The sequence below is a fragment of the Lonchura striata genome, chromosome 1 (genome assembly GCF_046129695.1).
Source record: "Lonchura striata isolate bLonStr1 chromosome 1, bLonStr1.mat, whole genome shotgun sequence".
Taxonomy (NCBI): domain Eukaryota; kingdom Metazoa; phylum Chordata; class Aves; order Passeriformes; family Estrildidae; genus Lonchura; species Lonchura striata.
Window position 1 is genome coordinate 64,117,049 of NC_134603.1, and position 72,089 is coordinate 64,189,137.

Here is a 72,089-nt window from a genome sequence, read left to right on the forward strand (position 1 = left end):
TGTTTATCAGCTTTATAAATAAATAAATTATAAATATTTTATCACTAAGCATTATTATTCTGTTCTCTGAACCCTCTAATATTTACAAAATACATACAATGAGCTGCTCTATCTACCATGAACCAAGCCTTCTATGTTCTCTGTACTTCTCTTTGTGGAAATGAATAAAGGAAAAAGATTCTTTGTCAAGCACTCACCGCCATCCCTCCCCTCCTTGCAGGGTGACATCAGGAAGACCAGGAAAACTCGAACCAGCTTTTCCCCAGAAAACCAACCCCAGTTAGGAAGCCAGGCCAGGAGATTGGCTTGCTGCTCCCCTAGCAGCCCTCAGAAGCATCCAGAGAACTGATGGGATCCCTCCAAGCCTTTTGTCTCTGCCAGCCTTTCCACATGGCCCTGAACCAGGCAGCACCCCGATAACCTGGGGGTGCAAGGCTCTGCTCTGCAAAGCCATGTTCCCTTTGCTCAGGGGAACAGCTGTAACTTACACACACCCACCTCCAGCAGCAGGGCAGGTTGGGTGCTACAGCCACAAGCACAGCCTGTACAGGCATGGCAGCAATCAGCAGGAGCAGCTGAAGGTGTGACTTAGATTGAAAGCATGAAACTATATAAATATCAGCCCAATCCGTGTTACACGTAGCCTCTCAGCCTTCAAATTTGTCACACAATTTGAAAATATTTTAATTTTTCAAGGTTTATTGGGCTGCCAGCCAGGTGATTTGGTCACTGAAAGAAGGATGGGGAATTTGCACGAGGAGAATATCAAAGGCAAATCCTATAAAAATAATCCCAGATAAAAAACCCCTACATTTAATCTATATCTGATTCAATCTGCAGATGGTGAAACAGCTGCAAGAGGAAAGTGGAAAATAAGACAGTCAATATTTCAGGTTCATAAGAGGACAGAGATCAGTTTTGAAATGTGGTGTGAATGCTCCTGAGGGATTTTGTCAAGCAGACAAAGAAAATAAATAGAATTTTAGTACAGAAAAGTAATTACATCAAGTAAAAAAACCTCCAAAACCCAAGAACAAAACATTAATGCAAAATTTTATGAAAAAACTCTAAGCAAGCCCAAACCTGCTCAACAAGATATTTTGGTATCTTTTATAGGCTTTGAAAGGACTGTCATATCATCTTCTCAGAGAAGTTAAATTTCATACATCCTTAATCAATCAAATACCTTTTCTCAAGCCCCAGGGCTGTGACATTTCAGTCAATCAAAGGCAGAGGACAGCAGAGACCAAGACACCTCCAGGATGGGAACCTGATTAGATGTATATGCAACAAAAGCTCTGTTACCCTCACAGCAAGGAAACAGTATTGTATTTCAAGAAATGCCATCTAGCTTCAGTAGGTTCTCTGGATGTTTGTGTCAACAAGATTGTAATCCCCTGCTGCCAGACCTTTTTTCCACTATGAAATTCCTTTTACCACTGATCAGGTTACATCTTGATCTTCTTTCAAACAAGCTGAGCTAGATGAGCTCTGAAGGCCTCATACCACAGGGCTAGAATATTTTGATCTCACATGGCCAAATGGTTTGAAAGAGAATGTCCTAAAAAAAGTTTCACATTGTTTCCAAAAAAAAACCCTACATAAAAAAATATAACTTCCATGAAAATTGTTTTAGACTAGGTATTTTTTACCATAGTTTAGCCTAGAATGAGGCAAAAGATTGAGAGGTTCTTACTTTTATTCAGCATTTTCATTTTCTTGCCTTTCAGTTGGATAAATTCTTTAATTAATTGAAACAACTTGATCCCTACCTATTTGTTTATTTTTAATGTTTATTATTTGAAATTTTGTAACTTAGCTTAGCAAAGGTATTTCAACCTATGAAGTAACAGTTACCTACTGCAATAATTGATTCAAATATTGTCTTATTCAAACTTCTAATTTCCATCTATGATTGATTACTTAAATACAAGAAGGTGTTTGGGTATTTTCCCCCTTCCTATTAATTGAAAGACTTGCAAATTTGCGAAGAGTTTCCCACAATAATTTCAATTAGAACAGAACAAATAATCTCCACCTAGCAACTCAATAAATGCTTTATTATCTTCCTTCTTGCTAACTCTCTGGGGAAAGGTCCTCAAATAAAACTGATGTGCTGCTAGTAAGAGTTGTCCTTCCCCTCTTCCCTCACTCATACAGTTTACAGATTACATCCCAATTCTCTGGAATACTCAATGTTCAAAATTTAAAGTATTTTGAATGTTCTCACTAATTTTCACAACTTCATTATAATGCTGAATTGGTTGAACACAATGCCCAGTCAGGACTGGCACAATCAAAGACCTGACAGTGAGAAAACTTTAACCAGCTTTTCCCTCCTCCTCTTTGCAGCATTAGCACAGCAGGAGAGCTTAAGGAGCACATATTTGAGATGACACTTGTCACTCTTTCCAAGACAAGGCAAACCACTTTTCATGCCAGCTTTGGTCTAAGCAGTGACGGTCACTTCAGACACCAGCGTGAGAAAGAAAAGGAAGGAAGAAATGAAAAGTGATGTCTTTGTCTGCTTACGCTCGGACAACACAGAAAAATGAGACTTGACCATTCCCAGGATCCCCTTTGCTGGAGAATCACTAAAAATAATGCAGAGGTAAGATAATGTGGACCATAGACATGTGGGAAGTGGAAAACTGAGCCTGGAGAGAAGTAGTGGCTCTGAAACAGTTTTTCCTGCAGGAAGCAGAGTCTGTGGTGTTCCTCTAAATTAATTTCTTTTGATGAGGTTTTCATTCCACCTTGGAAGTTCTCTTCCTCTTCCCAAATTTCTTCTTGGGAGAATCCACACACCATTCCAAGATCAGGCCTTTGTTGCCTTTGTTAGGATAATTTGGCTATTAGGAAATAAAACTGACAGCAGAAGAGATTAAGTTTTCCTGTTGGTAACTATCAATTTCTTCAGAACTTTGGCAGAGAGCATTGCTGAATGGAGGGCAAAGCTTCCTGTTAGGTGAGCTTTTATTTTCATTTAAGGGAGTCAAAATTAAAACACTCTACTCCTTGATCATCTGGGACAACACAGGCACACCTAGATTGCCTGGAAGAAACCTGAAAATTCACAGGTATCTCATCTGGGTCTTTGGTTCTATCCCCACTGCCAGTCATAGCTAAGAAAGCTCCTGGGACTTCTTTGGGGATCTCAGAGAGGCCCAAAGTTGCCTTGTGCTACATGGAGAACCAAATCCTTGTAGGCCAGTTCCACATGCTGTTTTCTTAGAAAGCACAGGACTCACTGATAGCTGGAGAGACCAGGGCTCAGCGATTGCATTTTCTCAGCTGCCAGGAAGTTTCCTAATGCCAGGCTTCGGGCTATTCTGGAGCAAAACCAGCCTGAGCTCATATTTGTAAAAAGGGTCAAAATTTGAATGGTTGGCATCATCAAATCTGGATTAACACACACAGGAGTTGTGAGTGTGACAGTCTAGTTTTGCTGTCAGATGGGCAGATGATGGGCAGAAAAGAACTCTTTGAGCATATTAAATGGCTGTTTAGTTACTTAAGATTTTTATTCAAGCAGAAGATTTAAATCATGCCTTCCCTCTTCTTGCCAAGTGTCCCAGTTCAGGAATATGCCCAGGTCACACACCATTTCTATCTGATCCAGTAGACATCTTTTTTTCCCAGCTCAAAGCATCAGAGCATAAATGGGAGGATATAGGATGCACCATCCTCTGTTCAAGGGAGCACCCAGCCTCCTGCTGAAGGCCCTCAGGTGTCAGCTTTGATTTTCTACTGGCAGAGGAAGCATGTTACACCAGATGCCCTAAAGATTCTGTCCCCAGTCACACCAAAAACTGTCAGAAACTCCTACCTTGGACTAGACAAAAATGAGTGTTTGATGGACAAAGAAAACACCAGTGCATATCCACAGCCTGTCTCCTGCCAGGTCCCAGCTTTGCGCTTTGCCTTTTGTGGCAGGAGGCTCAGGACCTGCCCAACCTAGGATACAGCTAAGCTGTAGATGTGGCTCAGGACTGCATTGTACCACTAGAAGAAACAGAATTCCAGCCAACACTGACATGCTTTGCAGCCTCAGAAAGTCAGTCACTGCTTTCCAAATCAGCAGATATCCTGTAGTCTGTGGGAAGCCTGGGAAAACACCACAGCCTGGTATTTCTGAAGTGGCCATGAAACTAAATCAGCTGGGAGAAAAAGAGGGTATGTGTTGAAGCCAGGCATAAAAATATATTTAGTAGAGCTAATCTTCATATTTTCCTACACTTCACTCCTTGTTCCTTTTCTGCAGTTCAGCCAGAATCCAAGTCTGTATGTCTTTTCAAACAAGCCACAAATCATTTTCCCTCTTAAATTTGTTTGCCATTGTAGCAACATCATTTTACAGCACACCAAGAATTTAGTCGAGTTTTTTAGTACTATCACAATACCTCACTTTTAATTACTTGAACAAAAAGCTTTCAAGTCCATCAGAGTGCCTTTCAAGGCCTGCAAAGATATTAACTGATTCTATAACCAATTACCTACATTTTCCTTTACTTATTGCAAATGTGACCTTTTGTTAGAATTTGATTGCGAGTTTCCTGCTGTGAGTATATAACTATCTGTGCGTCTGAGAATGGCTACCCTCCACTCATGTGATGACTGCTGTTAATTTTAATACACTTTGATGGCTAGAGAACAAATAAGTGTCTGTGACACAGAGCAGAGACATTTGAAGGTGGATAAACTACCACTTTAATGAGTAGAAATCAGCAAGTAAAGGGGCCTTCCAGTGACAAACCAGAAGACCTTCAACCTAAGCAAAGTATTTTTCAGTCTGGAGGAGATTTTAAAAAATTCTATTTTCTGTAGAGGTGAAATAACAAAATACCCTGTAAAAATGACACAGATTATAGAAAAGAGGAATGCATAAATAGATGCTCTCCACTGATAATCTATTTTTCTTATAAATTAAACTATGTAGGGGAAAATATTTCAGGGAAACTATTGTAGTTATATGTTTTTATTACCTGTTCATGTTCTCTGAGGTACGAAACAAAAATCCCTACATTTATAGACCATTTTTTCCATACTGGCGCTGCATTACTCTTGTTTGGATTAATGTTTGGGAGTTTTTTGTTCACTCCAAAGACAATCTTCAGGCTAGAATCCTCTCTCTGAAGAAAAATACACTAACATGCTTTTTTGTGTCCAGAGGAGACCAAAAACTAAAATTAGGAACTTGGAAGGATTTCCTTGCAAGACAAGATTTTAAAAATGTTACTTACCCTGACTAAGTAATGATAAAGGTCAAACATTAATTCTTTATAAATATTTGAATACTATGAATCCTTAGGAATGAGAGAAATTAATTAGGAATATGTAAAGGGGTACTGGGATATTAGAAATGTAAATACAAAAATATGAAAACAGGATTATTTACTGTAAGGAAAAAACATACAAATAATTACAAATAAATTAATAAAAAATACTGTCTGCTTATGTAAAATGATATTGCACTAAAGTTGGACTCTTCAAGCTGAATTCTTTTCCATTCTGTTATTTCCCCTAAAAATGAACAACAAAATTGCACACAGAGGTTCCATTGCGTAAAATCAGGAGACAAACAGAAAATCCTTGCATCAGGCTTCTTTTTTCTTCCTTTTCTAGTTTTCATTCTTAGTTTGTGGATATATTCTGAAACCTAAGTACTGACTTGTCATCAGTAGTGGAAGAGTTTGCAGAGCACAAGGGCTCTGATTATGTGTTAAAAAGTAGAAGCAAGCAGAAAATAATCTTTGAATATTATATATTCTCTGAATATTATATATATAAAGGATAGATATTCTTTCCTACTCAGACCCCATTGGATGGTTTCTCAAACTTTTGAAATTATCAATTATTAGCCCACAGAGTTGTGTTTTCTTATGTTTCCATGTTTCCAATTACTGATTATAGATTCCCATTTATTTTCAGAAAAATCCCCAAAACTAGCAGTTTTTATTCTGATGCCCCCAGAAAGAAATCCACCTTTGCACTGGCTCCAGAATCTACTACTTTCCTGATTTCTTACTACCTTACTAAATACTCTGTTCAATAATGAGAAAAACTTCAGGTGTATATGAGGACTTAGGACCTCCTACAGCATTTCAGTTTCACAGCCCATAGCTGACTTCTTTTCTGCAATCATTCTTAATTAAATAAGCAGAGGAGGGACATTACCTTTGCAAAATACTTCTCATTATAAAAGTATTTTTCAGTAATAATTTGTGTCAATATCTTAACATTTTGATCTGAGATTGTCCATATAATCAGATCATCTTATCCTACTTGTTAGAAAAGAGAATTTCTGCAAAGACACAGCTTATTCCAAGAGTCAGATGAGCAAAATTACTATGATGTTTATTCAAGCCTCTCCATTCAGACTGAGTGAGCCCCTTCACCAGTGATGGTGCCAGAAGATGCATTCCAGAAGATACATTCTCAGAAGGTAAGAAAAAGCTCTTGGTCTCATTCCCATCATGACTAGTTCATCTTTAATAAGGTAAATTTAAATCATAGAATCACAGAATCACAGTGTCACAAGGTTGGAAGAGACCTTTAAGAGCATTGATTCCAACCCATGCCCTAACACCTCAACTAAACTATGGCCACCAACTAAACTGAGTGCCACATCCAATCTTTTTTAAAATACATCCAGGGATGGTAAATCCACCACCCCCCCAGGCAGATGATTACAGTACTTTTTCACTCTTTCTTTAAAAGACTTTTTCCTAATATCCAACCTATATTTCTCTTGATGCAGCTTGAGACTGTGACCTCTCGTTCTGTCAGTTGCTGCCTGGTGAAGGAGACCAATCCCCACCTGACCACAACGACCCCTCAGGGAGTTGTAGAGTGATGAGGTCACCTCTGAGTCTCCTTTCTCCAGGCTAAACACCCCCAGCTCCCTCAGCTGTTCCTCACAGGGTTTGTGCTCCAAGCCCCTCACCAGCCTCGTTGCCCCCTCTGGATGTGCTCAAGCATCTCAGTGTCCTTCCCAAACTGAGGGGCCAGAACTGGACACAGCACTCAAGGTGGGGCCTCACCAGTGCTGAGTACAGGGGAAGGATGACCTCCCTGCTCCTGCTGGCCACACCATTCCTGATCCAGGCCAGGATGCCACTGGCCTTCTTGGCCACCAGGGCACACTGCTGGCTCATGTTCAGCTGCTGTCACCAGCACCCCCAGGTCATTTCTGCCTGGGCACTGTCCAGCCACACCGTCCCCAGCCTAAAATGCTGCAGGGGTTATTGTGGCCAAAATGCAGGGCTCGGCACTTGGAGTTATTAAACTTCATCCTGTCAGACTCTGCCCATCCATCCAACTGTTCCAGGTCCCTCTGCTGAGCCATCCTACCCTCCAACAGATCAACACACACTCCCAGCTTAGTGTCATCTAAAAATTTACTAACGAAAGACTCAATCCCCTCATCCATGTCATCAATTAAAATATTGATCAGAACTGGCCCCAGCACAGACCCCTGAGGGACACCACTGGTGACTGTCCCCAGCTGGATGCAGCACCATTCATCACCCTTCTCTGGGCCTGGCCATCCAGCCAGTTCCTAACCCAGCACAGAGTGCTCCTGTCCCAGCTGTGGTCTGCCAGCTTCTCCAGGAGTGTGCTGTGGGAGACAGTGTCAAAGGACTTTTTAAAATTCAAATAGACAACATCCGCAGCCTTTCCTGCATCCATCAGGTGGGTCACCTGGTCATAAAAGGAGACCAGGTTGGCCAAACATGACCTACCCCTCCTAAACCTGTGCTGGGTGGGTCTGATACCCTGGCCATCCTGTAAGTTCTGTGTGATGACACTCAATACAAACTGCTCCATCACCTTACCAGGTACTGAGTTCAGGCTAACTGGCCTATAATTACCAGGATCCTCCTTCTCACCCTTTTTGTGAATGGGTGTCACATTGGCCAGCTTCCAGTCATCTGGAACCTCATCAGTGAGCCAGGACTGTTGGTAAATGATGGAGAGTGGCTTCACAAGCTCATCAACCCGCTCTCGTGAGTCATGGATGGATCCCACCTGGCCCCATGGATTTATGAACATCCAAGCTGCTCAGCAGTTCTCTGACTGCCTCCTCCTGGATAACAGGGGGACCATTCTGCTCCCTGACACTATGTACCAGCCCAGGAGGACAGCTGTCCTGAGAAAGCCATCTTCCCACTAAAGACTGAGGCAAAGTAGGCATTAAGCACTTCTGCCTTTTCCTCATCTGCAGTTACTAAGTTCCCTATTGCAACCAGTAGAGAACAAAGGTTTGTCTTATCCTTCCTTTTGCCATTAATATATTTGTAAAAACATAATTTTATCTGTCCCATAGTTCACTGGATATTGTACTGTTGGCATATGCCATCCACAGAATCATCCAAAACTCATGGTGCTGCTGCCTTTTTTTGTTTGCTTTTGCTTTTGGTTCTGTGCAGGTCACTGGGAGAAAATTGTCTTTGTCCCATTACCTGAGTAGCTCCATGTTTGGTAAGCAGCTGGCCCTTCTGCTCTTTTAATGCCAAAAGTCAAAACCTTGTCATGATGCTATCACTAGCTCACACCAACTTTTTAATCCTCTGAAACCTGGGAGTGGTTAGCAGTAATCCACTGCTGCTGTTCTCTTGCCAACTTGTCAATGATCTTCCTAAGCCTCTTGATTACATTCTGTGTCAGAAAATATTTTTCCAAGGCATTAATAAATACTCTCTTTCCTTTAGAGCATCAGGCTGGAGCCTTCTGCATATGTGGTGTACTGGTGGCTGTTTTCCTGGAAAAGAAAGCCAGTTTCCAAAGGACTGTAATAGCCAGAGGGCAGGCAGGGCTTGAGCTGTCAGCTGTACTGATCATAGGACAACATTTGAGTTAAAGCTCATTGCCAGCCAGACTTGTGTGTCCAGACTTGGCCTTCTCCTGCAGTGCAACTATCTGGCTCACAGCACAGCATTTTGGAATACAAACTGACAGCCAAGCATTGCAAATGGTGCTGAGAAGGACAGGCAAGGTTTGTGCTCAGCAGTATCCTCAGACTGGAACAAGCTCATCAGACAACAGACACAGTCAAAAGAGATCTGGCACACAAGCCCAAAGGAACACAAGTTCTGGCACACAAGTTCCCAAGAGGAACTACTGGTAACAAGTGGCTCCACACAACTTCTTAAAAAATCAGTGTTGAACCCATGTTCACACTGAATAGAAACAGAGCACTTAGTAGAACACTTCGCAGAAAGGCTCAGTCAGTCTTGCCTTTTTGTATCAGTGTGACCTGCAATTTTTTTCCCTAATTCTCAGTAAGTATTACTGAGCCAAGCAGGAGGGAGGAAATGCTTATATTACAATGGCTATATTTTTTAATAAAATGTAATTGATATCCAGATATATGTCAGTCAAGTTCATGAAACCCAGACTGTGAAATCAAGTGAGACAGCAAATCTTACCAAATCTGATTATATTAAGGGCAAAGAGCATCTCAAATATAAGACAATCAAGATGAATTAAAAATCAGAATAATATAAGATGCAAAGCTGCATGTCTTTGAAAACAGAAACTGCTTGTTACTGGCACACATTGTATTACACAACATCTAGTGGAATGTCCCTAATCTGTATCTTTCTCCATTACAAACTTCTTTGTGTTGTTCTTGTCTTATTATTTTACAATGGGAAGTTATCAATACATTTCAGTAATTTTTGAAATCTCAGAACTGAATTTGCATTGGATTTTTTTTTACTACATCAAAACCTTCTAAAATTAATTACAAAAACTTTGATAAAGACAGTAAGAAAGATGCTAATAGCAAATAAAACTACTACAAATTTCCAATAGACATCTCTTAAAATTCAGCCTGTCTTTGTAAATCATGTCTTAAAGGCTGTACTATAGACTGTGAAGTTACTTTTAAGCAATAAAAATGAAAGAGTGATATTTTGTATCAGTGAAAAACTGGACCAGGTACTCCATGACAAAGGGAGTTCAAACTGATTTTTTTTGTCCTTACTGTTGCAAGATCAGAACAATTTTAGCTATTGCGTAGATTGAGACAGAGCTTCACATTAGTAGTCACTGGTCTTGCTGGTGAAGCAGAATGACAAGAAAAATTCAAAGGCTAGAAAGACCATCTTTGCAAGATGGACAGGATGGGTGAGATTCAGTTGCCTAAACATTGTCACCTCAGACTATCTGAGATACCATGGGCAGCCACAATATCTGCAGGTGTCTGGCAGGTCTGAGGAAGGATTTTAGGGAGATCTGTTCCCTTGCAAACCAGCAGGAGGCCAGACAGGTTTAAAATGTCAGAGCCAACACCAAAAGTGATACTTGGCCCTCCTGCTTCAGCTATTGAATCTCCCTCTCCTCCTTGAGTATTCCTTAGCTTGAGCTCCTTGTAGGGCCAGGGGCTCTAGTTTGCCTTTCACTCCATTTCTACCAGAAAATCAAGTTTCTCCAGAGACTTCAATGAAACTGAACCTTACACACCAAGATTTTGGTCTCCCAGTTTTTCATCTGGGAAAGGGCCAAGAACATTTTATCTCTGTTTTCTTTCTTCCTCTTTAGGAGTTCATAAGTTATTGAATGCACTATCTGTGTCCTCACACCTCACTTCTAGCCACCTCAGCAGAGCACAAAAGCTCCTATCCTGGAGAAGTGAGAGCTTTCTAAAAATTCTCATTTTCTTTTCAAAGTAAAGACCAAGACATATATCCCATCACAAAAGTAAATAAAAGCTACCGAAATCTCTGCTGTCTTCTAGAATTGTTCAGTAGTGAGTACTTGCAAAAGGTGAAAGATCTGCTCTGAGAGACCTATTAGTGTGGAAACAAGGGGCTCAGTCCAATTCTCCTACTATCCAGAAGACTGCCTGCAGCAGAAAACCACTGAAGTACTGCAGGTGCAGCCTACCCAGGCTTGACAGAGCTGTTCCATCTCATGTTAATAATTAAATATTCATTGGAGCATGGACCAGAACCTGACTCTCCCACTTCCCAGGTGATAGCCCTAATTATATGTCTATGTCATCAATCTCTGTCTCTGCTATAATGAATTGTCATTATTTGTATATACTGGAAGAGTTTTAACAGGAGATAGCTCTCCTCCCTTGTCTCCTCCCCTCTGAATATCTGACAGCCAAGAGGTCGCAATACTCTTCCTGGCACAGATGAAGAGACAGGTTCAAGTCTTCTCTGAATTACACAGGTATTGAATCTGAGAAGAGGTGTATGGGGAATAGTCACAGTCACTGCAAGGTAGTACTCAAAAACTCTTCCTTGGGCTAAACCGAGGGAAACTAATTGTGGTTGGAATTCAAGTGAGGTCATTAAAAAGAAGGATCCTGACCGGGTTGGCTGTGGGTATGTGTTTGGGCATGCCCAATAGACACTGAACTATGGCTTTAACATCCCTGCTGCTTCCTAAAGACTAGAGCTGTGAGCCAAAAATGATACACGGATGCTTAAGTCTTTTCACGCATCTTATTATCTACAAGATTACCTGCAGAGGTATACATTGCCTCAAATAACTTTCTAATGAAAGACAATATCAATAATCAATATAGTGGCTCTGTGCTACTCTCCTTTCAGGTGTCATTACATAGCCCTTGCCACTGACTTGAACAACATAAAGATTTCACATTAAGACTCACACAAAAGATCCTTCAGACTCTGTAATCACATATTGCCTCTCCAGGGCATTTTCTACAATGCAATACCATATTTTCATATCCATTACTCACATTCTCCATAATACTCTCAGCACTAACACTGCTGAAATTACTTGTGCAGGCTTTAAACAGGCTGGTTATACTACACTAAGCAGGTGTTTCCCCAGAGTTTTCCATTGCTAGATGCTTCCTGAAATACAGAGCAAGAGAATTCGTTTATCACATGTTAAGAGTCTGTTAATGCTTAGCTTTTCTTTAGGAAAACAAATGAGATTAGAACTGATAAACTTAGCACTATTTATAATAGACTCACTAGTTCTGCACACTCTCTGTGTGTGCAGAATTACTAACTCTACAGTGCAGAAAAGCCATTTTTCTATTAAACCCTGGTAAAAAGAGAGTATGTTTTTTTTTTACATGACAGCTTTACACATTAACCTCTTTAATATTGTAGCCTCTCTCTTTAGAGTCTGAGTGCTTTGCCAAGCCAAGCTGCAGCAGGGGCCAGTGCAGTGCCCATGTGACGGGGAGAGGAGTGGGGCACAAGATGAGCTTTACCCTTTGCACACCTGATCACACACTGAGGCATGATCCTTCTTCCCCCACCATACAGTGCCCAGCATAAGGCTCCCACTCACCAGCTGCTGCACAGTCACAGATCCCCTTCCGTGACCTACGTCTGGCTCCTGTGACCAAGATGCCAAGGAGAAATGGCAATGTAGTGCTGTATATAGCCAGTCTCCCAGCACTGCTGCAAGGACTAGGAGATGAAGGCTCCTGTGCTCTTATCCCCCTCTGTAAATCTGTACCTGCAAATATTGACAGAATTCTACTGCAGATAACATGCCCATAGCTAATGCATGCTTGTCCCGTCTACCTTTGGTCCTTCCCCATTGCATCTATTGTTAGTTTTAAAAGCAATTACCATGTAAGGCAGCAGCTATTAAAACATCACTTTCTAAAATCCATTCAAAATGGTAATTTTGAAAATGTTCCCATGTAAATCTTTTGCACACCAATTGTGCTTTTGCTGACAGCAGTTACAACAATGTCACCTCAGTGAGTTGTTTAGAATTACTCTTAATTTCAACTTAACAGAGTAGAAAGAGAACCAGACTTTAAGAATCAACCTTTAACACACTCAGAGGGAGAAAACACTGAAGGCAAAACCAAATAGTTGCTTTCCTAGTGCTAGCATTCAAACATTATGTCCTCATCTCAGCACAGTCTTCATGAAGCCAAAGTGAAACATTCAGCAGGACAGTGTATAGTGATTCATAAGGTCCTGTGGGATCAAGGAGAAAGTTTCACCTGCAGTTGAGTGTGAGGGAAGGAATGGCACATTGCTAGAGCTTGGACCACACAATTTCTACAGCAGAAAACACAGAAAAAGCAGAGACAATATCTATTAAGACTCAAGTGTGCTTTATGAAATACAAGCAGTATTGATTTTATCTCCTTTCATCTATATAGGAGAAAAAGAACTTTACCTCTGCTTATAATTGCTTTACTAATTTAGAAACTAAAACCCTAGCTGTGCTCTCCCATATATAAGTAAGAAAACATGATGAAAATACAGGAAGAAAAAAGGAATGGAAAAATGTTGGCTGAGCAGTTCTCTTGGCTACTGCACAGAACATACCAGTACATCTGCCTTATCACACTATTATTATTGTGGTGGCTTGCCATGCCATCTAGCAGGGACTCAGGGAACTACCAGTTCTGGGGAAGAACTGAAAAGGCAACACAAAAACAAGACCAGGAAAAAAGTTTTGGAATATATATTTTTGAAGAGTAAATATAACCATTTGCATTTTCCAATAAAACAGCTTCTGAATGAAGAGTAGTTTCTACAGAAAAGAACTTCTGCCTTTAATTCTTTAATGCATATTGAGCATTTCAATGAGCTCATTATACATTGTGTATGAAAATATTTTCCTTTCACCTTTAAACATCTCATGTTTGCTCATTTTCTCTAAAATTAACAATGAAAATCTGCAGCTGGCTTTCCATACATCATGATTTTCACATCTGGTGTGTTCATTTTCTTAATCCCTTCTCTGATTTTTTTTCTGATGCTTCTGTGAGTTGAACTCCACATGCTTCTAGACCAATACTGAGACTAAACTGAAAGTTGTTTATGAACATCACTGATGACCCCATACACTACACACCAACATCTATGTAATGTAGTTATACTTTACTACATACTGTCATGCAAAAATGACTTGTTAGGTTTCTCCTTTTTTAAAGGGGTAATGTGCCATTTTTTACAGTTAAAATAATTTTCAATCCAAGAAATTACTAATCCCCACCAGATATGCCAAATCAAAATAGTACATTAATGCAAACTTCATTAATCCAGACTCCTGCTTGAAGGCTGTATTCTATACTGCATGAACAGAACCATATTTCTGTTCTCTATTTAAGCATTTTATGAAACAGGAAGTTTGAATGAAATTTTATTTGCTCTTAGTATAAAGCTACAGCTTCTACCACTTGGCCACACAGAAAAAGCCTTTCTAAACTTTTACATACACCAATACTATGTTTGCCTCAAGGAATTCTTAAAAGGACATGAAAATGTCCATACTGCTGCCCCTCTAACTCTCACTGAGAGACCAAGCCTCTTAGAATTTTACAGACATTGATAACTTCGACATTTGTCCTTCATTTTCCCTCCCTCTTCCTCAATTTCTACTGCATCTCTCTTCCTTCTCTAGCATGAATGCCTTACACTCCAACTCCTTTTAACCCATATGCCTTTTCTCCTCACTTTAGCAGTTTCCTTTTTATTTCTCTCTTGTAGCACATTCTACCAAAACATGGTTTTCACCTCCCTTGCAAATAGATGCATTTTGACTCCATTCTCCCCATTGAAACTATCAGTATCACCACCCCCACCACCAGCGACAGTTCAGAGAAAAAATTTGGACAAGTGAAGATCTGCTGTTAACTTCGCCATTGCACTTCCTCCAGTTCCTTTATCCAGCAGAATGTAGTGATGGGAAAACAGGACGTAAGTTGTGGATACAAGACCAAACACATCAATGCAGCTCCACCCAGCCCTGTTGCTGGCCATGCACCTATTTCTTTTTGGTCTCCCTGTGAACACAGGGGAATCAGTTCCTACAGTGTGCATCACATGTTGCTATCTCGCAAAGCCCATATTTGCAGTAACATCTCTCAACGGACCATCTAGAAATGCTGGGGTCTCCAGCATCCTTACACTGAATCTGAGGTGTCCTCGTTGCCAGATTATCCCATTTGAAAATGTACACATGGGAATTAGAGATAAGAACTTTGGTCATGGCAACACTCTCCAAGAGACAGAGTTGTATGACTTTTTTCCCTGGTACTGAAGGAACCCTGATAGACATGGTGGAGAACAGGAATGCAGTTGTTCGGTCACCTTTGACTCTCTGAGCACAAGGGAAATCTGTAAATCCTACTTCCCATCTGCCCCAGGATATTCATCTCCCACTGGGCTGTACCACTTTCACACTCTGCTTACAAGTTACACTGCCATTACAGACAATATCCTGGCTGGAAATTGGTGTCACAGAGTCTGAATCTTCACCAACACCAGGACTCCCTCTACCAGCTGCAATTTTCCCACTGAAGAAATCAGTAATTTTCTTCTAAATCCTGAAGCACATTTGGAGAAACTGGTTTTGGTCTTGGGGTAAAACCAGACTCATAAAGAACTTGCACCCCTTTCTTTCATGATGCAGTCCAGCAGGCCAGTGTATGTTCCTGGCTGATGTTTTCTGGCAAAGCAACAATGAACAGTGCCTGTTGCCACCTTGGAGGATTACAGTGCCAGGCACAGTCAGGAGGTCTTTGCTGGCATCCATATTCTCTATATGTGCTTAGGCTTCTTAGCCTTTTTCCAATCCCTTTGTTTTCAGTTATCTTCCATAACGACTAGTTGATTATCTTCTTCTGTAGCCATGTCATGTCCCCTCTCACTCATCTTCCCTCCAGGCCAAAGAGTCAATCTGTTTAGTTTTGCTTCCTGTTGAACTTGTACCTCTGATCAGTGCTGCTGTGAGATGCCTTGTTACAAGGGTTCTGCAGACCCTGTACTTATACAGGATCAAAACTGAACTGAACACAGAGAGGGGGAAAATATCTGTTCAGTGCTACTAATTACAAATTACATCAGGAATTTGCTAAACTATATGAATGAAGCAGCACTACATGTAGCCTAGCATCTCTCTCAGGCACCCACCATTCCCAGCTGTGAGAAACAGGTTACTAGGTCTTTGGTATGTCCTATCCATGCAGTTCCTACATTTTTATGTCTTAGTCTTTACTTTACCCAGTTTTATTATATCTTTTATTCATAGGAGAATGGGCAGTAACAATAATTATTGTCAGTATTCCAGAGACAAGTGCATCCATTGTATATGGGATCACAATATTTCAGTTTTCCCTCCTAGTCCTTAATTAATCCTTTTCAGATTTACCTACTTAGCATCACTAAGCACATAATCAAATTTTAACAGAATCATCTGCCAAGTCTTCCTTGCATATATTCTTCCTTTTTCTGCATTATTTTTTATTTACCAATATTGAATTCCTAAACAATTTTACAATTCTGTTAATATGTACCTTGAAATTCTTCTGCAATTTTTGTTGCTGCCCTCAATAATTTTGTATCATATTGTTTTTCACAATAGTTTTTGTCTTCTTTTCTAGACATTGCATCCATACACTGAATACAATTACAGATTCCTGATGTATCATGCCACAAAAAGATAACTTTTCCCTCATCCCCTAGGTAGTTATTAGTACATAAGAAGACCACACAACAAATTCAGCAATCCAGAGGCCTTCACAAGGAGTTGGAAGAGGACACAGCTGGGACACAGTTGGCTAACCCCAACTAACCAAAGGAATATCCCACAGCCTATGGTGGTCATGCTCCACATACAAAGTGGGCAAAAAAAGGAGGAATGGGGGTGATTTGGAGCAATGATGTTACATCTTTTCAAGTAATTGTGACATGTGATGAGGCCTGAGGATTGCTGAGCACCTGCCTGACTGTGAGAAATGGTGAATGAATGCCTTGTTTTGCTTTCCTGGAGTGTGCAGCTTTTGCTTTCACTATTAAACTCTCTTTTATTTCAACCCATGAGTTTTCTCACTTTTAGACTTTTGATTCTCTCCCCCATCCTGCTGGAATATATGTCTGGCTTCCTGCTGGTGACCAACCTCTGGTCCTTCACCACTGGACAATAAACAACAAATGGAAAAAAATGCTTTCACCCTCTTTTCTCCTGTACTTTGACAACTTCTGCACTCCCGTGTGTCCTCCTGGACTGTCTCTTTGAAGAGGAGGAGGAGGCTCTCTCTGAAAACTTTCAATTTCCAAGTCCAGCTTTGTGCTTTGGCAGTGTTTCTCAGGTTGTAACATCAGTAAGTTGATAATAGTTTCCTAAATGGAGTAAAATTATCATCAGAAAATCCATGGAACCCTAGGAAACTTTTGTTTCCAAAGACATTTATCTATTAAGAAGTCTGACTAGCAGCTTTTAAAAATAAACTTGGTTGCATAGGAAAAGGACACAGTCCAGAGGGATTTTGATGGGATTGAGAAGTAGGTCACTGAATCTCGAGGTTAAACATGGCCATGTGCAGTCTTGCACTTGAGTGGCTGCAATCACCAGTATCAGTACAGGCTGAGTGATGAATGACTGCAAGTAGAGCTGAAGAGAAGGATGTAGGGATACTGGTGGATATAGGATTTTATATAAGCCTGCGGTGTGCTCTTGCATCCCAGAAAATCAACCATGTCCTGGGCTGCATAAAAAGTGTGGCCATCAGGTCAAGGGAGGTGGTTCTCCCCTTTACTCCAGTCCCATGAAAGCCCATCCAAGGTACTGCATCGATCTCCAGAGTCCCAGGTACAAGGAGCCTGTTGGAGTGGATCCAGAGGAGGGTCAGGAAAATGACTAATGGGCTGGAACACCTGTCCAAGTAAAGACAGAGAGAGACAAGGTGCTCAGCATGAAGAAAAGGATCTGGAGAGACCTTATTGTGACCTTGGAATACTGTAAGGGGGCATTTAGGGAGATTAGATAGATAGATAGATAGATAGATAGATAGATAGATAGATAGATAGATAGAACTGTTTTTACCAAAACCTGTAGTGAAAGCCAAGGGCAAGTGGTTTCAAGCTGAAAGAGGGTAGGCTTAGAATAGATTTAAGTAAGTCAGTTTTTACAATTACATTGCTTTGACACTGGCACATGTTGCCCAAAGAAGTTGTGAATTCCCCATACCTAGAAGTGTTCAAGGCCTAGTTGGATGGGGCTGATCTAGTAGAAGATCTTCCTGGCTTTTGATGGAGGATTGAAATTAGATGATCTTTAAAGATCCTTTTCAATCCAAACCATTCTATGATTCCATGACTGGAATCACTAAAATAGCAAACAAATGAATAAGAAGGGACACATAATCAACCACATCAACTTGCATGCAAGTGACAACACGAAGAGGCTGTTACTGAGAAGGGAAATACTCAAAAGAGCAATTCCACTGCTGCTCACACAACCAGTTTTCCACATCTGGATGTTTTTACTCTGGAGTCTAAATAAGGCAAGATTAATGTGGGAAAAAAATGCATATGACCATGCAATTCAGAATCCAAATGCAGATCCTGAAAAGACAGGAAGCACATGCAGATGAATGAAGGCTCAGTTCTAGATTCTGAGTGCTTCAGAAGATTACAACAAAAACATTTTTCTAATATAATTATTTTTTTAAAAAATACATATTCTTAAAACTGATTTGTTTGTTTGAACCTTTAAAAAACACACCACCACAGCTTGACAGTATTCTGTAGAACTGCAGCAGCAGAAGCCACTACCCCAAGTTCTACTACAGTGACATGTCAGCATTTTCAGCACACAGGTAGCCACTGCAGTTTCAGCTTTGGCTGCTGTAGCAGCAGCTGTTACTCCCTTGGCAGTAGTACAGCCTGATGTTCATTGGATTTTGACAAACTAGATATCCCTAAGAAGGGCAAATGAAAGGGGAATCTTACCAATGTATAGGAAGAAAAATTTCCAGGACAATTAAAAAGGCACTTCTACAACCAAAAGCATCTCAACATGAAAAATATCCAAACCTTTATTTCACATACACAGCAGCAACATATAATTTTCAGATGAATATTTAAAATCCACCTCTAAATTGTCAAGAAATAGCTATCCTAAAGTAAAGGTTATTGATCAATTCTTTTTGCTAAAGTATATACAGAATATCTATCAGGAGTTATTACAACAAGGCAGTCAAGATACAAAAATGGAAAACACAGTCTCCCAAAAGTACAACTTTTCCCCACAAAATGTGTGTGGATTAAAGAACTCACTATTTCAAGATTCTGAATACTCTTTGGTCTTAGCAAGTTCCAAGGAAGCATGTAGAAACAACAAAAGGACCTGGAACTTTAAATAATAGTTTGAAAAAAAACCACTAGGTATAAGATAATGATCTTATTCTTTGTTTTTTAACATGGATTTAAGTCATGATTAAGAAAGTCTTGTGGGATGAGCGGCACTGATCATCCCTACACAATACCTAAATCATTGCATACCTTCAGCTACTGATTGGGGTTACTGCTATGAAAAGGACAAGGGATGGGAAATCTCTGAGGCTTCTGCTTTGGGTTTGGCTTTTGGTTTTTTGCACAGCTTTTTTGAGGCTGTGCAAAATGCTCAGGAAGATAAGGTTCCAGGCAGCCTGCCTGTTTCAGTAGTTTCAGCAGTTTCAGCAGACAATGCAAAAAGAGAGCGGTTGACATCCACAAGTGTCCAGTGCTGGAGAGGAATGATGGGTCTTTGAATAGCTATGACTTTTCACATCCAACACTTATATTCTTTAACAAGCCTTATGCATTATGTAACCAAGATTAAGAACTACAGATCAGCCTTTCTGTGTGCCCTTAATTGTTACTGAGGGGTTGTGGGGGTGGTAAAAGTGCCTCAACAGTAACTGAGGTACTGTCTGCCAAGAAAATGAAAGCACCTGTCAAACAGTTTTCCTGGAAATAAGAAAACAATTCTCCCCCACTTTAAAATACTACATCACTACAGAGCCAAAAACTGGTAGTTCCCTCTACTTGCTCCTATGGTCTGTTCAGAAGGTACATCCTTGGATGTGCATGTGTGGAAGAGGCCATAACATTACATTCTGTTTTATTTCATTTAAACCAAGTAAACTTACATGGGGGCACTTCTAATGCACGATTAGAAAAAATATTGGTTTTGAAATGCTTTGAAGATAATAAAAAATTGGAAGGAGTTTTCAAGAGATATTTAACACCTGAGCAGACATGGCTATATTGCATGAAGTTCTCAGCAGGAGCTTCTGGTAGTGGTACAGCAATTACAGAAATCTTCAGTAAACAATCTGTCCTGTGAAAGGATTTACACAGGAAGTGATGTTAAGGATATGTAATGAAAAATTAATATACAGCAACAGCATAAACATGTCTAGAGAGTATCAGAAAGCCAGAAAGATAAGACACAAAGCAAGATTTGGTTAACAATGAACATTAAAGGCAACAACAAGCAGTTCTACAGCTATACTGAAAAAATCGGAAAGTAAAAGGATGTTTTGATTCATCTGTTGATTCACAGATGAGTCCAAGCTTTCTGTCCAAGCTTTTATTATTAAAAGAAATTACTTAATACACCATCTCTTTTAAGTAGAAGCTTAGAAATGCATAGGTTCCAAGACCAGATACATATCAAAATTGCCCATTTTTTGTTTGGTCAGGTTTTTAAAATGTAAATAGGAGTCTTCCTTTAGTACTTGTGAGGATGGTTTGTGCCTTAAGGAAGAGGAGTACAAGAGGAGAGCAGCAGTCCTCTTTGCCTCTAGCAGCTGCCTGGTACCTCTCTCATTCACTGCTTAATATATCACAAAATGCTAATAAATACATTCCATTTTGCTTGGCCAATTATAAAACATAAACTGGAAAAGAGTTACTTAACAGATACTTGTTATTGACACCTTATACATGTGTTGCTTGGATTCATTGGATTCACTTCCTTTTGTCAGATTTGTATTTAATCTGTTTTGTTCTGCTTATATCAGAATCTTACAGTGAGGGACTATTAACAGTGATTTCTTTGATCACAGCCCAAGACAACACTACCCTTGAAATCGTAATTTTTTCTATGTCTGTACAAAACCACAATATACCTAAGAACGATTTTTTTTTCTGAGTAAATCCTATCTACACTAAATGTTTATTTTCACTGTCCATTTTTTCTCTTCTGATAATGAAATTTAAAAGATGTATGGAGAATGAATGCAATTATCCTTCTAGGAAGTTCTGAGGTATTTTATTTTTAAGCAGAGTTTCCATGTTCTTCTACTTGTATGTGGATTGAATGATTTCTAAAAATTCCTCTGTGTAACATATATAGTTATTTTCCATATTACAAAAAGAGAATTTAGAAAAATATTTAGACCAAAGTTTTCTGCCTCTGAATTCCCCTCTTTTCCCCAAATGCTCACTAGCTCTCATCTTTGTTTAACTACATCTTTCGCATTAAGTCCCACTGCTTCTAATTCTCCTTTGTTTCTGCTTTTATGTCACTTATCAGTGGCTCATGTCAGAACTTAAGTGCTTTTAAAATGGAGCACATTATAATGAGGTACAGATTATCTGATTTAAAACACCTTTTCTTTGTTGCCGTTGTAAATGCCCACATAAGTATACAGAAGATAAAAAGGAGCCATAGATGTACATATAAGATGTATATATCTGTAAGTTTTTCATATACCCAGACACGCATACATGTTTTTCTTGGCATTTTGTATTCAAAAGTAATAAAGTTGGACAGAAAATATTTCACAGGTGACCTGCTGCCAAGAAGAATTTGAATTATTTTCGGTCATTTTGAGTTATAAGGTCTCAAGATAAAAGAAAAGAACATTAAGAATAAGCCATTAAGTCACTTAACCAAACAGTCCTAAAGGAGTTTCCTGCTAAAGTGAACCACATTTCACTGTCCCTCTACCTGCTGTAATGAATGATACATGAAGCACTTCAGATAGTACCATGGGGTTCAGAGTGATGAGCTGACAGTGTGACTTTCCTTGGCTTCACTGGCAAGCCATCAAAAAGAAGTATTAAATCATTGTGGGTTTCTTTTTCCCCCCAAAGCTTTCCAACTGCCTAATACACCTAAGCATATTTTTACTCAAATGACATGAGGCTCTGTTTGCTTACCTTTCATAATGAAGGAAGTACAGCATCATATTTGTTCTGTAACTAATTTAAGATTTACCAGCATGGAACGGTATCCATATATTTGCAAAAAGACCTTAAAGATCTGTTTAGTGAAATCTCCTGAAATTAACACAACTCAGTGAAGACTGTACAGAATGCAAAAAGTAGGGATAAAAAGGGGAAATAATCAACCTAACCTTATCTCTCACACACTAGTTTGGTTTTGTTGCAGATGCTCCAGCTCTAGCTTCTAAACTATATCAAGTAGTTGTAAAGGAAAGAAAGAAAGGAATTTTATTCCTTTCTTTTCCTTTTACTCCTTTCTTTCTTTATTCCTACTTTTAATGAAAGCTCTGATGCGAGTGCCCATTATTTGAAAGTTTGCACCACCAGCCCCTTGTATTACTACAAGAGTGCTCTAACTGTAGGGAAGCAGCCATGTCCATCCTTCTGCTAACATATTGCCATCAACTAATCAACTCAGCAGAAATTCACGCCCTCAGAAGAAAACAAGCAGACAGGAAAAAAGCAGATGCTAGTTTAGGAGTTTCATGAATCAGAAAAATATCCTTCACCAAACCAGTCTGGAGAGCAGAATACTCTATGGATGGTAAGAGTGTAAAATTAAATAAAATGGGCATTTCCTACAAAATATCTACACAAATATGATTCATAGGAAAAGGTCTCTTCTTCAGAGGTCCAGATATACAAAACCATAACTAGTCTATCAACACCAAAACCCATTAAAACTTTAGACTAGATTATTCCACTCAGCATTATTCCCATACCCTTTTCCCTTGACTGTGGAAATAGGTTCCAAATTTAGCCTCAAATTGCTTATGGGGTTCTGCAAGTTTTTAAGAGAAGTCATCCTTATGGGCACTCATCACAAGCTCCCAGGCAGCAACACAGCCCCGGTTATTACATATTTGAGAGGTGAAAGGTACATATCACCTGACATATAACCTGCATACATTGTATGAAATACCCCAAAAATAGGTGACTAAGCAGAGGTTTTCTATGAAATGTAGAAATTAATAAAAAGACCAGTATTCAGATTGCAACAATTTTATAATATCAGCTTCTTTTCAGCTTCCAAACACACTTTTCCTGGGTTATATGAAAATAAAAAGAGTATTTATATAAATCCAAAAAATAGGAAAATAAGACAAATGTTCACTAAAACACCAATAAGCCACCTGACAAGGAACTGTCATTGGCTAGTAAGATGACGTGCTTGAGCAACACAAGAATTTGAGCTTAATACTTCATGGAGTATGAAGCTTTGTATCCTTTTTGAAAGGCAAAGAAAACAGGTCATAGATTACAACTACACAGCTCATTAGAAGTCAGGTTACTAATAGTAATTCTGACCTTAGATGAAGCACAAGCATTTTCAAAATAGAAAGTCTCTATTGCTCTCTTAATCAAATGGGTACAGCACAGCAGATTTGATTCACACATTTTATTTCAGAGATTATTTTTTCTGTTCCAACAGCAATACAGAGTTACAGAGCTCATAACAGCAACTTCAAAGGTGAAATTGATCCATTTCACCAAATAAAGTAAACAGTGCTAGACCACCATTTTTTTTTCTCATTAAATAATAAGCAAAAATGGTACTGGAATGGAGAAAACAAAATATACATGAGAAAAAATTCTTAATGGAATGGGGCTTATTTCCCCCCAGATGCTCTTGTTTTGCAACATATTTTTCAAGTATTCAGACAGAACTAGAGAACTGAAAATCTTAATCACAAGCTAGAAAATTGGGGGTTTCAATTTTCATTAAATAAATAAATAAATCCTGGTTTGGGTATTCCTCCACCACAAACACAACATACTCGTTCAAATATTTTCAACAACAACAACAACAACAACAACAAAGAAAAAAAAAAAAAAACACCAGAAAAAATGTTACTATTGTTCTGAAGTTTTCAGCACTTTTCAGTCAGTTAACAACTTTAGGTAAGAGCCTGCTTTAAGATGGAACAGCAGATCAAAGTCATGAATAATTACATAAGCTATTGATGCATACAATCATACCACAAGAACTGAAACAAAATATTAAAACCAGTAAAAAATAGGGAGTGCAGAAAAGACATAAATTTATCACAACTTATAGAAGATAGAACATCAAGAAAAATCCATACTGTAAGATGTAAGGCCCATAAATGTTTAAGTGTTTTAGGAAAAGTATTATGCTACTGATGTATTTCTACTATTGGGTGAAATCAGAAATCGGTAGGTGGCAGATTACAAAAAGCTGTTCCAAATGAGGAAATTCTTGTCAAACAAGGATGCTTCTCATTAGACAAGGCCTGACACCAAGCAAAACTGTTTCCCAGAATTAGAAAGAAATACAAAACCATGTCTGGTTATGCAAATATTTGCAGAGGAATGTAAAAGACAGAGATAGAACTGCTTACAAAGTGATTTGAACCACTCAGCTGAGCATACCCAAGCTCAATGAAATTTCATACACTCAAGTGCAAGGTCACACAGTAAGGAGCAGAATGAGCATCCAGATCAAATCTGCAGCATAGGAGACACAGTGAGTCTAGAGGACACAGCAGACAACCAAGTCTGCATAAGTTTCCAACACTATGCTATCCAAGAATGTGAATGTATTCCCTTGAATAAAAAGGGGTTCCCTCTCTCCTATTTTATTTCTGCCTGCAGCAGCAATGTGCTTAATGTAGCTAGCAATATTTTAATGTGTTGAAAAATTGCTGAGGGTTGACTCACAAAAGAAGTAAAAACTTGTTCTGTGCATTTTAGCAAAGGTAAACCAAGGTTACAGGACAGTGTATAAAAACCTTTATGGAGGTAAAGTAACAGATGCCAATCACTCTTCTAATGGAGCAGGAAACAGCCAGAATGAGCAGCAATGTGCTGTCATCAACAGCCTCTTCAAATATTGTTGTACAAAATATATTTATTGCAGTTTTCTGAATGTTCACCTGTGTTCCAAGAGGTTAGATCTATCAATGGAGGGAACAGGGGAAGATCTTCAGCCAATTATTCTCAAAGTTATCCAGTCCCGCAGGTCTAAAGGTCTTTACTGGGAGTATATGCCTAATATCCTTTCCATTTATCATTGGAAGAGAACATATTTCATCACTGTTTAATATAAGTATCAGCTCTTTTCCAACCCATTGGACATAATTAGTTAATTATTTTCACTCTTTTGAAAATTGCTGGGATTTCTATGACTTTAATATAACCACTATCAAAGATCATTGCTTTGGATATTTTGAGGGGTTTTTTTTTTAGGAGGGGAGAGGGGAGAGGAAGTGTTGGGATTTATTTTTGGTTTTTACTATGCTTTAAAAACCCTTTCAATTGTTCTTAGCATTAATAAAGACTGATGTTTTGCCAATAAGTACAAATTTTCCTAACATTGTCTCAGGCTTGTCAAAAATGTCTGAATCTGATGTCTAATTTATGCTAATTGGCATAAAAATCAGACATTTCATGATTAAACAGTAAACACTTTATTCCATGGCTACTCTTGAGGAAGCTGCTATTATCCAGCACAGGAGATGCTGAATGCTGGCTACTTCATCAAAGCCATGGAAAATGTCAGAAGCCGCTGGAATCCAGAATGGCATTCAAATGGGTAAGCAAAATTTAGAAGAGTATAAGTCTCTTCAATCCAGAATCTGGTATAAGCATCAAGAGCACCACAAAAGCAATACCGCCAAAAATAAAATGACAATAAACCTTTGGAATCTGGGACTTCAATTTGAATGGAAAAAATCCTTTTACATTTTCATCCCAAAAGGTAGTGCAGATTTCCCATATGTTCTCTTAAGTGAGAAAGTGAGAACAGATCTGAAGTCCTCTGAATCGTCCATGTCCCAAAGCACTGATTTTTTTTTTTTTTTTTATTTTTGTTTGTCTGGCTTTGTTAGACACTGAGCAGATGATGACAATTCTTCATCATGATTAATATCAGGATTTGAGGTTTGGTCTTTTTCCACATTGCTACAAAGCCAAATATTATGTTGCAAGAGCAAAGTTCAAGTCCCCATCACTCAGACAACTAGAATACTTTTTGTGGAAAAAAAAAAAAAAAAGTTCAAGTCCTTCCTGTATCTTATCCAGAACAAAGTCTGGAAGGCATTTTTAACAGCATCACTGTTCAATGGAACCACTATCTCTGGCCTGATACATATTTCATTTCAAAGATTGAGAATGGACCACTGCAAGGATATAATTACCTTTGGAACACAGTCCATAATGGTTTTCAGATTCCGGTCTTGTTTCAATTAATACACATTTTAGAAAATACCAAGCTTAAAAATAGTCAGGAATACTTCCGAATTTTCTGCAATACTTGGTAAATACCACACTGTGAATCCTCCTTTCCCCTGGTCTGAATTTGCTTGTCTATAGCTTCCAGCCACTAGAGCTCATTGGTTTTAGCCAGACTAAAGATACCAAGGTTTTGTTCCCAGCATTTGTACTGGTAGACCCTGATCAAGTCATTCCCTTAACCTCATTTATAAGGAAATGCAAAGGAAAACTTGTTAGAACTTTCACTACACAATACATTTTCTACTCTTTTAATTAGTACCATGGCTTTCTCTGAACATTCTCTAACCTAGCCATATTAATTAATGAACCACAGATTTCAAACTGGACTTGGTATTCAAGTAACAAATGCACTCATGTAAAATTCAGAAAGATCTGCCTGCCGAACACATCTCTATTTATTCCTCCCAAGTTCATAAAAGTTATTTAAGACATGGAATTGGACTGGAAAGTCATAGCATTTGATGATTAACGAACTTCCCCAGTCAAACGCAGTAGTCAGTATTTCCTGTAACCTGAAGTTATTAGGGCTGTTACTCACACAGGATAAATTGCAAATCAGGCTGATACAATTATCACTTTGAAGAAATACATTTTTTACAATAAATATGGACAGCATTTCATTTTTGAAACACATTCAGCTTCATGCTAGTCTTGGCTAAGTGGCAGTGAATAGAATCACTGCTGAATCCCTCCCTTAACAATGCTTCAACTTTTCAATCGTCAGCAAACCACCAGTAGCTATAACATGTTTTTTTAGGACACTCCTAAAAAGCTAAGTGCCATAGGACTGAGAAGCACGCCATGAGGGGTCCAAGAAGAATGCATCCTTTCAGCAAGGAGTCTCATTTTACACTGACAGTTACACACCTAAGAATTATCTACCCTTTAACACATGTAGAATATGTGAAGTGTTACTCATTACACAAAACTTTCCTTTCTGAATCAAAATATGGACTACTAACTCTAATATTCAAATAAATCAGAGGCTATTACATTAATGCTTTTGGCTTTATCAACCACTTTTCCTAATTTCATCAAAAATACATCATGCTAACTTGACATGGTCTGGCTTTCCTATAACTCATGTTGATTGGCACTAATTATACAACACTTCTTTAATTCATTATTAATTAGGTCCCTTATTATTTTGCCCAGAAGTGATGTCAAACTGACAGACATGTAATTATCCAGGTCAAGCCTTTTACCCTCTTTGAATGTTGGCACATTAGCCATTTTTATGCTCTTTCTCCGGTACTTCAAATCTTATAAAAAACTCAGCATTAATGCTCCTGGAAGCTCATTGGACAGCCCTGTTGAAACTCATTATCTGAGCATTCCAATTTAAAAATGGTTAAATTTAGCTGCTACTAAAGAGCAACCCCTTGAGTGCTTATTACTGGAAATTATTGCATTGACTTCCATTATATAATTACATAATATAACTTACATCTTTTCATTTGCCAATCTTCTTATACCATTTTACAATTCCACCACATCCCTCTCACATTAGACCAACACAACTGCTTGACTCTAAAGTAATTCAGTGCTCCTTATCAGCCTTAGTTATGCTTACTATCGCCCATCTGTTTTCATTTTCCTTCAACCATTAAAAACATACATATTACTTAGCTTTACAGCTCTCCTAGCTGTCCACCAAACACAGAGGCAAGTTTTTAACCCATGTGGCCTCCTTTACCCTGGCTCTAAGCCAACAAGTATTGCCTCTCAAAACAATGTGGACCACTAGCAGGGAACACAATAATGCCAACAATGTGGAAATTACAAAAGCTAACATTTCTATTGCTATTACAGCATGCTGTATTTTGTCCAATACTTGCAACAGTATTAAATAAAAAGGGCAAGTGCTAATGGCAAGTCAGAGGGTGAGAAATTTAGGGATGCTATTTGCTGATTTGGAGAAGACTTTTACAAGAGCAACTTTCAGAGTACAAGCAGATGCCATAAAACTGAAAAATTTTAGAAAATGTGCTTTTGCATATTGTGCCATAGTCATAGTAATGATTTGTGCTCCCGTAAACAGAACTTGCCTTGTAAATACATTTTAGTTGATTTTTAATTAGAGGATAGAGAACTACCAAGTAATGTCGGGAAAAGTACCGATGGTCCTTATTTATTTTTGAAGTTTAAATACACAGTGATTTTCACCAACCTTACCACATGCAGCAATAAAGGGGGGAAAATCCTATCTGGTTTTACTAGAAAAACAAGATAAAGTTGTGACCATTATCATGTGTTGGTACTTTGCATTTCCTTAGTGACAGAGTATAAACTATGGTCTGTACTCCACTAATCAGAGACTGTAGTTCCAGCCTGGGATGAATTACTTATGGGGAATGAAACAGTGACTGACAGAATCTAAGTCTGAAAGTTTTATTCCATACCTTTCGAGTCTAAATGTGTGTCCTGAGAACTGCAAAGCTGCTTTGATATTTACCTGGTTTAGTCTACCCTTACTTTGATACTGATGTATTCTGGTCTATCCTCACACATCCATTTCCACATGCATCTGCTTGGTGCAATGACTAAAGTTTAATTCTTGTGTTTCCCCACTTCTTTTTCCTGCAAATCAAGGCTGGCTTTTCCCCAGTATGTGGATGGCATAGTTTCAAGTGCAAGACTTCATATAAACAAACATTCCCTACAGACACAATGAACCTAGCACACAGGATCCAACACGAAGCAAAGTCTGAAGTCTTCCTATGGAGATCACTGGAGCAAAGCAGAGGCCTTCGTTTCACAGGTGTCAACAGCTTCACATAGCACAAGTACTTTAGGGAGAACATCCAAGAACAGCATTCCATAGTTCAGACCAGTGGGATGGGATTTGTCTGGGTCCTCAGCAGATGCCGTGCCAATTTAAACACTGTTAATTTATTATGAGCAGCAGTGATCCAAGCAGATGTATTATTCATTAGAACATCAAAGGTCCAAGGAAGAGGACCACATACAATTATTTGTTTCAGGTCTCTTTGAAGAGATGATTGCACCATGAGAGAACTCTGCCAGCCAACATACCCTACAAACTGGTAGAGAGCCAGAACAAAATGCAACCAGACATGCTTCAAGACAAACACTGACAGTTCAAGCATAAGATTTATCAGAAGACTGTTCGTAACAGCCCATTTGTGCTCAGTCGACAGATCATTTGCATAAGGTCAGATTGCAAATTACTGGGTTTCATGGAAGGATCTGTTGCCATCTTTGTACGTGCTCAGGCACTACTCTAAACACAGTATATGTTAACTTGGCCACTGCACTAACATTACAAAATTACAGCCCTCGTAACAAGAGCCTGGCTTGGCCATAGAAAGGTGAGTACTCAGTAACCTACACTGCACAACAATGCATAACTCTAATTTCCTAAATCTAGGTCATTACAAAGAATAAATTGATGGCCAGAAGATGCCTGAAACCAGCAGTAATGGAAAGGAGAAAAAGTGAGGGGAAGAAAAAGGGGAAGCGACAGAAGGATGTAAAGCTTTTACAGGTGAAGTGAATGAAAAAAGAGGAGGGGTGTCCATGCAATTACTCACATGCAGTACAGCCTCTAAAACAAGACCTCTACAGAGAGAACCATTCAGACCTTGCTATAAGCCTGAAGTTGGTCCATCTTAGTCTATAAATTGACACAAGTAAGTTAAATAGCTTTAGGCCCACGTGATTTGGTTCAACTTGATACAACCACATCAATCTAACTACATAAACTGCAGGTTTAGCATTCTACCCTGTTAAACTTTAGACAAGCAGCAATTACTCACTGGGACCATGCCCCATCACCAGCATTTTAAAAAAAAGTAATTTACTGACAACAGATCAAAATGCTTTGTGGAGTAAAGACCAAACCAAACTCAGACCCTTCTGCTCCAGACAGAGGCCCTGTTTGAAAGCCATGCTCACATGACAGAATGCTACCTAAGTGAAATTAACACAACCAGCCTCACACAGCCTAGCTAGATGCTCTCAGTGTCAAATTACCTGTATTAAAGGAGCAGAAGCTACCACCTGTAACGGAGCAATGCCTACTCTGACAAAACTTTTTCACTACTGTTCCATGGAGGACAATTGCAGGTCACAGTGCTGCCCAGGCACTGCAGTGAGTTAAGACTGCAAACAGAGGCTTCAGGTGTGACTCTCAAGCAGAACCAGATACACTCTCACCCCTTCAAATGAAGGGTAAATGGTTAAGTCCTCACCTTTCACATGTGCCAGACTGGGTAGTTCTCCAACTCACAGTGATTACCATTCCAGGCACTGGTGGCTCCTTTTCAACAGGTAGCAAGAGCAGCCACTTAATTCAGGATTTACAATCTTGCTTCCAGGAGTGAGTGTTGTAATCCTGAGTATCATAATATCTTAGCACTTCCATTTGCATTTGTGAATCTAGCTATAGATACTGGACCACGAACCAATTAGGAGTGTCACACAGCGACAAAAGACAAACACCTAGGATAATTAATTACCCAGTAAACAATTACAACCCATTCAGTGTTGAAAAGAATACATATCTACCCACTACAAACAAAACCTATCTACAGCCAAACACCAACTCTAAGCCTGCAAGAAGTCTGCCAAACATGAAAACTAAATTAAGTACAAAGCAGATATTGTAATACCATTCAGCTCTCAAATACCCAACAAACTGTGTTTCAAAAATGTACAGCCTGGACTTTCCATAGTTAAGATAAACACAAATCTTTGCTTTCTAAATATATTGTTTATTTATAGTTGAACGTTAACATCTGAGCAGAGATCTGCAAGCACACAGGGATAATCATTCAGTGATGTTTCTGTTTAAACTGAAGTCCACAGTAGCCACATGTTCCGGTCTTTGTCTCTTTGTCCTGCAAAAATATGAAAATACAACAGCTGCTAGTTTCATTTTATAAAACTTTAGGAAATTACATTTTTTCTCTTATTTAGTTGTACTATCTTAAAACCAATCAGTATTGCAAAAGTACAGAGTTTAGTCTTACTTGAAACAATGGAAGCAAAGATTCTTCAAGAGTGTGGCACACATCAAACAAAATCAACATAAAGAGATCAGGAGTGTGCTACAGAAGTTAAGGCTGAAGTCCTTCCTAAGCGTTACAGATCAGAGCCTCCAAACATTTATGTAAAACGAACTATTACAAAATTCTTACTTTGTTCAAAACAGAAATGCTTATGATTCTAGTTAGGAGTCACAACAACACTGACACTTAAGGACACTAGCTCTTCCCCATCATTCTTTTAGGCATTAGAAATGTCCAAATTCACATGAGCAGACAAAGATTGTAAAACATCTGCTCTACCTGAGAACAAGACCTAAGCAACAGCTGCATCCACAAAGGTCATAGGACAGTAGCTTCAATATTTTTACCCTGTAGAACAAGAATACACTGGAAACTATCACAGCTGTCAACAGCAGGATAAGACAACATTATTCTTCATTCTCTGTCCATGACTGAAATATTCAGTCTTCAGAACTACCAAGATTCCCAAAGACTGAAAGAGGGGTTGGTTTGTTTTTGTTTCGTTTTCTTCGTTCTTTTTCCCTTGAACTTGCAAGACTGAAAATAAACAGCATATTCTTAAAAATACTGCAAATGTATGGTCAAACTACATGGTGGCATTTAAATAATTAGTTCCAAAATGCAGCAAGGATGTTAATTTTTGCTCTCAGTAGTTGCTCTTACTACATCACCTGATTTTTTTTAAAAATACTGTCTTACTAACCAAACCAAAATTTCAAAAAGGAATTTCTGTAACTTCAAATGGAAGCCCTCTAATTCTTCTGATTTATACCAGGCAACAAATAAAATCAGCACCTCAGGTGATTACTCCTTTTATTTTGTTAAACTAGCATTTCAAAAACCAGATAATCTTACAAAAAAGAATGTACAGGCAAAACACACTATATGCCGAATAATGACATTACCAAGTTTATGTATACTTTGGGATGTCCCAAAGCTCCACCACCACCATCACATGATATCACTCTGCTTTCAACTTGACTCACAGGCTGCTCCGCTATCAAATCGATTGCAAAATTCTTGTTCACCTGTAAGAAAAAGAGGGAAACTTTCAGATACCATCTCCACCCAGACGAGAAAGCAACTGCTATTTTCTGCCTCCTCAGGCAGTTCCACTACAGCTATTTTGAGATGTTCCTGCTTAGGCTTCCTCCCAACCCCTCCACCAATTCTAAGGCTCTGCTATAAGCCAGATCAATGAACTATACACTGAACTCTGCAAAAGTAATCAATCCCCTTCCCCTGATATACAGGCCACACCAGTGCTCAGGTTTCAGCAGATTCAGCAGAGATGTGAGCAGGAACAAGTAGACAAGAACAGAAAATATTTAAACAACACTGTATTCTGCTTTAGTAACTATATGATAAAACTGCAGAAGAATCTCTACTGATAAACTCAAAAATAATAGACAAGTAAGGTTAGGCATGAGATAAAACAACTGCTGGTAAATTAGAGCCTCTAGTCATGTACCTTATTCTATCACTGCACAGGAATCTCATGAAAACATTAATGTGGTGCATAACAACAGTCAGAAAGACAAATTGTTTAGCACCAGAAAAAAGGAAAAAACCTCTAAATGCCACTACTCCACTCTGTAAATCCATCATAGACACTTCCTGAATATGTACATCACTGCCAAGTAGGGCTTCTTCCTAGAGTACATCTGCATGGCCTGGAAAACATATCCATGTCTGGACAGGCTGACGACATAGCAGCTTGTCCCTCAGCAGGACCTACAGCAATCCAACACTCTCCAAGTGTGCACTGAGCTGACAACTATTGCTACAATTCAGGGAGAAGTATTCCAGGAGGGGTCACCTTTTTCAAAGGCCATGATATACACACATGAATATCAAATAACATGCATACCTAAAGGAGGCAGTACCTACTGCTCTGTGTATAAACACAGAGCATATGAACATTCTGGTATTGGAATAAAGATGAGATTCTTGGGAAAAAGACAGCTATGTGTCCATTACATAAATACCTAGGAATTACTTCCACCAAGCCTCCCATTAAGTCGCTGCATTTTTTGGTACAGTAATGGAAAAGTCAGTTTTACCAACTAAGAATTTGTCCTTACCAAAAGAAGATGATAGCTAAAAAAAGTTAGCAAAAAAAAAAGGTTTTGGTATTGAAAGAAATTGGCAACATCAAGGACCCCTCTGTCTGGGGCTGTGTCCACAAGTCTTGTCATTTTCACCAAACAGCAAGAACTTTCACTGCTGTTTTTAATAACACTCAAAAATGTGCATCCTTTATTTCATGCTAAAGCAAGAGAGAGATAAAACCATTACATACCTTTACTTCAAGATTATAAGCAATAACTCCACTCATCCCAACACTTCTTAACCACAAAAGGTACTTGTGAGGCAAAAGAGAAGCAAAGAACTCTCATCTAATGTATAGCTGAGACTTGTCTATGGTTCAGCCTACTAAACAAGACACAGTCTAAGAATTCACCAGGAAAACACACTACAAAAAAAGCCCAAGTGGTTGCAGTTACCACATAACCCTTTGACTAAAGCACAGCAGTACTCAGCAGGAAGAGGCCAATTCCCTCAGCACATCCAGATGTGCCTTGCTCCAAGCATAAATCAATGGGCTATTTTTTTCCTGACAGAGTGCCAGTTTGACAATTTTGTTTCTGCTTCTTCCCACCTATCCACCTGTGCCAGTCCATGGTCTGGGAAACTAAAGAGATAAAACCAAACTTGGATTTGATTTCGGCCCAAAGATATAGAGGAAAGGCAGGAGAGAACATTTAAACCAGACAAGCACTGAGGTGAGTCCTCCTCACACCTTCAGCTGCTGCACCAGCCCCATAGAAAGTGCAGAGCTGAAGTGGGAATGGCAGTGTTAAAATAAGTCCTGCTCTACATTATGGATTACAGAAGGGCAGGATGACCTGGCTGGGCTGTGGCAGATGCAGTTTAGCAGTCGCCATGATCAGTTTTCTCACAGCTTCCTGCTTTAGGCCCTTGCCAGAGAGCACTAATCCCCAATTCTCCACAGAGAACCAGTGAGTTCAGCTAGAACACAGGGATGTCACTAACAATTGGGCAAGCAGAACTGAGGGGACAATAAGCACATACTCTCGGCCATGCCCCTGGGCCTGGCCACCTGAAGCACACAGGCCCAGCCACCCTGACTGGGGGAGACTCCAGAGGCTGCACTTCCCCCAGACAAGCTGCTGTGGCTGGAATGGGCCAATCCTGAGCAGGACTCAACCACCTGGACCTAATGAAGGCAAAGGGAAGAAGCCACCAAGAAAGAACAGTCACCAGGAGAGCTTCTGCTTCAGAAACATGACAACATTCGGACTACAGACGTGGCTGTCAACTCCAATACTAGCAGCTGAAACACATTGTGGGATAATGGCAAAGCCCCTAGAGAGAGATCCTATTAATAGGCACAGATCACTTAAAGTATTTAACATGTAATTTTTGTCACAATTTCACCATTAAAACTTAGCATTAAACCTTGCCTAGCAGACACAGAGCTTGGCTTTTGCTGGAGAAGGAAGAACTGGGCTGAACCGAAAACCCTGGATGCTCCATACCACATGGAGTATGAAATTACTTGATGTCAAAGGCACATTTAGAGGGACAGCTGCCCCCAGAGAATTAGGCTTAAGGAGCATTTCTTAAAAAGTTACACAAGTAGCAGAATACCTGGGAGAGACTTACTTTGCCAACTGTCCTCGCTGAAGTAAGCTAATTCAGCATTTTAAGTGACATTTTCATTTAATTATTTCACATGTAGAATCCCCACTTTTGCCACACAGCATGAGTTAAATTGTATCCGTCACACAGTGAGGAAAACTCAATATGAAAACTCAGAAATTAGTGTAATTAGCTCACACTAATTTAGGAGAAGGATAATTATATGAAACTACTTTAAAAATCTGTCACACCTTATATTTAACGTCTCTGCTGAACATAAACATTTATAGCATTAACACTAAGGCAATATTCAAAGGCTCAGGCACCGAGGAATACATTTTCGCTGAAATAATTCTATTTCTATCCCAAAGGCCAGCAGATCCCTTGTGGAGCTGTGCTGCTGGATCATTAGAGAAAACTCAGTGCTAAAGGACTTCTCATAGAATGGGTATGTGAAATATTAAGCAACAGCAACAGGGTCACCTTTCCAGCACTGCACGTGGATGATGCTGGTATTACTAGACTTTGCAATTGAGGCTTCATCATTTCAGAATAGCCTACATTTTACTTTTATTTGTTTCATCATTCTTGAGGCAAATGCTTCTCGGGCTCATTAAAAACGTGGTTTGAGTAAAGATCAGAATTCTACCTAGACAGAAGCAAATTAAGCTTCAAAACAGATGTAAAGAGAGATATGTAAAGAAATTCACAATTCAGCAGAGCATTTAATGATGTGATTTTTCTGAACATAAATGTGCTAAGAACATACTAACTTCTTAAAACACATGCTTGAAACAAAACTGTTCCAAGTTTAAGATGTTCAAATGCCTACAACTCTTAACACCCTAAATACAAGCACTTTAAAATGTACAGCAAATCTTGAGTTTACCAAAAGCAGGGAGGTAAGACAGAAAAAAATATAAGTCGCTAAGCTGCCTTAAAATTTTTTTTCAACACAGTGAATAAAACCTCCACTGAAACCCCAAATCCAAACCAGTATGGTTTTGATAGAGATTGTTTTTTTGTTTGGTGGATTTTTTTTTTTTTCTTTTGCTCCTGGGTTTGGGTTTAGTCAGTTTCTTGAATGAGGTTGAGGACACTACTATGAGGTAAAGAAAAAAAACCCATAAACTACCCCCTCTCCCATGAAAAATAGTAGATTGAGTTACCTCCTTTTGTCGTCCAACAAATCTAACTCTTCTATAATCCTTCTCGTCATATACCTAGAGTGTAAAATAAACTTGATCTTATTTACAGAGAAACAACTACAAACATAGAACACAAAGACTTAGAAAATAAATAGCTTGAACTGTATGCTTAGATTCAAATAGTATCACCTTACAGGCATGTAATATACAGAAAAATTCGCTTCCATTTCCCTCACACAAGTAACTGAATTGCACATTGGAAAGTACAACAGACAAGGAAACTGGTGGTGTCAGGGCTGGCATGAAAGCCAGTGAACAGAAGAGCCTGATCACAGAGGTGAACACAAATTATTTATTTATAATGCCGTTCCTTGATCTCACCTAGGTGGTGAACTAAACTGGAAAATTCAGGTTTCGTATTTATTTCTGTTCTGCTAAGTAACCACAGTGCCAGCTTTCCCAAGCTAGCGCCATCCTCTCTCGCATCTCAAGGCACCACACGAGCCTCAGTTTCTCCTTGGAAAAGAGGTAACCTGGAGTTAAAGGCACTGACACCAGGGTGCCTCCTCCACCTCTCAACCCTTCGGCTGGGCCACCAGTCGGATTCGGACCGGAACGCTCAGGAATGCCCAATGGCGTTCTCCTGATTATCAGGGGCTTTTGGTTGTTTGGTTGGTTATTTTCCGAAACAGCGCGTACCTCCTGTGTACGGATCACCCAGGAGCGTGAATTTCCACTGTGCGCGCCGAACGGAGAATCACAGAATAAATCAGGCTGGAAAGGGCCTGTGACACCATCGAACCCAACCAGTGACCGAACGCCCCACGGCACGCAGGCCGCGGCACTAAGCGCCGCATCCAGCCACTCCCTGAACCCTCCGGGGGCGGCCGGGGCAGCCTATTCCAGTCTCTGTTCACGGCAAGAAATCCCTCCTGATGTCCGGCCTAAGCCTCCCCGTTACGTTACACCACAGCACACCAGCGCGCTGCCCGCGGCCCCGGCGGGATTCCCTGCAGGCGCAGGCGGGGCGCGCCCCCCGCCCTGCCGGAGCGGCGGAGGGGCGGCAGCCCGGGCCCGGCGCGCTCACCTGCCCGGTGTGCGTCACCAGCTCGCCGGTGTCGGAGGCCCGCACACCGTAGGGCCGGGCGGCGGCGGCCAGCCCCGGGCGGGGCAGCAGCGCGCGGCCCCGCGGCAGCAGCCAGCGGAAGGTCGCGGCGGGCGCCGCCATCTTCGCGCCGCCCACGTGACTCCCGGCCCCGCCCCGGGTGTGCGCGCGCTTCCGGCGGGGAGCGGCGCGGGCTGAGGTCAGCGGGCGGCGCGGAGGAGGGCAGCGGGAGCCGTGCGCGCGTCCCGACCGGCGCGCTGTCCCCGCAGGGTGCCGAGCATGCTGTCCCTCCTGGCCAGGGCCGCCGCCGCGGCCGCCCCGCTCCGCTCGCTGTGCCGCTCGCCCTTGTGCTCGCTGGCGCCGTGGGGCCGGGCGGCGGGGCCGCCCGTGGCCTGTGCGGGCTGGGCCCCGCCGCCGTGGCGGGCGCCCCGCGGGCTGCTGGCCGCGCCGCCGCCGCCCGGGCCGCCGCCGCCGGCCGGGCTGAAGACGAAGACGGCGCTGAGGAAGCGCTGCAAGGACTGCTACATCGTGCGGCGGCGCGGGCGGCTCTACGTGTGCTGCAGGAGCAACCCCCGGCACAAGCAGCGCAAGGGGTAGCGCCGGCCGGACCCCGCGGGGCGCGGAGCCGCCGCCGTGCTCGGCAGCCGGCCCGGAGCCCCCGCTGCCCGAGTCCCCTCACCGGGAGCTGCCAGCCGCGGACACGAGCCGCGAAATCCATCTTCGGAGCACCTAGAGCCAGGTGCGGTCCTGGCGGCCCTTGCCGGCATTTCAGGCCTTGGATGCGGAGAACTGAAGCGGGAAACAACAGGCTGCAGGATCTCTTGTCATCTTAACCGTGAAGCCTTAAAATCGCCGCGCTGTTAAATTAGGAAGGGTGGAGCTGAATCACTGGACTCTGAGGTGCATTTGGGTTTAATTAGAGCAAAATTAAAATAAACGCCATTGATGTTCATTACTACAACGCTGCAGTTTTTTTCTTAAACACCCTTTATTTCCCCCCCTCCCCCCACCCCCCCCCCGCAAGATGTTGATAACAGAACCAATAGTTTCAAACTCAGGTGGGCAATTTCAGGTTCCATCTAACTTGCCTTTAAGATTCTGCGAAGCTTTAGGCTCGGTGTCATCGATTGGTGAGGCTTCAGAGTTTTCTTGTGTACCTTGAAAGAACTCTCTCCTAACAGGTGTGGAGAAAATGAGAGCAGTAATGCCTCAGAAGTCATATTGCCAAGCTTAATGTTAAATGCAAACTAGTGGATTGTTCTTATTAATTAATTAGAGCCAAAATTGCCTTGGTCACGAGTAGTATTCCTCACATTTCTCAATATGACTCTGCTTGAGGCAGGAGTGTTTGATTATCCTGTGAACTGCAAGTTCTTAGCAAATGGTACCAAACTAAACTTTTGGGAAACTATCCTGTTACAGCTACAAATTTGCCATAGTACAGTGAGAAAGTGTTCCCAACTCAAAAGAGGTGAAATGGGTTGAGCAGTGTGTTTGAAGTTGCTTGTAACATTGCTGTATGATGACTTGAAGACCTTTTCTGCCCAGTTATAATTCCACAACTTTACAATTGCAATAACTTTCATAATATATTTTTACTCAGTGCTTGCAGACAATGAGAAAAGCTGTGGCTAAGCATCCCTGAAGCAATAATTATTGGTTTTCCATATGTTGGGTGGTTTTTCTTTTCACTCGCCTATCTCATCACTGGAAATGAGGGTTTGGAGAGAGAGGAAGAGGTTAGTTAACATACACATCCATCTTGGGGGCCATTCAAGTGAATTCATGGCAATGGGAGGAGAGAGAACAGGCTAGCTTCATCTAATTAGAGAGACAGATTGATTCGAAATGTGTAAGACTCCTCAAAATCAAAGAACCTTCAAGTAGTGGAAAACCTGCTGTACTTTAAAACGTTTGATTGAAAATTAGACGCTAATGAAAAAGAGCTTCTACCTTCTGATTACCCTCAGCTTGTGCATGAAAGTAAAATGTAAACAGAGAAATTTCTTGGAAATACTTTACACCTTTAATATGCTTTGACGGTTAAGCCATCTTCAGAACTGAAGATTTTAAAAGCTCTCATTCTCAGTGTTAGTGGTGCACATTTGTAGGTGTGTGCTGTGTGTTTTGTTCCAGCAGAAGAAAAGGCCTGTGTGCTGTGAACCTCTGCAATACCTTGTGAGTTCAGATATTGGTACACCTTTAAAGCAAACAGTAAGGAAACCAATGATTTCCAGGCCTACCACTTTTCCAGTGGATAGTAAGGACTGACCTGTGGATTGGACATGAGATGAAGTGAGGGTCTGTTGGCTGGTTGGGCTTTTTAGGAAAGGTAGTTGGCAGGTGCTGTCTTACTGCCTCACAGGCAGTTCACCCAACCCCTTGGTTCAGTCAAAGAAAGGCAGCTCACTGGTACAAAACAAATTGTGCTGGTGGGTTACTGAAAGGGTGCTCAAACATTTAAGAGCTCTCTTGCCAGGAGCAGTGTCAGATGGTTAAGAGATACCTGCAAGTATGAATTGCCTGGTTGAGGAGCAGCAATCATTACCTGGGAAGACTTTCTGAATTCAGTGGTGTGTGGGACCCTGAGACAAGGTCAGTCTGCCAGGCTGGTGTGAAATACAGTCTGCACTCAGAAATTGAGTGAAATTTAGGGCTGGGATTACTGTGCAGTAGAGAGAGGCACAAATTACTGTTTTCATCTTCCCCCTTTGGCCTAATATGAGCTTTTATACAGTGCTGACTCAGCGTTTTATTTCAACAATTTACAATGAGGAAAATTTTTTTCCTAATTAAACCCGTGGAATGTAGGGCTGCTGGTCAGAAACTTGAGATGTGAAGCAATTTGAATTCAAATGTTTATTGTGGTTTGAGGTTCCTGTCATGGAGCATTCATGGCCATCACTGAAACAGCATATTTGGTTGTGCTTAATAGATTTTGGAAAGAGGATTATAGGATTAGAAACTCGGAGGTTCTGAATTGTAATTGTACTCTGCCACTGACTTGGTGTATAATCTTGAAAAGGTAATTTTGCCTTTGTCTCAATTTTTCCATCTGTTAGGCAGGAGTACTGAATATCATACATGTAAATACTATTTTTTAGTTGATGTCTACAAACTGTTACAGAGGTTCTAAAAAAATCAGATTCTATAGCTTTCTGTGATTTGAATTACATGAGGAAGCTGACTATATCATGTTTATTTTAGGTTTGTTTACAGCAACTGTAAAATGAGCAGGTGAAATAATTCAGCCAGTAGCCTTGTGGTTGATATCTAAGGGTTCACATCCTTCATTACAGACCTTCTGAATGCTGTGCTTCTTCAACAGCTGTTGGCAAAGGAGGGAGTACACAACACTACTGAAGTTACCCAGGCCAAAAATTTAGTCCTGGAATACTAAAAATACCAATCTATGTTAGTTCCTTAATTGTATGTGTTTTCTTTTTTATTTCTCCCCCTGGAGGCTGAAAGGGAGGGGAATGATAAGGAGAGTGCAGCCAGAACATAAAATGTTTTAGGGAGGAAAATAGTACCCAATAACACAGGAAGAAGAATCCATGTACTGAAGTCTGAAATAAGACTCAGGCTCAAATTACATTTTTAACTTTTGGCTTCCTACTGCTTACTTGTCTAGGTTACCCCCTCCAGAAAATCTTCATTCTTCTTTAAATCCCCACAGTGGAGTGGGAATGTGACACCTGATGTCTCCTGTGACTGTCTCCATTGTACAATTATGAAAATCATTTGCAGTTGTGAGTGACTGAACTTGCTTAACTGCTCAGAACTGTTTTAGGGAATAATATTGTCAGATTCCTGATACGCAACAGGTAGAAATGTATTTAGGTCAACTGGAGGATAAAGCTCATGTATATTAATGACTGTCAGACTTTGTCTGTGGTTGTGTGCATGGGAATTATAGTATTGGTTGCTGAATTCAGGACAATAGCTGTTCAAAACTGACAGGTGAGGGAGGAGTCTTTAGGAATTACAATACCGAGAAGCCGTGTCTGCTCGGATGGAGGCAGTACACCCTGAGGTTAGCTGACTGACAGGTGACTGTTCCAGATTCTGACACCACCACAGTCAGTTTCCTGTACTCAGTTAAAATAACAGCTATTTTTGAGTAATGTAGACATCATATTGTTCTACCAATTATTCTATTATACCATCCACAAAAGAAAAAAAAAATGTACAAGAAAGAGTGATATTTCAGAGCAATTGCTAATGTATTTGCCAAATATTAACAATTGGAATTTTTTTATTTATAGAGATGAAATAGGTAAAATTAAAAACTAGAAATAAAATTATAAAATGAAAATGTAAATATTATTAAACAATGAAAAAGAAAGTGAGAAGCCAGTCTGTTTTCTCCTCTTTTTTTAACAGTGCAAAGAGATAAAACATGCTACGGCAGGCACTGTTCAGAATATCTTCTGTTTAGCATCAAGGTCCCTCCATGGTTTCAGTGAGCTCCATGCACCTGACACTAAAGCTGATTTATGTTTATCTGCAGCATCACCATATTGCAAAATTCTGAATCAGCAACGGCGGACACACCTTGATGCACTATCAAATTACTTTTGAAATGGAAGTTAAGGATAAAGTAATCCCATTCAGTTTTATAAAACTGATTCTACATTTAAATACTTGCATTCTTTCCATTGCAGCTCACCAGATTATTAATTTGGAGCTTGAAATCTGTTCCAGTTAGTCCCAGAGGCTGAGAAGGGGCTGGATTCTTTCCAACCAGTTGGGACAGTTTACCTCACCACACCTATGATGGGGCATGCCCTCACCTGTCCAGTATCCTCTGCTTTCCAGGACTGAATTTATCTTCCTGTAGGAATAGGTGATCTGCCCATGAAGCTGTTATTGAACTGTCACACTTTACAGCCCAGTTTATTTAGGTAAGTGGTGGTGTTTTACTTCTATACCTCTGGGAGATAAACTGCAGCAGTTTTGTTATTGCTCCGTATCCCACTCATAGTGGAGGCAGCAATCTTTATAAGAGCTTCATCACACTGAAGACACTGAACCTGATCTAAAAATGATGAAAGTTGGTACAGAGAGAATATTGGCACCCAAGATGAAGCTGTCACTTGCTGGAGTTATCCACCTGCCTCCAGGAATGAAAAATTTGCCATTTCATCTAGAAGTTTGTGCATCAGTCTTTGAAATCTGTTGTCTGTAAATATGAATAAACTGTTGAAAAGAAGCAGTATTTTTCAAGAAGCCACCTGACCTTATGTGCCACATTGTGCAAAAAGGAATAAAAAGTGAAATTTGTAAAGTCATTTTATCTAAAAATACATTTATTCCATTTAGTGGTTGAAAGTAAGCAAAAGAACAGGCAATAATGCAAGGCTGCCTGTTGTACATGATTAAAGATGGGTAATGAACAGTGGCTAAAGGAGGAAAAGACTGAGAGTAAGCAGTCCCAGAGTCTACACAGTTTTTAAAGGGACTATTAGGAGGCTAATATTTATAAAAAGCAGAGACTGGAACATCTAAAGTAGGTCACTTTCATGGGATCCTCAGGCTTTAGATTAGAACTTTTGCATCTACATTGTGTGCCAAGTACTTTGGTTTTGATTGTTCATCTAGCTATTAAATAACTAGTTGGTTTTATGTCATCTGGTCATTCATCCTGAGCACCAATTGTGTAGTCACAGAGAAAAGGAACTTACTTCATGTATTTAAATTAATGAAAATGCAGTAAATATGAAATGGTGACCTGGGACTTTATCTGTAGGCTTAAGAAATCTGTTCTAGCAAAGATAGAACATAAAACCTAAAACACAGCTGCAGTCAGAGACCACAGCTCTGAGGTTGGATACATGAGTAGTAGAAAGATGAGCAGCTAGTCCCACAGCTATGATTATGTTACAAAATAACATCACTTCACTGTTAAAAAGGTGAGCCTGTTTGCTTTAATTTGCAGTTACCAAATTTTGTTAAGCCTTTCATTCTTAGATTCCTGTATTTTTCCTGCAAAAGACAGTCACTAATTTGAGCCACCTTTTTAATCCTTTTTTAAAATAATCAGATTAATAATCTTTCTCAGTATCAAATATTTTTTCTAACCTTTGGATATTTCTGTTCTCTGTACCCTTATCTAATTTCTTTTTAAAAATACGGACACAGGAACTAGAGGTAGACTATACCTTAGTGATGCTGCACACTGAGGTCAAAATGCCCCTGGATTTTGTTCTTGGTAATCTTCTGCTTCCTTCATTTGAAGATCATGTCATTCCTATGGGTTTCTGTAAAGCATTTGTTTGTTAACAATGATGATGAATGTCTACCTTATGTTTCTTGGAAACATAGCTCACCCTATGTATTTCAGGATTGCCTTTGAACAACTCACTGGCCATCTGAGTGACTTCAAGGAGTAAGATGCCATGGATATGTCCTCCTCAGAGCACACCCTGTCAGAAGTCTCCTCCCAGAAGAGGGGATAAGATGGGAGCTGAGATGTGTGAAACCTGTCCAGTGATTCATGCTTGTGCAAAACAGCTGTTGTAAGGGCTTAGAGAGTCCCTCAAGGACACACACGCTGCATTTGTAAAACCATTTTGAGTGAAGAGGATTTCTTCCCAAAAATCTTGTTCTCAGATCCAAATAATAGATGATCCTGCCAAAATCATATAAAAATTAGATGTCTTATCAAGATGAATGGTATACTTTGTAAGATACCGAGTGTATTTTTCTTAAACAGTCTATTTTTAGCAATTTCTTAAGAAATTTTGTGCAGGTTTGTATATGTGAAGGTTTGACTGGACTCACCAATCTTCCTCTTTTTTAATAAACCACCATAAAGTAGAATTTATTTACATAATGCAATGATCCATGAAGGTTACCATAACATCAAGGGACCATATTAACCGCTTGAATGGAATTCATTAGAAATTAACTACCACTTAAATTAATTTTCCCACATTCACAAGGCTGTAATGGTGAAAAAAGGAACCGTCCATCAGTGTGTACTGACAGGAGAGCTGTCACTGCTTTTATTTATAGGTGAATACATTAACCCATGAAGCAGCCTTTTCAGACAAAATCTTGAGCTTCTGTACAAATAAGCTGCTTCAGAAGATTTTCAATAAGTATCCCAGCTTCAGTTAAACAGGAACATATACTGCTTAATGCTTTTGCCACTGGCTATATGTATTGCAGCCTTTTCATAAGCACAACAGACAAATTTGCTCATAAAAAATGCAAACTTTTCACAATATGTAATGTATTTTCAAGGAATAATATTATTTGTTAGATCAAGCTATAGGGATATTATGTTATCAATATTGGTAAAACTGTACAAACAAAAGATCATCCATAGGTGGTTCAGCTTTTGTAGCTTATTACCTGGTTTGAATTTTTTAACTCTCTTAAAAGTGATTATATGTACAGGTCTTAAAACTGCAGGATGAAAGCAAATGAGACTTTTACCCACCTAGGATCTAGATATATTTTGGGCAAATTTACTGTAGTGCATTGTGATAATCATTTGCATAAATTATGATGGGAAAGAGCTTTGTTAGGTGTTAGATGACCGTAATTGTCACAGAACAATACAGAAAAAGAGGTGTCTTTTATACATGTAAACATCATGACTGAAATTATCTCAGGACAACCTCCTGTACAGTTTAATCCAAATAATTTTTTTCATGTGTAATTGTAGCTCAGAGTTAAAAGCTAGCCATTACCAATCAACAATATTTTTTATTTTAACAGTGTAAGTTCAACAAGAAAGGATTGATAGCTTTTAAAAGATACCCCCTTAAGTATTAAAATAACTAAATAAAATAAGTTTTTTACATCATTCTCTCTTGGGTGCTACATTATGTAACAACAGTGATGACAGAACATCAAATGAGCCTGTGTGCCAGCAGTGGTGCTCACTGAAATGTTATAGTCTCACTGCTGTCCAGTGACTCTCACAGCATTATGAACACTCTCAAAAGCTCCTCCATGATTTCCTAGCAGTGTCAAAGGAAGTCTCAAACACGGGTTCTCATATGGGGAATTTGTAGGATAAGTGGCCTTCCAGGTATTTCTGTAAATTTACTACTGTGTTCAGACACTTGACATAGAAATGGCATAGAAAATATACAAGCTTTTTCTGGGTTACCCACAAGTCTCTCAAAGGGAACTAAAGGCTGTCCTGATACTCCAATGATAAAATTACATGCTCTTACTGTTTATGTTGTCCCCTCTGAATAGATTATTTTCAGCAGCTTCTCAGAGGTATTGAGATGTTATACACTTAGAGCTAAAAATATAAACTCTGTAAGTGAAGAGAAAATATTTTACAATCTTAGTTGTCTGATTGTGTATGTATTTTTCCATTCCAGTTATTTAAATATGACTATATTATGCTGTTCGGCTATGCTGAACGAAAAACTCAGTGTTGGTATTACCAAAAGAGTCCAGTTGCAGTTAGGTCAGACTCAGACTGTTGTTACACATCTTGACAAAAAAAAAATTGTTTGTGTTCACTTTTTTTTTAGTAGTTATACTTTAACTTGCTAAACTGAAAATCTGGAAGTACTTTTATCCATGTCTTGGGATGCCATTTGTTTGCAATATAGATAAGTGATTCTCAGATGTTCCCACAGCAGCCTAAGGAGAGCTGGTAGCTGGCAGCAGACTAACCACTCTCCTTCAAAAGTAGCAACTGTCACCGGTACAAATTATGATTTATTTATTATTTAATGGATTCAGAGCACTTAAAATTCTTACAAACACTATTTTGTCTAATTCTTCCACATTTTATGTGGTACTGCTTTTTAGTTTGATTTGTACACACTAATGTACACACAGAATGGATAATGAGAATGAGTCAGACTAACTAGAAAATCATGCCATTTTACTTAGTTCTCACTCGGGACTACAGTTAGTTTGGTTAATTGATACAATATTGACTAGGTAATGACTCTCACTTCTGTCAACATTTTTTACATTTGTTAGGTTTCCCTGCCTGATTCTGCTTTTCTGCTATATTTCCTTTTAAAATTTAAACATCTTAAAAAAGGCTCTTCTCAATTAATGCATTTCATGATTAAGGAACACTGAAATTAACTTTTAGCCAATTAAATTTTTACGAGTATTTGCTATTGTCGACAGTAGTAAAAACTTCTGTTTCAGCCACATCAATAATTAATTTAGAAGCACATGCCTGAAATACTTCCCCACATGCAAAGGAGTTGTTATTCTCCCACAGCTTCCCTCACAGTCATCCTGGTGACTCCCTTGGCACTAGTACGCCATTATTTTGTTGGCAGCATTTTGATTTCTGCATGGTTATGATTAACCTGTACAATGTGTTCCTCTTAATGCAAAGCTGTTTTCTTATCCTTCAATTCTACAAACTGGAAAAAGCATATAGCCGCAGGCCACACAGAATTATACCAGTGTCAAGCTTTAAAAAACATATTTGTTTTGTGTCCTCTAAGGACAAATGATAGACATGTAAAAATGTTTTCTCTGTTTCTCTTTCATGGAATACTTAGTTTAGAATTAACTTCTGTCACAGAAAACATAATTTGAAGCATCTACTTTATATTATTTCTGAACATTTCTTCTATAAAGAGGGAAAATAGTACATTGTGTATGACATGTGTGATTACAAGTTTATAGAAACTCTTTATGTTTCTCTAGTTGTTGTGGTTTCCCCTTAAGAAAGCTTGTCACAGAAACATAAGAGCATCCTTCCTTCAGTAGAAGCAAGTATATGGTATTATCAAGCAGTATAATTAATGTAAGTTTTAATTGCTTTACAATACTTTAAATTCCTACCCCTCTGAAGCAGTGTTCTTAATGCAATCCAGTCATGCATCTGTTTTGAAATAGGTCAGAGGAGAAAAAATATTTTTATGATACATTCTTAAGTGTTCTGATGATTACACGTGCTGTAACCCATTTCTTCATAAACCCATTCTGTCTTTAAGTTTTCCCTCTTCAAGTCACAATCACTCTAGTGTCCTTTTATTCATAAAGATTGTTCTTTTACGTACTTTCCCTGTCTTACCTATTTGTTAATTCTGTTTCTCTGTGATATCAAGCATACTTCGTTTCATGCTTCATTGTCCAGGTTTTAGTTTCAGCTCGGGTATATTAAATGTTCCCACCCTTTTGCTCCATATTTTATAGTCAACAGTACAGAAGTGTTAAAAGCCTTTCTTGAGCTAAGAGAAAGATGAGTCTTCTTAATGTGGAATTCTCTTCCTTCAGAAACTTGATTGACCCCAAATCTTATAACTCCACAGTCAAGAAAAATAAAACTCATTCAAGGCAAAAAGTATCTCAGCAACACATTTCTGAAGTTTAAATAGTAGAAATTTTCTCTTTTCTCCCTTTTTACTTCCTGTTGAAACAAAGAACCTGTATATTATTTTTTAGAGGCAGAAAGTTAGCTATATGATTTTTGCTAGTGTTAGATATTGTATGTATCCACGGTTTTGATAACAAAATATGTTACTTTGTTAGATTGAAGACTACTTTTTCTTTAAAATCCTTAATTTGCTGGCTCAGTTGTCGTAGTGAACCTGATCATAGAAAAAGAATTCCAGGATTGAGGAATTTCTGATAATAAAAGTGAAGCAGGTTGGAAAGATCTCTAAAAATCACAGAATCACAGAGTGGGTCAGGTTGGAAGTGACCACAGTGGGTCTTCTGGTCCGATCTCCCTGCTCCAGCAGGGTCATCCTAAAGCACATGGCACAGGATTGTGTCCATATGGTTCTTGAATATCTTCAGTGAGGGAAACTCCATAACTGCTCTGGACAACCTGTCCCAGTGCTTGGTCACCCGCACAGTGAAGCGGCAATTCCTCATATTGAACTAAAAAATCCTGTGTGTTGGTTTCTGCCCATTTTATTGCTGACACCACCAAGGGCCTGGCTCCATCCTCTTGACACTCTCCCTTCAGGTACTTCTAGACATCAGTGAGGTCCCCTCTCTGTTGTCTCTTCTCAAGGCTGAGCAGGCCACGTTCCCTCAGCCTTTCCTCACAAGAGATGCTCCAGTCCCTTAATCACCTTTCTTGCCTTCCTCTGGACCCACTTCAAGAACTCTCTTGTCCTGAGGAGCCCAGAACTGGACATAGCACTCCAGATGTGGCCCCCACTAGGGCTGAGTAGAGGGGCAGGATGACTTCATTTGATCTCCTGAAAATGCTCTTCCTAATTCATCCCAGTAAACCATTGGCTGTCTTGGCCACCAGGGTACACTGCTGGATCATGGACAACTTGTTTTCTGCCAGGCCCCCCAGGTCCTTCTCCACAGAGCTGCTGTCCAGCAGCTCAGCCCCCAGCCTGTCCTGGTGCAGGGGGTTACTCCTCCCCAGGCACAGGATCCTGCATTTGCCTTTGTTGAATTTCAGGCAGTTCCTCTCTGCCCATCTCTCCACCCTGTCGAGGTTCCTCTGAAGGGCTGCACTGCCCTCTGGGGTGTTGCCCACTCCTCCCAGCTCTGTGTCATCAGGGAACTTGCTGAGGAGGCCTCTGTCCCTTCATCTGAGTCATTGATGAACAAGTTAAACAATACTGGGCCCAGTATTGAACCTTGGGGGACACTGCTAGTGACAGGTCCTCCAACTGGACCCTGTGCCACTGATTACAGCCCATTGTGAAGTGCCATTCAGGCAGTTCTCAATCCACCTCCCTGTCCACTCATCCCCTCCACACTTCCTGGGGCGGCTTACGAGGATGTTGGGAGAGACAGTGTTGAGAGTTTTGCTGTCAGGCTTGACAATAACCACTGCTCTCTCCTCATCCATTCAGGAACTTGTTTCATCACAGAAGTCAATCAGTCAAGCATGTTTTACCTTTAGAGAATCCATGCTGACTACTGATCACCTTCTTGTCAACCATGAGGATAGAGATTGCCTTTAGAATGAGGTACACCTTCATCTTTCTAGGGATTGAGGTTAGTCTGACAAGCTCCTAAGTTCCATGGGTCATCCTTCTTGCTCTTTTTGAAAACTGGAGTGACATTTGATTTTTTCCAGTCCTCAGGCACAACCTCTGATCATCATGACTCTGATCATCATTTCAAAGATTATTGTGAGCAGCCTCTCTATGATCCCAATAAGCCAATTAGAGATCTTGGAAGCAGCATGGGTTATCAAAATAGTGGTAAAGACAGTACAAGTCTTACCTGAATGGATCACATTCCACAAACAGGATCCACACTGTAGTGACCTGACTTCTCTATGCTTTTAAATGTCATGCCAAGAAGTCACATGTGGCACCCAGTCAGCTTATGAAGGCTCACCTTCAACAGCAGGGTGAGCACTGTGCTCCTCCTTGGGAGGACGAATGGGCAGAATACTGAGGAATTAGCCAGGACATGAAGTGCCCAGGACTGCCATGGTCAGCACCCAAGAGAGGACCTCCAGGCCTTGAGAGGGACGTTGTCATTTCAGGTAGTTCTGGTCACATTATGTCACTGGACAACCAAGAACCAGCAGTGAGAGTCCTTCTTCAAAGCTCACTCTTCACAGGGACTACAGCAATGGGCCAGCTTGGCCTGGTGGATCTCACCATGGTATGTGGCAGAGGGCACAGTAGTAGCCTCAGCCGTTGTTTAGGACAATTCTCTCTCTGGTGTCATTAGGGCAGGCATCCATGGGCCAGTGCCCTACCACATGCTTTTGGGATCCAATAACTCCTCTGTGCTGGTCCTAGCCAAGGAGGCACTGAGAGGAACAGCACAGCATCCTTCTGCACTGGTGGTATCTCCACGGACCTGTCTGCCATGGAGAAGCCTCCTGCAGCTGAGCTAAAGACCTCTGGAAGGGGTACTTGTCAGGCCAGTTCCAAAGGATCCTGCATATTTTCTTCCTGGAGTGGAATTACAAGAAATTTATTAAAGTATTTGACACAAATGTATTTCAATTAAATGTAAAATTCCAGCAGGTATTATTGAAATACTTTCATATAAGTTTTGTGGAGCATTCTGGAAAACAATGACAAAGCAGTTAAAAAAAGAAAGAAACATGAAGAATCCCACCAGGTAATGACTTAAAAAGAGAGAAAAGCTGATAATAACAGAAGTGAAGATAAAAATAACAACAGCATTAAAAAATTGAAATAAAATTATTTTAATACAGCAGAATTAAAAAAAGGAAAACAGCTTTATGGATCTTAGTTGTCAGTTGAAATGCTTTGAACAAGAGAAAATGTAGATTTTATCTTTATTTTGCCATGTGAAGTAATTGCTTCAGAATTAAAAGAAGGTATTACCATACTGATGGTACCAAGATAGAACAGAAAGAAACACATGTGTTCTCCCTGATCCTCATCCCATAGTAGTAGTTAAAACCAAAGATGAAAGGAAAGATTATTCTGTCTGTAACAGTTAGCCTTATTATCATATCAGCTACTCCTGCTTTGGTTTAATGTAATATCAAACAGGTTGTGCTTCCCCTTGCAGCCATGAAAGTGCTGATTGCTGCATGTCTGAGCCTTCAGCTTCTCTGTGGCACCCTCATGAGGAATAACCACAGGTGTCTTTCTTACTGTTCAACAGTTACATTTGAATGTGCATTAAAAATCTAATTCATCAGTGAACAAAGCTTATTTCTGGGCATGTTCAAAAATTATATACGTACACGCACATATATATGTGTACACTTTTAAAAATTCCTAGGTCAAAACTTCTCCACATAATATATTAATTATTTAAATCCAGTTTTAAACTTTTTAGCACACTTTCTTTCCTGCATACATGCTTGAAAATTCCTATAAATAAAAAGATGAGATTTTATGGAAAGGTTGACAATGGGTCTCCATTATTTTGGGACAGCAACTATGAAATTGGAAGAAATGGTTTCTTATATTTATGACTGCCTTTAGAAAAGTATAATTTATTAATGGAATTTCTTCACAGATCTACTATTTTATTCATATGGGCTACTCCACTGTTTGCTGTCCAAACATTTTAGTTCACTTCTACAGGAAATATATCACCCATTCTGGATACAAAGTATGAGTATGAGTTACTTCCCCTTAATAAAAGGGCTTTGAGCTTTGTTATGCTGTTTCTATTGTTTGAAAAGTGAACTAAATGGGACGCTTCGTGGTTTCTGCTTGGACCATCACACTGTGAGGTGTGACAAGCTTTTTAGCAGTGATGGTCACAGGTAAATGCCTGCTGATGATCATCATGTGTCAGTGGCCCCAAAAATACCCCTTCTTTGGAGGCACAGTAATCTCTGTTGGGAATCCAAGGAGTTCAGGGTCCAAAAATACCTTGAGCCCTAACTCACGCATCTGCTGAATGCACCAGCAAAAGAAAATTAGGTGGTGTTTTCATTTGTCTTTCATGTAATTGCAGTGGGGCAATTAGTAATTTTAGAGAATAAACAAGATGTAGAGAATAAACAAGATGACAACTGCTTAGCAGCAGAAGGCAGAAAGAAAGAACTCATCAGTGCTGCCATACTCCCACTCCCATCGTGCCGTTCACATTATCTCAGTCACACACAGTAATTGCAAGTTAAGGCAGCAGTTCTTCTTTGCACAGCATAAAGATATACAAATAACAAGCATTAAATAAGAAACATAGCACCACATCAAGATTAACAAAAGTAATAATGCTGACCTTGCTAGCACTCAAGTCTTTTCAACCGCAAATAATCTTCTATCCTGACAGGGAAGAGCAAGACACCTAATCCTCTAGCATGTTCATGATAGAAGGATTGCCACTCCTTCCCAATTAATCAGTATCAGAGACAGTTCCCTTATACTCAAAAAGATTGTTCCTAAGGCCTTTGCCAGCTAAAACCTCCCTTGTACAGAAATGAGTCAGCTAGAGTTCTCTTAACTTTGGTCCAATAATAATCCTTGCACTTGGAATCTAGCATTTCCCATTTGCCCAGGCTCAAATGCTCCTTAAATGGCTGTTGGGTGCCCTTGCCCAGTATCTAAAAGAAAAGCATATATAAATATTGTTGAGGTTTTCTGTTGATCAAAACCAATGTCTGTTTGCAGTTTTGTAAACACAGTTTGGCTAGAGCACTGTATGAAGATTAATGACCCTTAGAGGAGTCCTGCAGATTTCATTTGCATTCTCCACATTATGCTTTCACACTTTCAGAGAGCATTGCTGAACTTCTGAACCACTTTGTCAACCTTGTTAATTTGACAGTGATTTACATCTCTCTTAATTCATACTGGAATATCTTCAGCTGTAGCTATTTGTTAGTTATTCCACTCAGGAGGGAAAATTCTGGACTCATTGCCTCAGCACAAGCTGTCAACACATCCTGCTGAGGAAATGACCTTGACAGAGAGCACCCATTTTTTCAGCCCATGTTGGTACCCAGGTGTGTGTGTAATAAAAGTCAGGTGCATTGTATATTGTTTCCCTATCTCACTTAGATCTAGAGCTGTAAAATCTTTCTCTTCCTCCCTGAAAGAAGAAGAAAAAGAATTGTCCTTTACAGAGAATAATTTATGTACCATCAGATGAGACAGCCAACAGTATTTATATCTACATTCATTTGTTTTTTCTATAATGACTAGAAAAAAACATTGGGAGTTCAAGGCTATGCCTGATGAAATTCTTGCAAAAGCTGGCACAGTTACACTTGTGGTTAAAAATATGCAGTGTACTCAGACAACATACACAAACAGCAGTCAGCACCTTGATTCTGCCAAGTTCTGCTTGGTCTTACCTGGAGATACTGACGGTGTCTCTGGAAGGACATGCTGCTAAACCAGCAAGCTGCAGAAACATTTGCAACTGCTGCAAACTTTGCTTAACTGTTTTTCATATTGGAGAAGAAGCTGAAACAGGGACTGACTGCCTCATAGGGCACCACCAGTGTTACAGAAGTGATATTATATAGTGTGATCTATTACAACATTGAATTTTTTATTTTCATTTAGATATGCTCCTTTAGATATGATTAAATTCTTTCACAGTTTTTGTCTTTAATCCAGTGTATCTAAATGCATTTTTCTTTCCTTTGAGGGACTATCAGCATATATACTTTCCCTTCCCATGTGCTTTTCCAGGTGGTAAGAGAACATCTGGGGAGGCATAAGCTGTGGACAAGAATTTTGGCATTTCAGTTTCCATCTATACTTATTTATGGCACCTAGACACCAGTAGACTTCCATGAAGTTTGTCGTTAGAAACTACTGTGTTCTAAATGCTTACAAAGATAAAAACTGAGAATGCATATGTGTGAAATAATGACATTAATATTATATATATATCTAAGGCAAACTACATGTATGTCTAAGAAGGGGTGGGGGGGGTTGCTGTGTAAGTTTGCTCTCATAGATCCACCATCAAGCTCAGTAAAGATCCTTTGATGGGAAAAGATCAGCAGAAAGCTTGTAAGAGGCAACAACAGTCTAAATTCCTAAGAGTATACTTTAAGTCTGAAAATGAGAATTGCAGTCATTTTACTGACCATCTTCCCCACAAAAGAATATAAAATGACTTCTGAATTTTTTTTTTTTTTTTCACTTGAATTTCCACAACAGTGAAATTCAGGTAGTACTACTACAGAGACTGTTGCAGACACATAAAATTCACGGTGTGGTTCACAAAAGTGCCTTGGAAACTGAGAATAAGGAAAGGATTTTGGTTTGGATAAGGACATCACCCTTGTAATGTAATAATTTTTATTCTTTGAAGGAAGTTGCTATGTTTTAGTGAAGACTTTCATAATGAGAATGAGTGTTTGTTGAAACTGCTTTCCATGTAGACTACTGTCTTTTGTAATAATCTTTACACTCTACTCTTATCTAGAATAAGAGTAATTTAGTACTTGACTACTTAAGTTTCTGTGGGACATAGGCTTACTAGCACTATTAATAATTCTATTAATTGTAACAGAAAAGTAAATTTTCATGAAATACACATTTCTTGTCTGGATTTTCCTTTTTTTAATTCTATTGATTTTCTAACTCCTGCAGATTTTTTTTTTAGTCACTGGAAGAGACTCATACATGGAAGGCTTAGCTATATTATTTTGATATCCTTATATTATAAAAGAACTCAGTCTTTAATAAACACTTTTTCAAAAACAACAAAATCAACAAGAGCATAGGTGGTTCATGTGATGTATGTATATCAAAATCATAAAGATATATGAAGTTGCTTACACTTACAGTTTATGCCTTAGCAAATTTGGCAGGATACTGAGAATAGAGAATGGTTTTATTTTAAAGAATATGATCTTCTGTATTAATCTTAATCAAGCATTGCACAAAATCAGCAACAATTTGAATTAAGAAGTTAGATATCAGAATAGAATCTCTGTAAGTGCCCTTTTCATCAGTAGGAATCTGAAGACATTGTCTGGTATGCAAAGAACAAGAGTTATTGCTGTGTTGATTTTTTTATATGTTTTTTTTTCAATTTGTCAGAAAAAGAATCCTAGTTGCAGTCAGACTGCAAAATAGCATAAGTACCTATAACTAGGAACTGTGGAAATTTCAATACCAAAGCAAAAATACTCATCACTTGAGGAAGCTTCTTTGCATACTTTCATGGAGAGGCAAAAGACACATCCTCAAACAGAAAAAAAATCAGCATTTCCAATAGATGAAATCATTATTATTCTAATTTTAATGCATCTTGTACTGCATTAAAAGCCAAGGATGAACAGAAAATGTTAAAAATGCAGACAACACTGTAGAAAAGGCAGAATGTCAGCACTTATATGTTACCTGGTTGAACAGGTAGGGTGTCCCAGCCTGCCTATTGTTAGTGTGGAGACCGCTACAATCAATCTTTATTTTTTTTTTTTTTTTTTTTTTTTTTTTTTTTTTTTTTTTTTGAGTGTAGGTTGTCTGACCACTAAAATAGGGAGGTATGGAGAACAATCTTGCACAAAATGTTAATTTAAAGCCTCCTCGGCCAGTGCAGGTACTGAACCCAACTTCCATATTCTGAGCAAATGTTCTACTTGACAGATTAAAAAAAAAAGACTGTAACCAGGCAGTAATTTTTCTTAAATGTGGCTTCTTTTTGTTTGACTGTGTTTTAAATGGATGTAGCTATATTTTTGGCTGCCAAACCCAGTCTACAGAGAGACCCCAAGACTGCTGCTGACCAACCATGTGATATGGACAGAGAAGCAAATAATTTCAGTCTTGCTTCAGCATGAGGATAAACAAGCAGAGCTGGAACAGAAAAGTCCCTCCTGCCTGGAGAAGCTGCAGAAGACTCTCTGCTCCTCTGAATTTTCTGAGCCAAAGATGGAGGCATCAAGGAAGTTTCATTTCTTCAAGAATGAAGGATGCCTGAGCAGTTTTTGGGATTGCAGCTTGGCTTGTGGTCTAACACCTCTTCCCATCACCCATCCCCTTGTGTGAGCGACCCAAGCCAGCAAACCTCTGGTTGCTGGAACCAACCCTGTTACACCAACTCGTTTACAGTAAAACTGCTGTGTGCAACAGAGAAGGCTGGAGTAAATTCCCATTTCTCTCCAGCAAATGGGAATAATGATTTCTTTTCCATTCTAGATGTTTTGAACTATACAGATGAAAGTCGTGCACAGGAAGTAAGTTCCCATTTTAAAACAAGCCTGCAATATTGTTTGCCTGCAAAGAAACAAAGGTTACATGTTTCAAAAGTTTGCACAGTAAGTACTTACAAGCTGCACATTGTTTTTCATTACCAATGATTTGTTTTCTTGCAGAACAACTTCTTCTAAAATATTAAACATAGTCAAAGTGACTAATGGATTTTTTTAATCTAAGAACTACTCAATTAAAAATTTACAAGGCACGCAATTTTGATTTCTGCCAACAATAGTCAAAACTTGTGTATAAAGATTAATTACTTATAAAGTAAAACACATCTTTTAAAAACTGACATTAAAATTGCATCTGCAGTGTATGTTGGATTTTATTCTACTCTCTTTGAGCAAAGGACTTCTGATGGACTTCTGGTAAAGTTTTATCCTGCTGATAGAAATGCACTGTCTGAATTGAGTAGTTTTTGAACAAGCTGAAACCCAGAAGCAAACCATATCTTGTACTTTTGGTTCTGATGCATTCATTATACCCCATAGCTATCCAACTAAACAATATAAAAAAAACATGGAATTTTAAATTACATTATAGTATAGTGAATTATAATCTTACATCAAGGGATACTCATATTTCAGCTAAAATTAGACAACTTCATTAAAATTATCTTCAAAAATATTTGTGGGTTTTTAACACTAGCATTTTGTACTGACTCTACATGATTGAGGTTTCTAATGACAGTAAAATATATATTTCTTTTACTATACCAAGACTGCCCTCTAGAGTCTCATTGGGCCAAATTAATTTGTGGTGTAACCTCTCCAGAGTATCTTTGAAATATACATATTTTTACAGGGCCCATTATGCAGTGCTGCAATTTGAATGATACAATGGCTGCTTGAAAAAGTAGGTAATACTGTTTCAAGACAAAGATACAATTTTTTTTCCCTTACTGTGAGCTCCAATAACTCATTGCAAAAAATTAAATACTTGTAACTTCTTTGCTGCAGAAATTTCTCATTTTAAGTGAGTCTTAAAATATAAGAAAAATTATGAAAAAGATACTGGCTTTAATGTCTTCCTAAAACCACATGAGAAATGTGTTTGTCTTTAAAAGATGTCAGAGGGAATGCATGCACAGTAACTGAATTAGGCTGGTACTTGTTCTTTCTTTATAAGTGTTAAAAGGCAGCACTTCTCCCCTCTGAGGGTTGGATTAAGCTTCCACTGGAGCCAATGGCAAACCCTAAGTAATCAAGGAAACAGAATTATTGCACTGATTGCCAGAAGCGTTTGTATACAGTTGTTAAATTAATAATGGGTATCTGGTTCAATAAACAGTTGTGTTTCCCATTAAATTGTAGCTGTAGTGCTGCTCCTTATTACTTACCAATATATTATGCAAAAAAGGTAAGGGAAAGAGTACAAATGGGAAGGAAACAGAGACACACAATAAGGTTTTACATTAAATGATGCAGTGAAACAAACTTTTAGTGCACAATTTCAACCACACACCACCTCATATTATTGGAACAAAGGCTCATTTCCAGATAAAAGGAATATAATTCTTAATTACAACTGCAATTTAAATTAAATAAAATAAAATATTTTCTTTTTCTTCCCTCAAAGAATGGAATTTTCACTTATTTTGCTGTTTCCCTGCTCCCAGTAGGAATGCCTTGTTCAAATCAGATTGCATTTTGTATTTTTTATGTAGTCTGGAATGAATAGCCTTATTAAGGTGACTGAAATTGGCTTCATTAGATAAAGTCAAAAGGATTTGGCTCCCATTGATATTTACTAGAATATGCATTCATTCAATAATGCTTTTATTTATTCTCATCATTCTGTAGGAAGCAACAAAAATAAATCAGTCAGGATCACAATAAATGGCGCAAAACTAGAAACTGATTTTTTGACTACAGTTTTATTGAGAAAAAACTCCAGTGCTGTGTTCTGTGGTCCCAAGTTCAGGCAATGGAACTGCATTTGTGTTTGTCTTATCAGGGAGTAAGTCTGTTTTCTTGTGAGGGGCTGTGCTGTTATTCTCAGTAATTGTGACTGCCATGTGAAGTGTTACAGTCAATTGTTTTGGACATCTAGGGCCAATTTCACATTGCATGCACAGAGCATGCAGCAGAAACACTGCACACACAGAATACACAAGTCTTGTCTTTTTGTTCTAGTAGGTTGGAGGCAATTTGAGGGATATTTCTGTAGTATAACAAAGCAATAATTTACAAACATTGTGTTACACATCATAGACCTAAACTGACAAAAACACCTACCAAATCAACTTTTTTTTCATCTAAAAGAAAGGACTGGAATTTAATCTGATGGCCAATGCACCCATGGAACTCTGTCCATTGAGGTGAGTTGGCTTCTTACTCATCCCTTCTTATTCTCTGTATACTTGAGCAGGAATCAATTTAGACCATCTCCTAAACACATCTACACAATCTAATGCTCATAGGATACTAACTGAAAAATACAAACACCTCAAACATTTTTCTGTTGTTGCAGGGTACTATTTTTAATGCCACTTTCCTCAATATTTCCCTTGGCAATAATGGGAAAATATTCTACATTTCTCATTATCTCTTTCACATTGGAATAGGTTTCCTTTTTTAATTTTTTTTTCATTTGGATCCTCTTATTCTGACTATGCCTTGAAAATACTTGCAGTCATTCCTAACACCAAGATATGCTTCTATCTTTTAGAGAGTATTGATTTTTTAAATCCTCTAATTTTGTTGCCTTCAGGCTGACACTTTTCACTATTAGGCCACTTTTTCACTAAAAAAGAAACAGAAAAAAAAAAAAGAGGTATTTTAAGTAAAAAAGCTTACTACTGATTTATCTGAAAGTCACATCAGAGATTTCTCTCCATCCAGCCCTATTGCAACCATTATTTTAGAACAAATAGATAATTTATTGGATTTGGGTGCTAAACAAAAGAATTGCTGCATGTGCACTGTTTAGGAAGAGATGAGGCATTTTATATAACCACCTGCTGTAATACATACACGAAGGATGTGAGCTAGAGCTTACACTTGACTGAAGAGCATCATAACCATTAACCTACAATTTACTTCAAGGCATTGCTTTGCCTGTGTCCCCATCTGGAGATGTTTCACTTTTTCTGAAACCACTGTGATAAAGAGTGAGCTTGTGACAATGACTCTACTGCTTGGTACTGATGTTGCTCACCTGCAAAGTGGAACTATAGAGTTTATGGCATTCTCACCACCCTACAAAAGTCTGATTATGCTAGAAAGGAAAAATTGTCCTGCTACTGTTTTCCGAACACTCCTTCTCCCAGTGATTAAAATAGCTTTTAAGACCTAGAATTATCTTAAGTCCCAAACAGAGAAGGGACTTGTGTGAACCAATTTTTGCTGAAGTGAACTGTTGAACCACTGCAGATGGGGGTCCATGGACCATTTCTTGCTCTCTGGAGCTGGTGCAGAACCGAGAGGACATGTCTGCACCGTCCCTTGTACTGGCATTAATGCAAGCAGGCGAATAGCCAGTTCCAGCTGAAACCTTACAAAATCAATGATTAAGTTTTGGGCAGACCAGCTTGCAGAAAAGAATCCCCTCAGCACATGCAAAAGAGTGGAAGGGAATGCAAGGCATATGGCTGAGGTGGAGGAAGGTACAGTAGCCCTCAGAGATGGCAGCTTTGGTATGATAGTGCCTGACTTATTTTAAGCAGAATCAATAGCCTGTGGTTGGTATAAGAGAAGATCTATTTCCTGTTCCTCTTCAAAATTTTTGCCAGTATTCTAATCCCATATTTCCAAACGGAATTTAATAATTTGCCTCAAAAAAAAAAAAAAAATGTTGACAATTCTAATGTCTTCAAAGACATGTTTAAATTTAACCAGGAATTTCAGCTAGAAATTAAACTGCAGATTTGATACTTGTGAAGAAACTGCACAAAAACTGTTTTCAAATGGGAAAATCACACATTTCCCATATTATAATTACTTGCCCATACTCTCCTCAAGAGTAATTATATTTGTTTTAACTATTTTTTTAGGAAATAGAGGAAACAAAGAGGAAAATAACTTGAACACAAGGAATAGAATTTTAGTTAATTTCTGCCAAAATTTTCATTCTTCTACTTATTTTCTCTCTCAACAATACCTTTCCCTTAGCCAAACATCTTTCTTTTTACATGTTGGCCCTACCAAATCCATCCTCTACCTCTGACAGCTATTACATGTGTAAGACCTGTGTTGCCTCTTTTAGAAGGAATTTTTTTCTCAGTGTTGCGTGACTGAAAAGCAAATTCTACTTCATCTCTAGTTAGCTTTTTAAGTTTCAAAAAACAAATCTTATTTCCAATCCTAAATCCTCACAGTACAATAAAGGAAGAATCATATAATTTCAAATGTCTAAACAAATAATTGTATAAGTGTTATCATACTTAAGCTGGTGGACAAGTATACTCAATTTGTGTGTCTTCATGTGTGGGTATATTCATTCCAACAGACATTCATATATGTAAATTAAGGGGAAAAAAAAGGTCAGTGCAATTTTCCCCCTTTAGTCTCAGTTTCTTGCTCTTGCTACATAACACTGTAGTCAGGTAAGGATTAAAGATGCAATGTCTCTTCTGTGATGCAGAACAAGAGTTCTCTACTTACTCTGAAGTCAATTCTGAATTTTGGATGAATTCATCACACACAGCTATTAAGGGCACCACACCATCCTGCCTGCTGTGATAAAAATGAAACCAAAGTACACCCTGAAATTTTGTCCCTGTGTGACAGATGAGTCATGCTGGTTGCCCAGAACAGGAGGTGCACATAGAAGCCTATCTCTGGAAACAATGACATGAGCTGCACTGCACTGTGAGTCTGCACCAGTGGTGCTGGAACTAAGGCAGATCTTGGAGTGATTTACACTTATATATTTGAAATTCATTTTTTCAAAAGCAGCTTAAAATAACCCCCTAGAAACTCTTCAGGTTCTGAGATATTTTGTTGAGCTGTCATGGTCTCATTCTGAATTTATACCATGTCCTTTGTATATTTTGAAATTGCTTCAGAACATCCTTCCACCTTTCTTTAAGGACCTTTCTGAATTCTTCCCATACCTTTTTCATTTCTTGCTCTGTTATTTGCTGGATCCTAGAGGATGTGCTGCTTACACCCCTCAGCAGTCTTTCACAGTTGATATCAACCCCATAGTCCCCACAACTTCTCACAATACTTTCACTTTGTGAGAAGCAAAAAATGCTGAGACTGTTGTTTCTTCTGGTGCTTTTCTACAGGGTTTAGAACCAAATGTGTCCCAGGTATGGCTATCCTAAATACAGAAACAGCATCATCACCCACAGCTGGCCCCAGAGTCCCTCCTTCCTACCCAAAATATGCCTGTACTAAATGTCTCCACCTGGCTCCCCAATTCAGTCTTAACTTTGTAGCTCTTTCTTCATACAGAACAAATTTCTTCTACTACAAACAACTCCAAAACAAATGAAATACATTCATAAGCTGCCATGGAAGAAAGCATGACAGGGACTATATGCCTTTGGTAAAAAATGCACTCGTTTTATCCTTATTCCCAGCCTGGAAAAAAAAAAATCTATTTTTCCCCTCAATAATTGCAGATGCTTATACTCCTAGAAACACTGGGAAAGGTGCATATAAATGCTGTCCTGTAGACATAATAGTGCTGATAAAGATCTTAAATACAGTTCAGTGAAACATAAGACTAAGACCTTCCTTGAGTCCTGGCTCTTGATATCACAAACAATTGTATCCTAAAACTGATTTAATAAATGTATTTGGTTTAACTTCAAAGTGAAGTCTTTTTAACTGCAATGACTTCCCTGGAAGAACTAGAATAGTGGTTAGGAATCTCATAATTTCAGACCTAAATGCATTTACAATCTTTTTATCTCTATTTCTTCATATACCAACACTGCCTTTTAATTAAAAAAGTTATTTCCCCTCACTGTGTTTACACACTTTATATATTTATAGATTGCAATCATAGCCTCCTCCGTAGTACAATCTTCTCATATAAACAAGTCAGTCTTCTGCAGTGTCCTTTCCATAAATATGGGTTCTCTGGCACTCTGGTTGTCTTAGCCTCTCTGTGCACCTGATGCTGATTCAGTCCATTGCTTCTGGGCAAGAAGAAACACCTCCACTGTATCAAAACCTCAAAATTTTAGCCTTTCTCCATCTCTGTTGCCCATACCTGTAGTATTCTGGAAATCTTTGATATTGATGGAGCTGCTGACTTTGTGCCAGTATCCTCTAAATAACTCCACCACTATTTTGGTGTTCAATCAAGAAAATATTTAAAAGGATTGACTCAAAATTTCATTAGCTTTACTAGTAACATATTAACTTTATATTTTTAACGTGTGCCTTTCAGTACTACCTGTTCCTGTCATTGCTCACCTATTTCCCTGCCTTCCTTCCTTCCTTCCTACGCTTTCTCCAGTAAATCCCATTTTTCTCAATTTTGCTTGAGGTTTCCCACATGGCATTTCTTCAGGCCCACTGATGCAAATCAAATAGATTCAAAATCTACTCCCTCTGTCAGTTCCACAAGACTGGCTTTGATTTGTTCTTACTGCACTTTGTCTAATTTTTCTTTCAATACTTGATCATCTTTCCTTTCAAAAATATAATATATGCTTGAGGTTCCAAGGCCTGCAGCAATTTTAATCATATTCACTTTTCCAACTCTAGTTCCTACCCCAATGTTTTTCTCATCTGATTGCAAGACTGTTGAAATATCTTCCTTGTGATGTTTCAACTGGACATTCCTTTGCCAGCTCTTTGAGATTATTTGATTTCCCCCAGCTAGAATTCAATAACATTTCTTGAGCGTTACTCCTGTCTCAGCTGGAGATATTTCTGTTTCAATAATATTAAAATTTTCCATCATTTTGCCCCAATAAAACATCACACAATTTGAAATGGAATCAAAGTATTCACTTAGTTTTGACACTAAACAGAAAATGCCTTCCATCTAGAGGTCAAATAGTCATAGTGTAGCAGATTTACATCTTCTTTAGTCTTTGTCATTTGTCTTGCTTCCCTCTACAAGGTCTACTTCACATCAAGTCTCTTCCTGTTGTTAACATCCTCGGAGTTCATCCAGTTAGCTCTGAAGTCCTTTCCCATAGTTTTTTAATTGATTTGAGACAAATTTTAATAACAGCAGCATCTTTGGTTTAATGTTGAAGGCTCTGGGAATTCATTCTCCATGGATTCCATATCCAGTTCCCTTTATTTATTCTGGTTTAGCTTCTCACACAGCCATAGGTCATTTTATATTTTGCCTTACATTTAGCTAATGCTGAATTGACTTGTGATCACCAAACTAAGTTTTCTTACTGTTTTCCATTACACTTAAATGTCCTTATAATTAACCAAAATTAAGCCTAAAATGGTAACATCCTCCATTTTAGCAGTGAAAATTTAATTGAATAAATCATTTGCTTCTATATAATATGGAATATCTGAATCATACCATATCATATCATACCATGGAATATTGCTGTTCCAGCAATTTATACATTTTTGTCTTCTGCAAAACTGTTTAAACCTGTTTCATCTCTCATTTGTATTGTGTTCTTGTTCCTGGCAGAAATCACCACTGTTATGTTGCATCAGAATTTACACTACAGCAGAGGTGAGCAGATACTGTGCTCCAGTAAGAAAATCATATTAAAATGCAAACACATGTTTAATTTACAAATGTAATCAGTAATGTTTTTTAAAAGATTCTTACTTCAGCTGCATAAAAACAACAGAGATCTTCAACTTTATTAACTCTATCAATCTCACAAATTATAAGAATACAGGAGATTATGTGATGATCAAGTTTCTCCCTCTTCACCTCAATAACATAAGGTGCTGACTCTCTCTCAAGATGTTTCCCATATAGCAACAGAATATTTTTATGGAATGTGTAAATTTTGCATGTGAAGATGGAGATTGCTTTCCATAGTAACTTGAATTTGCCTATTTTTAACTTGAACGTTTTAATACACAATTATACACTGGATTTTGCAAAATCCTCTAATATTGGATATTTTTTTCTACCACACTGCCTTCATATCACTTTTTAGTCTTTTTTTTTTGATAAACTAATTGAGCATTTCAAATTTCCTATTTTACTGGTCTTGTATTTGACTGTCTTCCTCAGTTTCCCCACATGGTGTCAAAAATATGGACAGAGCTAGTGAGGACAATAATGTGGAAAAGTCTTAGTGATACTCCTGTTTCTAATGCAACTTGCTCTTCTCCCATTCATTTATACTGAACACCCTTATTAATTGTTTTGGTTTTTTTCCTGGAAGATTCATAGGAGATTAGCAAGTCATTACCATTATTGGCATATTTGTCACAGGGGAGCACTGGAGTTGTCAGCTTGCCCAGATAAAATGAGTGATGTTATTACATCCTTGTCCTCAGACAAAACACAAAATATCAGTCACAAATGGTGCTAATGTGCTGTGCCTCCACACTGATCAGACTCTCTCAGGTGTTTTTTTAAAAATGGTGAATGCACACATACCCCCAACATGTGGAATTTTACATGCACACACAAGCACTACTGCTGCCTTGAGGGAGGAAAGAGCAGAGTGGGAGGGTGAGTAGGGAGGGATTGTCTCTCTCTGTTGTACAGTCTGAGAGTAAAGTTAGACATTAGATTAAACAATTAGAGACTGAAGCACCCTGCTGCTTGGCTGCACTACTCACTAACCTTAGAAAAGAAATGTTAATGTGGTTCCTGATAGGTGACTCACCTGAATGAAGGAAAAATGCTGTGACAGTAACAGCTAGTGAGTGTGAGTCAAAATTAATATTGCAGGATGAGATGTCTACTTTCTTGAATCCTTAATTGCATATCAATAAAAATATAAGATTATAATTGTCAGATACTCTGCTTTTCCTGACTTGGTCTTGCTATAAATTTCAATGGTCACAATTTGTTTGAAATTGAAATACAAGAACTGCAAAACTCAAATGTCAATGGAGTTTTAAGCTGTCCTGCTACTAACACTATATAAACTGCAATTTTAAGAACACAGTAGATAATGAATAGGAGAATAATCCTAACAGAAAACCATTAATTTAATGATTCTGTCCAGCAGAATATCACTTCCAGATATACCAATTTCTGTCAAAGAAAAACTTTTAAAAGAGAACTACTACTGGCTTATGAAAAGACAGCAATTTTAGAAGAGAGTTTAACAGCGTAAAATTATTCATATATGCAATACTGTTCAAACCCTTCTGCAAGAAAACTTTGCCTCATGGATTTTTTATTGACCTCTGGTTTTTGTTTCAAAGACCAGGAGCTCTGTATACTTTTTAGTACTTTAAACATTGTGTTTCCATGATCTGGACACTACAGAATGTTCTCTAAAGGGCTTCATTTTAGTCTCTAAATGCACTCATGCAGCCTCAGGTTTTTCAGGAGCAAAGGAATGAAGTTCACTGAACAGCCCTTTGAAGTTTGGGTGGAATATTGCTGTTCCAGCAGTTAAGTGATGCATGGCACCTTCATCATTTTGCAGCTGTTGGAAAATCTCAGAAACAATAATGTTTTTGTCCGCTGCTCTTTTCTGTGTTTTCAAAGAAGCAACATGACTTACCTTATGTTTAACTGCAAAGTATAAGTGCAGTCTGTAACAAATAAATGTAAGCGGTGTAGGCTGGAGCCCTGGGACACATATTACTTATACATATCTTGTTGGTAACAGAACATAAATACTTCACTAAAGTCTCCATTTGTAATTTGTGCTGAACATTTCTGAACATATGAAATATGAATTACATTTTGTAATGGCCCTTTGTGTTGAGGTCTAGCGGGAAAATATTGTTCTCCATGAGACAAAGTAAATTGCAATGATTCCTGAAGGGACTTGACTTTTGTACAAGAAAATACATTTAATCTGACATAGTTACTCTAATGATCTCTCATGTTATCTTTTATTGAACACAAAATGAGGTACAGCCATCAAAGTTTAGCATGCTACTGAGTGCACCATCATTAGAATACCAATATGAGGCTAAAGGGAATTTACTTAGTTCCACACTCTTTTAGGGGCTCACAAGTTCAGTGCAGTGCTCTATGCCACCTGCTATTTAAGGGAGGGAGGCTTGCAAATTGTGGGTTTAGAAACGTGCACTCAAAAGATGTTAGAAACAATCACTCTGTCTTCACGTGTAGGAGATCAAGGGACCTCTTCAGAAGAGAGGGGTGGGAGGGGAACAATTACTGACTTCAGCTACGTAGTGGGACATGCCAGAGAAGGCCAGAGTTGGCCAGCAAAAGAATGACGGCAACAGGCTTGAGAGAAGGAAAATTCCAGTTAGATATTAGGAAAGATATTGCCCAGGGATGCAATGGGATTTCCTTCTTTGGGGGATGCTCCAAACTCAACCAGAAAAGGTCTATACAACATGGCCAACATTCAGACCTAGATCTCACTTCAAAGTCAGCCCTGGTCTGAGCAAGGGCTTAGGCCAAATGCCACCAGAGGTGCTTTCTGACCTACATTATTGCATAATTCTGTGACCTTATTTTAATATATCTATTATGCAAAACCCTATTTCATTTATAAAAGGGAGTATATTTATCTATTAAAGAAGAATATTAATACAATATAGTTCCATGTGAAGAATAGAAAATTGCTATTTTCTTGTATTAGAAATATGACTAATAATACCTTTTAAAATTTTAAATTAGCCTCCAGGTAGTTATATGAGACTGAACCAATTTCAGCATAGGGTTTTATTAGCTTTTTAAAATTTTTAAAATATTCTTAATATACTAATGATTGTTATACATTACATTACATTCATAACTATTTTGCTATGACCATGATAGCCCTTTCTGCATCTGATTACTTTTACTAACCTCAGCATAGGATGAGACAGCACTGTGGAGAAGTGGCAAAGTGGGGCAGAATTTAAATGTATGTAAATGAAGGCTACACTTTAGAGATTTCTTTTTTTTTTTTTTTTTTTTTTTCAGTTGGGTTTGGTCTGTATTTCTCCTTAAAGAGGGATCAGATATTTTTCCATTTTAATACTTATTTGCAAAGGTTTTAACAACAACTTTTTTTTTTTTAACCTAGAAATATCATTCCAACATCAAAGCAAGCTCAGAAGAAACAGATGCTCCCTGTATATTGATTTTACTTAAACTAACACAAAGGTTCCTGATACTTGCAAAGGCTTCTTGCAAAGCCCAAAGCCACATGCTTGATAGTAAACAGTTTCTTTCTAGGATTTTGATGTTTGAAAAAAGATTTGGGAAACTGTCTAGCCTCTAGTGATATCCATCATAGCATTAAAGATTAATCTCAGCTCAGTAATGATACTGTAATTCAGAGTCCAGCAAATGTTTGTGGCATTCATGCATTTTTCCATGCCTTCACACATTTGACTTTGTCATGTATGATAGCAGCAATTAAGTATTTTAACTATATAATGCTTGGTTGTTTTCATTATTATAGCCTTTTAATATGTTAACTATACTCTAACTTTTCATGAATGTGGTTTGGGGATAAAATTGGTTTGGGATCTTCATTTTCATTGTGGGAGATAAGGAATTGAATAAAGTAAAAGTTTTCAAGTACAGAAGTTGTAACTTGTGCAAGACTTTACCTTACTCAGCTTAGACCTTTAGGAAGCTGGGAATAGATAAAAACTTGTCCTATGTAGATTGACATAGCTTTTTGTAGTCATTTCTTATCTTAGTTACTTTCAAGCTGCTGAAGAATATAAAATATTTGAACATTGATTCTAAATAGGTAGGAAGCACGTGTATAATTTAAAGGGCAACACTTAACTGAGGAGATGCACACCTCTTACTCAACTTTTGCTAAGACTCAGTAATTCTGGGTTTTCGTATAAATATATTATTGTCTGGAATAGATTAAAAAAGGTCAGAAATATTTCTATCTATTTTACTGTCACTTTTCATTAAAAAGCTGTTTATATACTCTTTTCAATATTGTCTTTGAATACTTAACTTAGTTAAATACTGTTATTTCTTAATTAGAAAGCAAAAGTGGGAGTTTTGCATAATTTAAAAAGAAATTGAGACATGGAATTCTGGTAATTTTTAAATGACGCTCATTTGAGGCTTTTAATAGCTATATGTCTTGGAATAATTTTACTCAAAAAGTGCTCAGTAATAATTTCCTGAACTTTTAATATAGATTGCAATTACCACAGAGTCACATTATTGTGGAATCCTGTAGAGATGCTTCCCCCAAATATTTCCCTGGTATCTTATCAGTACCTTTGGGAGCTAGAGGTGATTAATTTTTTTACTTAATAGTCCCTGTGAGATTTTTTCTCAGTGACTTTGTCTGAAACCATTTAGAACCTGTACAAAATTTTGGCATTTTCAACATCATCCATTTACAGCACGTGGCAATCAGTTCAGCAAACCTCAGTATCTGCCTGGTAACTGACTGCAGTACTAATTTGAAAGCTGAGTAGTTTCTCTTTTCACACTATGACCATGACCCATTTACTCCCATGGTCAGCTCAAAAAATGTTCTCTTTTTCATAAATAATGAAATAAAATTTAAATGGTAGTAAATGGGTAGTTTTACAAGTATTTAATGCAATTTGACAACCAAAAATACTATTCAAACTCAAATTATCATTTTCTTTAACCCTAACAGCCTAAGAGTACAGGCAGGACAAGGTTTATAGGAATAACATGGACATTAACCTAGGCCCCCTTTTCTAAAAAATGGTGGTACAAAGCTTACCCTGCCAACTGAACTAAGGCTAATCTAAAATTTTGCAGCTAAGGTCACCTGTAGAAATGTTTTTGTAGCATCTTGTTTGTCTCTTATTTTAAAACTTGACAGAATTTTCTGCCAATAAAGTGTAATAAAGAAAAGCAATACATAAAATATTTCTTTTACCAGGAGTAAAATGAAGCATAGCTACTTTTGAAACACATGAAAGGGAATGCAGAAGGATTTGGGGTTTTTTTGTCATGCCTTTGTGAATAGATATAGCAAGAAATAAAAAGTTTGCTATTTATCATACACCATGCAGCAAAAATCTCACAGATCCTGAAGTGCCATCTTGACACAGAAAATATTAATTATCCACCAGAGATTTCACCAGAATAATCCCTATTTCTCAGCCTGGCCTAATTTAGCAGCCCCTCTCCTTGTCTCTAAAGCACGTATACAGTCAGCTTCACTAACATGTCAGATTATGTAACTCAGATTAAGCATTAAGCATATGTTTAAACCATTTGGGACTTTAATTAAGCAACTAGTGAAAAAGGCTGGCATCATAATGCTAGAATTAATTTTAAGAGAAAAGCTTGGAAGCAAGAATTCCAGCTAGATGGTATAAAAGAAAATTGATACATTAAATCCAAAATGCCATCAAAAAGCTATAATTAATCAGTAATAAAATAGTTCTGCTGTTTTGAACAAGATCATCAGTGCAATTTTAAAAACCCTAATAAACAAAAAAGATATATTTAAATAATAACATAGGATTTAAACTAGGAGATTTATTTGCCAAGGAAGATAGGTATACTAAGAATGTATCAATTAACGTTTTATTGCAAACTTTCACACCATATTTATTGCAATGTTTCAGACCATAAATTCATAATTTTAACTATCCAACAGTGACAAAAGAAATTCCAGTAACTGTTATAAATCTGTTTCTATCAGGTAACAGAATTTGGAAAAGTTGATGAAAAGTCAGAAGTGTAATAGTCAGTGGTTTTGTTTTAAGAGCAGAAGAGAAATACATCAGTCAAATCATATCAAATTTTTGAGTTATTTCCTTATTTTTAACTTTATATAAAGACAACATTAATAATAGTATCTACTGAACTTAATCATTAAATCAGCACAATTTTCACATAGAATTTCAAGGCACTTCCTGGAAAGCCATAACTGACACTATTTTAATAATTGTAATAGGTACTGAAACTGTAACAAGAGTGCAGGGAATGGACATAAAGCTGGCCTTGTATCATTATTTTCAAAGGGAAGTGTAATGAGCGAGCTAATAGCCAATGGCTGGTTAATGGAGGTGTAGTGAAAACATAAAGCAAATTAAATACCAAAACAAGCAAAACTATTCAATTTCCAAGTTAATAACTTCTTTGGGGGGTTTTCAAGACACATTACTACTAGAAATGAGAGCTTCTGATTAACTATCACAGGCACAGAACATAGTTGAGACTCCAGATATTTGGTAATATCTAACATTTCTACAGAGATTCTTCTCTTCCCCCCCTTGAATTCTACTAACAGACTGCATCATTAGTTGCTTTTACAAAGGGAAGGATTTGAGCTGAAAACACTTCCAAATATGCTCTTCTTTCAAACAGGCAAAAGGCAGTACAAAGAGATGTGCTGTCACATTGTACCTAAGTTTCAGTGATTTCTGCATCTATGATGTTAATACAGAAAATATGCTTTCAAAAATAATGAGATTAATAGTGTTCTGTTGCAACACTTCTTATTTTTTTCTTTTTTCTTTTAAATTTGAGCTACAAGAAATATTAGGCTCCTTTAAAATTCAGTTATGTTATTTTGGAGTAAGGCAAAAATGCTTAATTTCATGCTGGAAAACAGAAAAAAATGTACAGAATTTTTAGATTGCAGAAATATCATAAAGAAGGAAAACAACTAAGAACTTCATCCCAGTGCTGCCATTGGTACCAGGGATGCTCTAGACAGGCATCTTTTTGGGCTCTGCCTGCTGAGTTATGCATGTAAATCCAAAAGTTTTGACCATCACTTTTCCTTATTGCTAACAGAAACTTTAAAATAACATTGCAAATATTAACAGAGTATTAATTTATCTCAAGAAACCAGTGTGATATGTCCAACAAGATATTTGCAATGTCTGCCCACACTGAATCAAATTAGGCATGTGACTCATGGGGTTCAGTTCAACTGCAGAAGTGCTCCACAGAGTAAGAATTTGCTTATCCTTAGTGATAAATATGTATTCTGACCCTCTGTTGTCTGGCAAAACACACAGAGGATGGATAACATTGCATGTAAATGCCTAATGACAAGTGCCAGGATTAATGTGACCAAGCCTGGCAGGGAGATAGACCTACTTGCTGCATATTCTGCTAATGGATCAAAAGAAGAATTGTACTTGCACAATGAGTTGCAGCAGAGGTTAATACATCTTGTAGGGAAAGGGAAGATCCCAATCTCCTAACAACAGCTCATAGGAAAAATCCCTCTTTGGCTTTTCCTAGGACAATTACATCTAGAATCTAATTGTTGGGGTTTGCTTTAGTTCAAAATATAGCATGGCTGTCTACATGGTTTGCAAGCAGTTCCTTTCAACAGAAATATCACTGTTCTATTAATTGTATCTCATAAAAATCAATGTTAACTGTACTGTGCATTTATAGGTACAAAAAAGTTTTCTTTCATTATTTGATTTGTTTATAAGAAGCCTTCATATGTTTTATGTGAAATAGGTGGGGTTTGGTTTCTTTCTAATTTTTTCTTTATTATTTTATTTTGTAAAGAATGATTTCTCAACATTTTAATATAAATATAATTTTTTTTCCAGCCTAACTTTTTATTCAGCAGGTGATCCATTTCAGTGAGAGAGAACAATTTTTACATTTAAAATTTATTGACAAATTCTTTGTGGAAAAAACAACCCTGCTAAGAAAAAAACCATATTGAGCTCATGCCAGACCTTTCTGTCTTTCTACCTAGCTCAACACAGAGGAAGGATGAGAAAAAGTGGCATCCTGCCATGGCCATGAACAGAGGTCTCACTCAGGAAAGGCAGATGGACAACATCACTTTCCGGAAGGGAGAAGGCCTGTGAGGATGAGGATGAGCTGTGCATAGATGAGGATGCTAGCATGGATTTTGGGGTATTTACTGACTTTGAGCATGCTCATGCCTTCTTGCTGCTGTGCTCAGTGCCCACAGCTCTGCATCATAGCCTGCTCTTCCCACATGCCCTGCACCAGGCTGTGAGACTCGGGAAGATACCGACACTCCATTCTTTGTCTTCATCCATCCTGGAGGTTACTCTCCCACAGAAATGAGTCTGCACAGCTGGCAGCCTCCTGGCAAGGAAGGTCTGTCTGTCTGAACAGAGAGGAACTTTTTACATTGCAGGGATGTACTGGATCTTCAAACAGACTGCCCCCAGAGGCTGTAGCCTGGCTTCAAGAACCAGCTAAGAGTGCAAGACAGAGATGGGCAGGCTGAAGTGCCACCTCTGAGAGTCAGCTCTGCATGGCCTAAACACTTCTTGCTATGTCAATTCAATTTCCCTTCGTTGTCCCCTCGAGTAAAACATCCTTCTGGCCTGATACCACTGACCTTCCCAGATTAAAATTACTCCACCAATGCTGGTGTTAACTGCTGT

General features: G+C 38.7%; 2 protein-coding genes across 2 annotated transcripts; one reads left to right on the top strand and one right to left on the bottom strand.

The window, feature by feature from the left end:
- Positions 1-30,943: 30,943 nt before the first annotated feature.
- NDUFS6 (NADH:ubiquinone oxidoreductase subunit S6) lies at positions 30,944-37,313 on the bottom strand. The gene is made up of 4 exons (XM_021528729.2): positions 37,163-37,313; positions 36,097-36,150; positions 32,167-32,289; positions 30,944-31,090 (listed from the first exon to the last, which is right to left on the bottom strand). The coding sequence occupies exons 1-4, from the start codon at positions 37,301-37,303 to the stop codon at positions 31,025-31,027; spliced, it is 384 nt and encodes a 127-aa protein (XP_021384404.2). The 5' UTR covers positions 37,304-37,313; the 3' UTR covers positions 30,944-31,024.
- Positions 37,314-37,371: 58 nt separating this feature from the next.
- Positions 37,372-38,141, top strand: MRPL36 (mitochondrial ribosomal protein L36). Its single transcript, XM_031504178.2, has one exon. It carries the CDS (start codon positions 37,460-37,462, stop codon positions 37,775-37,777), a length of 318 nt encoding a protein of 105 aa, XP_031360038.1. The 5' UTR covers positions 37,372-37,459; the 3' UTR covers positions 37,778-38,141.
- The last annotated feature ends 33,948 nt before the right edge of the window (positions 38,142-72,089 follow it).

Coding starts and splice junctions, on each gene's coding strand:
- NDUFS6 (XM_021528729.2), bottom strand. CDS start 37,303: ATGGCGGCGCCCGCCGCGACCTTCCGCTGGCTGCTGCCGCGGGGCCGC. Junction 36,151..37,162: donor TGGTGACGCACACCGGGCAG/GTGAGCGCGCCG, acceptor TTTACACTCTAG/GTATATGACGAGAAGGATTA. Junction 31,091..32,166: donor CCAAAGTATACATAAACTTG/GTAATGTCATTA, acceptor ATATTTTTGCAG/GACAAAGAGACAAAGACCGG.
- MRPL36 (XM_031504178.2), top strand. CDS start 37,460: ATGCTGTCCCTCCTGGCCAGGGCCGCCGCCGCGGCCGCCCCGCTCCGC.